This window comes from Quercus lobata, chromosome 8 (assembly GCF_001633185.2).
Source record: "Quercus lobata isolate SW786 chromosome 8, ValleyOak3.0 Primary Assembly, whole genome shotgun sequence".
NCBI lineage: Eukaryota > Viridiplantae > Streptophyta > Magnoliopsida > Fagales > Fagaceae > Quercus > Quercus lobata.
In genome coordinates this window covers 33,026,328-33,098,416 of record NC_044911.1, presented here as the reverse complement: position 1 = coordinate 33,098,416, position 72,089 = coordinate 33,026,328, and the positions used below count along the sequence as shown (strand labels likewise).

The 72,089-nt window shown below is 34.4% G+C and overlaps 5 protein-coding genes and 1 pseudogene across 7 annotated transcripts; 3 read left to right on the top strand and 3 right to left on the bottom strand.

Annotated features, from left to right (window-relative positions):
• The first annotated feature begins 17,043 nt into the window (after positions 1 to 17,043).
• Positions 17,044 to 17,472, top strand: LOC115956756. The gene has a single exon (XM_031075053.1). The coding sequence runs from the start codon at positions 17,044 to 17,046 to the stop codon at positions 17,470 to 17,472; it is 429 nt and encodes a 142-aa protein (XP_030930913.1).
• Positions 17,473 to 31,195: 13,723 nt separating this feature from the next.
• Positions 31,196 to 31,726, bottom strand: LOC115956755. The gene has a single exon (XM_031075052.1). It carries the CDS (start codon positions 31,724 to 31,726, stop codon positions 31,196 to 31,198), a length of 531 nt encoding a protein of 176 aa, XP_030930912.1.
• Positions 31,727 to 39,616: 7,890 nt separating this feature from the next.
• LOC115954622 lies at positions 39,617 to 48,113 on the bottom strand (annotated as a pseudogene).
• A 1,874-nt stretch (positions 48,114 to 49,987) lies between these two features.
• LOC115957338 (NEDD8-activating enzyme E1 regulatory subunit AXR1-like) lies at positions 49,988 to 58,394 on the top strand. Its single transcript, XM_031075560.1, has 15 exons — positions 49,988 to 50,212; positions 51,053 to 51,225; positions 51,736 to 51,899; positions 52,372 to 52,482; positions 52,832 to 52,911; positions 53,078 to 53,228; positions 53,362 to 53,455; positions 54,228 to 54,316; positions 55,728 to 55,801; positions 55,896 to 56,058; positions 56,557 to 56,642; positions 57,325 to 57,408; positions 57,494 to 57,674; positions 57,879 to 57,981; positions 58,070 to 58,394. The coding sequence occupies exons 1-14, from the start codon at positions 50,175 to 50,177 to the stop codon at positions 57,960 to 57,962; spliced, it is 1,572 nt and encodes a 523-aa protein (XP_030931420.1). The 5' UTR covers positions 49,988 to 50,174; the 3' UTR covers positions 57,963 to 57,981; positions 58,070 to 58,394.
• A 415-nt stretch (positions 58,395 to 58,809) lies between these two features.
• Positions 58,810 to 66,368, bottom strand: LOC115957461 (protein RRP6-like 3). 3 transcript variants are annotated; one of them, XM_031075702.1, is made up of 12 exons: positions 66,046 to 66,368; positions 65,294 to 65,535; positions 65,111 to 65,209; positions 64,802 to 64,885; positions 64,546 to 64,632; positions 64,209 to 64,329; positions 63,476 to 63,657; positions 63,329 to 63,373; positions 62,303 to 62,805; positions 61,725 to 62,223; positions 60,238 to 60,911; positions 58,810 to 59,151 (listed from the first exon to the last, which is right to left on the bottom strand). In XM_031075702.1, exons 1-12 carry the CDS (start codon positions 66,290 to 66,292, stop codon positions 59,079 to 59,081), a joined length of 2,856 nt encoding a protein of 951 aa, XP_030931562.1. In that variant the 5' UTR covers positions 66,293 to 66,368; the 3' UTR covers positions 58,810 to 59,078. The 3 variants fall into 3 exon arrangements, with proteins under 3 accessions (XP_030931562.1, XP_030931564.1, XP_030931563.1); XM_031075704.1 differs by having other exon boundaries at positions 58,858 to 59,229; XM_031075703.1 differs by having other exon boundaries at positions 59,088 to 59,180.
• Positions 66,369 to 67,539: 1,171 nt separating this feature from the next.
• Positions 67,540 to 69,224, top strand: LOC115954638 (probable protein S-acyltransferase 6). The gene is made up of 5 exons (XM_031072548.1): positions 67,540 to 67,777; positions 67,886 to 68,053; positions 68,225 to 68,485; positions 68,587 to 68,820; positions 68,984 to 69,224. The coding sequence occupies exons 1-5, from the start codon at positions 67,550 to 67,552 to the stop codon at positions 69,152 to 69,154; spliced, it is 1,062 nt and encodes a 353-aa protein (XP_030928408.1). The 5' UTR covers positions 67,540 to 67,549; the 3' UTR covers positions 69,155 to 69,224.
• The last annotated feature ends 2,865 nt before the right edge of the window (positions 69,225 to 72,089 follow it).

The following is a 72,089-nucleotide window of genomic DNA, read 5'->3' as shown; positions in this document are numbered from 1 at the left end:
AGTATATGTACTTGTAGGGTGTGATGGGTAAGGGCCGGGATTCAAGTTTCAAGCAAGGAGCTTCACACACATATACATTGTGATTAGACTAGAGTAAAATTTCTATCTTGTATCAAAATTTATATCTTGGGATATAAGGTGAAAATTTGAAGTGAGCATTTTTTTATTTAAATATTAACTAAATGGTATTAATTTGTTTTTTATCTATTTTTTACATGCAAAATTATTACAATAAGTTAAAAAACGCTAAAAAATAAAATCAAGACTACTGAGGGTAAGATGTTATTGGTAGATAATATGCGTAGGTTATTATAAAAAAAATGATTAATAAGTAAAAAAAAGAAAAAGTGATATTAATAGTGGATGAAATGTGAACTAATAAAAACTTAGTGTGCGTTTGCCATGGATTATTTTTGCCAACTTATTTTACTATTCAGCTTATTTTTGCTATTATTCATGAGTTTCACTACACTTTTTGATACTATTCATGAGTCTCATTGTACTATTTCAGCTAACTTTTACTTTTATCTATAGTACTTTAACAAAAATTTTCAGTTTTAGCAAAATAAGCGGATCTCAAATGAATACTTATTAAGTATTCGTTTGGATAGCTTATTTTTTGCCAGCTTATTTTACTAGTCAGTTTATTTTCTCTACTATTCATGGGCCCCACTACACTTTTTAGTACTATTCATGAGTCTTACTGTACTATTTCAGCTAACTTTTATTTTTATCTACAGTACTTTTGGCAAAAAGTTTTCAATTTCAACAAAATAAGCGGATCTCAAACAGACCTTAAGTGTACGTTTGACAAAGATTATTTTTGCCAACTTATTTTACTATTCATCTTCTTTTTTCTACTATTTATGGGTCCCACTGCACTTTTTGATACTATTCATGGGTCCTACTATACTATTTCAGCTAACTTTTACCTTTATTTACAATACTTTCAGCAAAAAGTTTTCAATTTCAGTAAAATAAGTGGATCCTAAACAAAATGTGAAAATTATTATTATTATTTTTTATTTTTTGGTTAAAAGGGAAATATTATTAAATAGACTAACTGTTTACAAACACCAAAGATGGGCTTACCAACCTACAAAAGGGCACACTATACATATCCGAATATAGTAAAGGTAGAAATTCAGTAGAAGGGGGGGTGATCAAAAATGACAAAAACAGCTTGCATACAGCAGCCCCTCTTAGCCAAAAAATCTGCACATTTATTAGCCTCCCTAAACACGTGCGTCACTCTGACTTGTTGCAGTTGGCCTAGCAACATCTTGCAATCATGCAAAAGAGGGGAGTAACCTCTATTAGAGATGCTGTTAGACTTCAAGAGCTCCACAATCACCTTGGCGTCCAGCTCAACGTCCAATTACTAACACCCTAATTGAATAGCTAGAGTAAGACCATCCCTTAAAGCCCACCATTTAGGTTTAATACTAGTGGTGTATCCTATTGATCTTGAATACCCTTTAACCCAATGACCATGACTATTCCTAATGATGCTTCCACCCCCTGCCTTGCCAGGATTTCCAAAAGATGCCCCATCTGATTTAAGTTTAAACCACCCATCAGCTAGTTTATTCCATCGAACCTGAATGGCAACTTTCCTAGTTGACTGAATATTTTTGCTCACACAATAATAAAATTCCCTTGCCTGATAAATACAAGCCTTGTGAAGGTTGGGGTTAGGTATAGAATTCTCAAACACAACCCTGTTTTTGTTCTTCCACAAGCACCATATTGAGAAGAGGAATAGTGTGCCCCATTGGACTGAGGTTTTGTGCAGAACTCTGCTTGTGCTATTGACCTTTAACTAGGCCTCAAAATTATCAGAGAAGGTGCTAAGAAGGGTAGGGGGAGGTTCCAGCTTCCTTCAAAAGTCATGGGATAAAATGCAATCACGTAGGAGATGTGGGATAGATTCCTCACTACATTTACACAAAGGGCAGAGCTTATCACAATTTATGCCTCATGAAGCCAATACGCCATGCACAGGAATGCTATCATGGAAGCCTAGCCATAGGAAGTGGATGATCTTAGGTAGAATGTCTAGCTTCCAGATCCAGGAAGCTTGAAAGGAATTCCTAGGAGTTTCCTCTTGCCAAGCCACTTGGTAGGTTGATTTTGCAGAAAATTCCCCATCCTTTGAAAACTTCCACATGATGAAGTCACTTCTCACTTCACAACTCCGGATTGTGATAGCTATAATCTTATCTTTGATAGCTTCAGGAACATAAAAAGAAATAGCTTCCCAATTCCATATTCCCTCATGCCTTCTATCAGCAACAGTAAGATCAAGGTCACCCTAATTAAGGGGTCCCTCAATCAACTCTTTCAACGACTCACCCCTTATCCAGCTATCTAACCAAACTCTAATCCTTGACCCATCTCCTATATCCCAACAAACACCCTTCAGAAACACAGGAAACCGCACCTTAATGGCCCTCCAATTAGGAGATGATGGAAGACTATCCGAATTGCTAGACCTAGCTTGCGGACCAGCACATTATTTCTTAAGCATTATTCTGGCCCAATTTGCATCCTGTTCATGGTACATCCTCCAATTTAATTTTTCAAGCAAAGCAATGTTCTTTGCTCTGGTTGCTTGAATCCCTAACCCTCCTTCTTCTTTAGGTTTAACAATTTTGTTCTAGCCCACCAAGTGCATCATTTTCCTATCACTTGTGGAGCCCCATAAAAAATCTCTATTAATCTTATCCAATTTGTCACAAATATGAACTGGAAGGGTAGCACCTTGCATTATATGGTTAGGTATGGCTGACATGACATACTTGATCAAAACAAACCGACTTGCAAAGGATAAAAATTTCGCTTTCTACCCTGTTAATTTATTCATAACTCTCTCAACAATATCACTGTATTGCCTCCAATTGGCACCTTTATGTAGAATAGGGAAACCAAGATATTTCCCTATATTCTGAGTTTCCTTGATCCCTAGTCTCTCCCATACCTCCACCTTCATATCCTCACTAACATTTGGAGAGTAGTATACATGGGATTTTCCTTGACTAATTTTCTGCCCAGACTCTTCACAAAACTTCTCCAAAAATTTAGCAATTGCATTACATGCCATGGAGTCCACTTTGCTAAATAGGATTATATCATCCGCAAATAATAGATGGGAGACTCTCACATTTCCTCGAGAAGCCTTAAATGGAGTCCAAGAACCAGCTCTACACTTATGCTTAATCAAGTGACTCACATACTCCATACACAATATGAATAAATAGGGAGACAGGGGATCTCCCTGCCTAATACCCCTCAAGGGGTTGAAGGGTTCCAAAGCTCCACCATTTACCAGCATCGAGATGCTTGTAGTAGTCACACATCTCATGATTACTTTGATCAGATTTGGGGGAAAGTGAAAAGCTTGTAAAACCTTGTGGATAAAACTCCACTCAAGTCTGTCGTAAGCCTTCTCCAGGTCTAGCTTGATTGTCATATAACCCACTGCCCCTTTTTTCCTATCCACGGTGTAAACAAGCTCCTGTGCTATGATAACACTATCCAAACCTTTACGTCCAAGCACAAATGCGGTCTAAATAGGAGATATCAGATTGCTCAGGAAGGGTCGAATGCGATTCACAATAATTTTAGAAATAATCTTATAGACCGAATTACATAGGCTGATAAACCTATAGTTACTTAACAATTCTGGATTTTGGCATTTGGGTACAAGAGTAATCAACGTCTCATTAAGATACTTGGGAACTATCCCTGTCTTGAAGGCTCTCTTAACCTCTGAGCAAACAGAGCTACCCACTTCTACCCAGAAATACTGAAAAAAACCCACATGGAGACTATCAGGCCCAGGGGCTTTAAATGGCTTTAAGGTCCATAAGTTAGCCTTGACTTCTTTATCTGTGACCACGCTACCGATGCTAGAGCAAATCTCAGCAGACAGGAAGCAGCACAAAAAGGTAGAGACAAATGAAGACAAGGGAGACATACAAAACTCGATCATGTAAAGCTTTTCAAAATCGCTTTTGATATGTTTCTTAATCTCATTCTCATCAGTGATTCAATTCCCCACAAAATCCTTTATACATCTGATTTTATTCCTATGATGCCTAACCAAAGTGGAGACATGGAAGAAAGGTGTATTGTGGTCTCCAAATGTGGTTGCATTCAACCTAGACTTGAGAGCCCAGTATTCCTCTTCCTGGAGCAAAATTAAGGAGTATTCCTCGATGAGTTGCTTCTCCAGGGTCAACAAAAAATCAGTTGGTCTGTTGGCCAGCACTTTTTGGGCACCATTAATTATGGCCAAAACTCTTTTCTTCCTAGCGAATAAATTCCCAAAGACATTGTAGTTACAATGCTTGGCCTTGCTAACAAACTCCAAAATAGCCCCTCGAAAATCTTTATCCTTAGTCTAAGCCTCCTGGACAATATTTGGGAACCCTGGATAGAGGAGCCATATAGTGTGGAAACGAAAAGGTTTGTTATGAGTAGGGGGTCCGTCCTAAACAATTCAATTAGAACTGGACAATGGTCCGAGAAGGTCCTTGGCAAATGGGTCACTGCTGCTTCAGGAAATAGAACTCTTCAAGAAGGGTTGGCAAAGCACCTATCAATTCTCTCAAGTATGAGGGCAGAGCCTACGGTTAGTCCTTGTATACTTAGGCCCAGTAAACCCGAAGTCCACCATGTTACAATCATCCAAACATTCTTTAAATTGGAGAGCCCTATTTAAGTTCACTCGATTCCCTCCAAATTTATCTTCACCACTCAATACTTCATTGAAGTCTCCAAGCATGAGCCAAGGCAAATTGTGGAGCGGGGTAACAATTTTTAGGTTATCCTAGAGAATTCTTCTCTTAGATAACATAGGTCTAGCATATATAGTAGAAATAAGCCAGATAGGGTTAGAGGTACGCACCTTCACAGTTGCGTGTATCTCCTATTTTGTTGTGGATAGGAGCACCACATCAACATCATCTTTTTTCCACAGAAGCCATAATCCCCCTGTATAGCCAATGGTATCGGTAACTATGCTTCCATTAAAAGGTAAATCTTCTATAATTCTAACAGCCCTATCCCCCCTAACTCTAGTTTCTGTGATCACCATGATTGAGGGGTGGTGGTTAATAGCCATTTCAAAAATTCTTCTCCTAAAGTCTGCATTCAAAGCACCTTTGCAATTCCAAAGTAGGATGTTCATTTTGACAAATTGAGCAAGTGAGACCTCAATCTCCGAAGGGTTAGAGTTCATCATGGCTGTCTCCACCATACTCCATCCTATCCTCCTTTGAAAGCTCGAAAATGTGTTAAAAACACAAGAGCTTTTTAGACCCCCAAATTAAAGTTACAGCTCGATAGATTTTACACTAACTTAATTCTAAGTGCGGAATAGTGTAAATGCGAGCGGATAAACAAACAAGCTACTCTAATCCATAATCAAGTCAACACAGCAGTAAACTGAAATGTAAAAGAGTAAACCAAAATGTGTTATTGAAGAGGAAATCGAAGAACTTGGAAAAAAACCTCTCCGCCGCCCTCCAAGCAATAATCAATCGACTAGACAATCAGTTGGGATACATGGGTTAGCAAGAGACCCTCGAAGCCTAATCTACCCGCTGTACCTAAGCTCTCCAAGCTCTTACTTCAACAAGGCTTCTCGGAACCGTGTCTTGTCTAGCTCTCCGAATCCCGCAACAAGCTCCATGTTGCATCTGCCATCTTTGGCTTCTTCCAATGCTTCCCAGCAGCACCAAATCATCACTTGATACTCTGAAAGGGTGTGGTAAGTATTTGAACTATCAACCTCTCAATGGTATGGAAATTGAGTGGTAGGAGTTGAGGAAATCCATAAGCATATGTGTAGAGATATATGGGTATGATAATCTCTATCTCTCAAGGTTTGAGGCTAGGGTTTTCTCTCAGAAGCACTCATTAACATTTGTGGGCAATGTGAGTATATATAGTGTGGGTACAGAAAGTGTGTATCAGATAGTACAGTCTAGCAAAACAGAATGTCTTGCGGGAAGGCCATTAACCACGATATACTCGCGAGACACAGCTATCTCCATATGTACTGACTCTTCGCATTCCAGTCATGAGCAAGACACATGTATTCCTTCGCGGGATGCTAAGTCGCGAGTTATCTGCAAAAACCTCTTCAGTCTTCAATAGCTTGAGTCTTCACACTCTTTCTTTCTCTATCACACAACCCTTACAATCAAATCCCACAATAAATACAAGGTACAAAAGATTGAATAAAATTACAATTAAATTTGGCACAGAATTAAAGCCAACAAAACACATAGTTGTAAATCACAACTTTACATCCTCAATATGTCCTTGGAAGCCACCCAGTCCGGTTTCCACACCATCATATGCTTCAATATACCCAGAGTGTCCTCTCTATAGCATATGAGCACATCACATCTTTGAACTAGGGCCATTAACTAGATTAACTTCAAGGTGGGATGATTCCCCAAGTGATTCGTGGCCATCCCCCTAAAGTCCACCCGCCTCCTTTCTTGAATAAGCCACCATAACTCATCCCAATGGGGCACGACTGATGGCCTCTGCCTTTTCCCAAGAGATTTCGAGGAGACCCATGAGAAATTTCCACCATTGATTGGGGGTGAGGTTCCACACTAGGTGGTTTAGAGGCAAATCCCCTATTCGTACACTCTCTAGGGTTATTAGGAGCAAATGCTTCCAAGCATGACTCAGCTCTGTTTCGAACCACCCTGGAACTTTCGTTGGAGCTGTCCTTATTTGAGCAATAACCTCGTTGGGGATGATCACAATCCTGTTCCTGTATCGCATGGCTCAGCCTGAACGAGGAATTGGGTAGATCCCGAGCATTATCCCTTCCATGCCTACTATTACCCCACTGTTACCTGGTAGTTCAAGGTGTTGAGAAAAATTTTCAATCTCGTCAGACTCACGGAACGAGTGTTTTTGCAATCTGGTTCCTTTGAGGTTTTTTGCGCTTTTAACCCTCAGCCCCTTAACACCTTTTTGTTTGTTTTTCTGAGAGATTTTGCTTTGAGAACCCTCTAAGGCTTTTCCTACAAGTTTTTCCCCACTGCTTAATGAATCATGGCACACGTCCATCACTTGTGTCATATGGACTTGCTTTTCACGTGCCTCAAATACGCCAGCATCAGCAGATATCTTGGAGAGTGGGATGTCACTACTTGCCCCTTCCCCATGATAGGAATTAGTTTTGGGAATGCTAACCTTGCCCCTAAAAGTGTCATCATGAAAGTCCACAATGCCCTTCGAAGTGGAGCTTGGAGAAGTGTTTACCTTGGTGGGCCCACGCCCTCATTCATTTTTAACTGGACTTCTTTTCCTAGTCACAACCATCCAGGGCCTGTAGTTCATTTTGGACTGAACGTTATCTGAAGAATTGACAGTCTTAGGAGAAGTTGATGCCTCAACCTCTTTGGTCACTGGCCCGATATAGTAATAGCAGTTCTCCTGCTTATGTCCCAGTCTTCCACAGCAAAAGCAAAGAGTGGATATCCCTTCATACAACACTTGCTGCACTAATCTGCCTATTCGGATGGACTTAATGAGAGGCTCATCTTAGTCAACTTGGATGCAAAGCCTCGCATAACTTCCTCTAGACTCAGATGCAGTATAGGAGCCAATAGGTAAGGCCGGCCCAATAGCGCTACCTATTTCTTTAAGGACTGTGGTATCATGAAATTCAATTGGGAGCTCAAGAAACCTCACCCACATTGCCACTGAAGAAAGCCTGGCCTTAGAAGCTTTAAAATAAGGCTCCCAAGGTTTGATTGCAAGGAAGTGCCCTCCTACAAACCAAGGCCCTCCTCGCTACACCTTGTCGTAATCCTCATCATTACTGAATCAGATTAGAAAGTAATCTTTTCCTAGATTTACACAGTCCATCCTGGCCATGGGTTTCCATAAGGCATTGATTTTGAAAGTGAGGTAGTTAAAACCTATAGACTTACCAAATACTTTCACGATCAAAGCCTTTGACCTTGGTGCTCTAATACGCGCCTTAGTTTCCTTTGAGAGTGTGACTTCCGCCATCCCTTCTACCAATGGTTCTAAGTCAAAATTTGATTCATAATCCTCCTCCCAAATCTTGTCTACCTGGAAGGCCTGTTTATAGGCTCCAGGGATGTCACCCACGAGGGCGTCTTTGTAGCTGACAGAGGTCCTTGGCTGAGAGAAGCTTCTTGTTCCATGACTATCCTTGAACTTCTTAACACGCCGACATAACTTATCCTCTTCTTTGCTTGAATGTTGGGTCAGGGTGGTGTACTCAGCTTCCATGGTTGAATAGTTCCTTGAAAGGTTAGAGCATAAATTTCCTACTGTCCACAAGTTCTCAAATGTGAAAATTATTGTGTACATAGCATTGTTCAAATTATTATTCAAGTTTTTGATATGATAACTCATGATAAGACTAAATAAATAATATTGTTTGACTTTTCTACTTCCTAAATAAATAAATAAAAAACTATATAAAAAGTGTCAATAGCCTCAATCTATAGTAATTTTTGGTTTATTCAATTGGGTGAGGCAAAAACTCACCATTTTGCTTGTGCTGGGCATTTTTTGGGTCATAGTATGCCAGTGTTTTAGTTTGTGCCCTTTTTGTTTTTTTCTTTTAAATATTTATATGTGCGGACACAATATTGCTGTACTGATTCAAAATATCTACTAACTATATAAAAAGTGTCAATAGCCTCAATCTATAGTAATTTTTGGTTTATATAATTGGGTGAGGCAAAACTTACCGTTTTGTTTGAGTTGGGCTTTTTTCTTTTTCTTTTTTTGGTCATAGTATGCCAGTGTTTTAGTTTTTGCCCTTTTTGTTTTTTTCTTTTAAATATTTATATGTTCGGACACAATATTGCTATACTGACTCAAAATATTCTTACAATATTTTCACAATTATTGAGGTGTTAATTTCTTATAGCTCAAAATAAAATAATAAAATATGAGACTAGGACCAACTATAACTGAAAATAAATGTATTGTGAAAATATTATAACATCTTGTTGTTGTCACAATATTTTTACAATTGCTGAGATCTCAGTTTCTTATAGATCAAAATAAAATATTACAAAATACTAAGTTCACAACATTTTCACGATAATTTCATCGCAAATTCTAAGTGGCAATGTATTATTAATGAATAAAAAAGTGATATCAATAATGGACTTGGTTTAAAACCAATAACAATTTGTCATCGAAAATTTGTTGTGAAAATGTTGTGGAGGTAACATTTCTTTAAAATAAAATAATAAAATATCAGACTAGGACCAATCATAGTTGAAAATAAAGGTATTGCGAAAATATTATGACATTTTATTGTGTTCCTCGATTTTTTTTTAGTCAATTTGGGTGAGCAAAATTCATTATTCACGCTCAATTTTCTTGTGATGGTTTTTTTTTTTTTTTTTAATACACAATTTAAAGTGGTGGTTTCAGTTTAAAACCAGTAGCAATTTGCCACTTAAAATTTTTTTGTGAAATTATTATGGACGTAAAAAATAAAATATTAGATCGAGACCTACCACTACTGGAAATAAAAGATATTGTGAAAATGTTGTGATATTTTGTTGTGTTCCTAGGCTTTTTTTTGGTTTAATAAAATTTGGTGAGCCAAAATTCACTGTTTTAGACACAATTTTTTTCAATTGGCTTCTTGTTTGATTTTTAAATGCATAGTTTAAAACCACTAACAATTTACCACCTAAGATTTGTTGTGAAAATATTGTAAACATAGCATTACTCTAAAATAAAATATTAGACTAGAACCCACCATAGCTAAAAATAAAAGTATTGTAAAAATATCGTGAATTTTTTTTATGTTCCTAGAATTTTTTTTTTTTTTGAATTAGTCAATTTGTTGAGTCAAAATTCATTGTTTTATGCACAGTTTTCTTGGGCTGACCTTTTTTTTTTAACACATTGTTTAATGTTTAACACACACACACACACACACACACACACAAAAGAGAGGCAAAAAAGCACTTTCACCATTTATATTTGGAGTAGTTTCATTCCTTCCCTAAACTAAAGTTGAAAATTTTCCTCCTTTATATTTTGTAAGCAGCATATACCCCAACTATTACACTCTTAGATAAACCCTAACGAAATCTTATGATTTCTAAAATATTCTATTGTGAAAATGTCTAAAATACATCCCACTGAATTTTAATGTTCCAAAAATTTTCTTTGTGTATTTTAAACTTTATGTGATAGTCATGCTTCGAAAGTGAGAATAGTGATATACGGTGTTCTATTTGTTACCTAGAAAAAACTAATTTATTAAGTTTAAATCTTCTATACTTATAATTTTATCTAATGGAAACTTTGATTTTATATGTTTTTTGTTATCTTTTAAAAAAAAAAATTTATTTTCTTGCTTAAAATGGTTTTTCATATTAAAAATTAAGTAAGTTAAACATCATAGTTGTGCTCAGAAAATAAGAAAATAAAGAGAGAAGTATGCATGAATAACAAAATCTTTATTGTAGATAATTGCAAGTATTTCATTTGATTAAGAGTGTGTAGCATATATTATCATTCATTGCGAAATTTTATATATTATTACAATATCTTATTAAAATTTAGTTGTTTATTGTTGAAAGATAATGACATTTATTATCATTCTTAGTATAATTTTTTAGTGAGTAGATATTACATTTAGTAAATAGGTTCTAAGAAATTGTCATAGTAAACAGATATTTATATGTTAAAAAGGTATTTTAAATTTAAGTACATAACTTTGTACTTCTTCCCAAAAAAATTACATATTAATTTTCTCACGAAAAGGGCGGCACGTGCCTTGCACGCGGGACCAAACTAGTATATGATAAAAGGTAGAAAACCTGTGTAGTATAATAAAGTAAATTAAAAAAAAAAAAAAAAAAAAGAGTACTAATAAACTAAAGGATAAGTATTGACTGTATGAATTTAAACGGTAAAGTATCAATTATTCAAATATTAAACCTAAGACAGTGAGGATCCAGATAAAAAAAAAAAATTTTAAACTCTTTCATTCACACCCAACCAGCAAGAACAATAATATATAAAAGGGTGAAAGCTTTGCAATAGTACAAACAACAAGAAGAACAACAACAAAAAGAAAGAAGAGTAAATAAAAACCAACCTAAAGAGCAATTATCACACCATAAACCAATTGATGAGCAACTACAAACAAGTTATGAAAAAAAAAAAAAAAATCAAGATGCAGAGTAGCAACGTGAGTCGGCTGTGGGGAGGTTTGATTCCTTCAAAAATCAAGATGGAGAGAAAGTATGTGTTTATTTGTTTTTGCCTTTTATTTTTAGATATAGTCATTGTCTCTCTCTTGGAAAAGTTGGGAACAAGTATTGAATTCAAAAACGTTCATGAATTGTTATATGTAAATTGTAATACAAAAATATTACATTATCATTCATAAACATTATGATGCAACAAAAGATTGCATGTGCGAGTCCCAATTACTTTTAGCTCATGTTCTACTGATATGAGCGTTATGTGCAGCATGCTGTATGTGATCAAATTAAATGATACTTATATCCAATTTATAAGGTCATCTATAGACTGGAAGAAAAACAATATTCCATTCTTATACCGAGCTTGTAAGAAAATGGATTAACAGTGTCATCAATTAATTTGTTTATAATAAGATACTAAATTGGTGGGTGATTAACTCATTCTATCATAAGAATAATCAAAATAAAATTTTGAATTATTTTGAATAATGACAAATTGTCACTTGTATTAAATAGTTTATCATGGAATTAAAAAAAATTTAAACATGTTCCGTGCCTAATTAATTTTATTTGCATTTTGTATGAGTTGCTTTTAAACATATTTGGATTCCATGCAATTACCGTATGTATGTGTGAGATCTAAAAATTAGAAAAGTAAAAAAGTGAAAAGTAACAAATTTTCTAATCTAATGAGATTAGAAATGATTTTTTTAACTTTCAATCACACCAATTGATTCACTATTACATAGTGCAATAGTCTTAACTATTTCACCATATCTAAATCCCTTAATTATAAACATATCAAACTTACGTATTTACTTGTGGGGAGAGAAAAATCAACCTCAAACATACATACCAAACAAGCATGCATCAATTAATAGTGATCCAACAACAACCATAAATTAATCATACGCTTTAGAAATTACTAGCCTCATCACATGCGCTTCGCGCGTGCAATGAGACTTTTCTTTTAGCAAAAAAAAACTCTGTGTTTTTATTTTATATATATAATTTTTATTTTGAAAATCTAATTTATAAGTGAATAAAATAATTTGGAAATTAACAGCAGAGCGGTCCTATTTTTTAGGCAATGTTTTAGTGGGAGTTAGAGTTACATTTTTACCGAATTGTCCATTAGTTTTGTCTCTACTTAAACATAGGAGTGTAAGGGTATTTTTGAACTAAAAAAATGAGGAATCTAAACAAGGGAAGTCCCTTAAATAATAATATAGATTAAATCATTTCGTTTGACGGTGCATATAATCTTCTCTAATCAAGGCAATTAATTTATCCTGAGTTTTAGTGTCTATTTACATTTTTTTTAAAGGGTAAAACATAAAAAGCACCCATGAATTGAGGTTTGGGCTTGTATTAGATGCTATAAAGACTTCTAAAAAATATCTAATTTGCTCTCTACGTACAAATGAACATTGTTTGAAAACTTTATGCTCTCTAATAAGTCTTATGACTCCTTCCAATAGCTTATCTTGATTGTATAGGTCTCATAGTGCAGTGGCAACTTTAGGATTTTTTTGTAGTGGGGTCAGCAGTGGTAGAGTTAGGAATTTGTCATGAGGGGCAAGTAAAAAAAAGAAGAAGAAGGAATAATTACAATAAACCCACCTGTGGTATAACCCGTTTTCATTTTGCCTACCTGTGGTTCAATCATTTACATTTTGCCCACTTGAGATTAGTTTCATTAGCCTTCCGTAACCCACCTCTCCGTTTGCCATTAGAAAAACACATTTTTAGGTAAAAACAAATACAACAAGAATAAAAAAGCTAGGGTTTTTCATTGCTCATGAACTTCAATGAGAACAAAGCGAAGGAAAAAACACCAATCAAATGGCTGAATGAAATTATTTTTAATCTATAACAATATCAACAATTTCACAACAACTCAAAATTTTGAACCAAATTTTGCAAGAAGACCAACATCTCAAAACAACTAGCAACGTTATCAACAAAGAGAGAGTGAGATAGAGATAAGCCAACAATTGAAGTGTGAGGTATAGAAAAATCCAGTTGTGGGTTTGGATCATGGTATCTCAGCCATGGGTTTGGTGTTGTGGTGGTTGTTTGGGTGTTGGCTGGGTTTCAGTTCCAGTATTGAAGTTGAATCAGTGACTGGGTTTCAGAGATGGGTTGAATTAGTGTGTGTTGTTGAATCAGCGTCATGGGTTATTGAATCGGTGTGGGTTGTTGAATCGGTGGTGGGTTTTTGAATCGATTTCGGTGGCTAGAGCTTGTTTGAATCAAAGAGAGTGGTGGAGATAGGGAGATTAGATTGGTGGTTGCATTTTGCGTGGGTTTCAGTTGTTGAGTTTTGCATTTTGAATCATTGTGGGTTTTAGTTATTATGGTTTGATTCAATGGCTGGAGCTTGTTTGAATTAATGTGGAGAGTGGTAGAGTCGTGGAGATCAGATTGGTGGTGGGTTTTCTTCCTAGGCTCTCGGATTTCAAACACCCATTTGCCCCATGTTCTCATTCGAACCCCAATTCCAACTTCAAACCCACTTTGTATCCCAGCCACATTGGGGAGAGAAGCCAAGATCAGAGTGGGATTCATGTGCTATTCTTCCACTTTGTTCTTATAGAAGTTCTTAAGCAATGAAAAACCCTAGCTTTTTTATTCTTGTTATATTTGTTTTTGCCTAAAAATGTGTTTTTCTAACGGCAAACGAATAGGTGGGTTACAGAAGGTTAATGGAACTAATCTTAGGTGGGCAAAGTGTAAATGATTGAACCACAGATAGGTAAAGTGAAAACAGGCCATACCACATGTGGGTTTACTATAATTATCCCCAAAAAAAATATATGTACAACTTCCATATTATATAATTATATAATAATCTAAAATAGTATTTTTTTTTGAGAAACCTAAAATAGTATTCTAAATATAATTTAGTATAAATATCGATAAGACAACAACCATTGACTGCATAAAAATAACTAATCATACACGTGACTAGTCTTTTAGAGTTGGACTAACATTAAATGTGAAACTAAGAAAAAAAAAGTAATTGATATAAGTTTTTGCTTTTGAAGTGTACGATTTTTTAACCACACACGTGGTCAGTCTCTTGGAATTGGAGCAAGCACTAAAAGAGTTATTGGATTTGGAAATCTATATAGTATTTATCAAACTACTTTATCAAATAGAGAGAAAAACTAAGAAAACATAAAAGAGAAAACGAAAGATCTCAGAATGATGAAAGAATCACAGATATAGATATAGATCTGTTTGTTGTAACAGTGGTGTACTTTTTTGTTGATGAAGAAGAAAAAAGTAGGGGAAAACAACTTTATTCTGCTGTCAATGGAAAAGTAAGTCAAAGTCCTAGAATTTTTTTTAACAAATGAGCAAAAATTTGAAACATTTTTTTTTCTTTCTTATAAAATAAATATTTTAAGAGTAGTGTTATTGACATAACACTTTCACAACAAAACCTAGGTGGCAAGTTATTAAAGGTAGGAAAAAAGTGATGTTAGTTGTGGGTCCTGATAAAATCCAGTTATAACTTGTTACTTAACCTTTATTGTTAAAATATTATGAAAGTAGCATTAAGATTGTCATATTCAAACTTATATTAGCTGGGTTTAAACAAAGTTTAGGGTCAAGGGTTCAAAATTTTATTTTAAGGGCTCAAAAAAAAAAAAAATCATATATATATATATATATATATATATATATATAAAATGGCTAGGTTAGGGGGTTCATTTCCCTGAGCTTAAAGTAACGCTGCCCTTGTCATAGTGACTATATTATGGCAATTATATGCATGAAGAACTATCTAGATAGTCAATGGTAGATAAATAGCAATTTCAAGATAAAGAAGGAAGTAAGAGGAGCATGAGAATTTTTAAAATAGTATTAAATGATGTCTGTGCTTAAAGAGTAAATTGGATATTTGTGAAAATACTACCTAAGGGTGGCAATTTATGTTAGTTGGTCATGTTTATGTTGTGTCGAGATATGAGTATTCGAATACATGACTTAAACCTAATTTGACTCGTTTAATTATTGTGTTATACCCTTTTAACCCTAACATAACCCATTAATTATGCTGGTTGAGATGGCATGACTCATTCACCCCTTTTAAGTTTTAATATACAACCCAAGAAAAATAAAGTAAAAAAGAGAGTTTTTCTTTTCTTTGTTTTAGATAAAGGGTAAGGGACTTTAGAATTTTGACAATAAATTTAACAATATACTAACCATTAAAATCATTTTAATTACTTAATTATATTTATAATTCAATTTTATTTTAAAGAAAAATGGCACTTATTTATATTAATCAGGTTGATGGCGAGTTAAGCATATTAACACAGAATGACCCTTTTATTAATCATTTTAAAGTGTGTTAGCCCCTTTTTTATACTAACCCAGAAAAATTCGTGTTGTGTTGAATATTACCATATCTAATTACCACTTGACATTAACGAGTCCAAATCTTCTGTCCCAACTTTCCTGTTCCACTCCATATTCCACAAATTAAAGTTTGCCACATGTCTACTTATTTCATTAATGCTAATTTCTTGCCTTTTTCCTATTTTATTTTGCAAAAATAAATTATAAAAACAAAAACGCTACAAATCAGATCTCCACCGGCCACCACCACTAGCCCACTGCGACCACCACCTACGCCGGCGCCGCTACAAAGTGTCAACTGTCATCCTCCATCCTGTCGACACTATGCTAGCGAGTAACCACTGCCTGTCCACACTATGCCAACCAGTAAAAACCCAATAAGTCAGATCTCCACCGGCCATCACCACTAGCCCACCACCACCACCTTTGCTAGCGCCACTACAAAGACCATCCACCACCGCCTGTCACACTACGCTGGCCAGTAACCAAAAATAAATATTTTATTAAAAAAAAAAAAACCATCAATGCTACAATATGATTTCGATTCTTTATTGGGTTGCAAGCGATGCACTTACACGAAATGATAGGGAAAAAATATATCACCTGGTGCCCATTATCTACACGGCAGATTTATGAAAAACAAAAAATAATGGGCACTCTGTTTATTGGCTCATCGTTTAGTCTCTGATGTCTTTAAAATCAAACTTGGAACAATCACAATGAAATTGCAATGTGGTGTTCATGGTGTGCTAGTGGTGATGGCTAGGCGAGATCTGACTGGCGGTGGAGAATGTTCGTTGACACTTTGTAGCGGCATCGGCGTGGGTGGTGGTCGCAGTGGGCTGGTGGTGGCCGGTGGATATCTGATTTGTAGTGTTTTTTGTTTTTATAATTTATTTTTGCAAAATAAAATAGGAAAAAGGCAAGAAATTAGCATTAATGAAATAAGTAGACATGTGGCAAGTTTTAATTTGTGGAGCATGAAGTGGAACAGGAAAGTTGGGACAGAAGATTTGGACTCGACATTAACCCACATAAAATTAAAAATGGGGAAAAAAAATCTCCAATTGGTTTTTTTTTAAGGGGGTCTCCTATTGGCTGGGATACACATAGAAGTCCCCCAAAAAAAACAAGTCTTAAGAAGGACCGCAAAGGGCACGCGTCAGAAAAGTAGTGTATGAGGGGGGGAAAACCCTCATAATTGAGGTTCCTTCCTAATGTATTTCTCCTTCCGCGCCACTCTCACTCCCTTTCAAAACCCCACGTTCCTCTATCCCTCCCTCCATTTCTTTCCCGCCTCTCCCCCTTCTTCACTTTAAAATAAAAACCCCTTCACTACTCCATTTCCTCAATGCCCCACTCTCTCTCTCAAACCCTAATCTCTCTCTCTCTCTCTTCCTCTTCATTCGCCATGAACCGTAGAATCAGAGCATCTACCAAACCCTTCTCCTCTTCCTCACCAACCAGATCCGAGCCTTTCCACAAGTACCTTAAGCCCGGCGCCCTAGCCCAAATCCGTGACTCCCGAATCAGCGCCCACCGGACTCACCGAGTCAACTCGCTTTACCTCCTCTCCTCCTCCTCGATCCCTCTCCACCGCACGACCCCGCCGTCATCTCCGTCGTCCTCCAACGCCGCCGCTCAACAAGCTCCGGTCAACGCATTCACCGACGGTATCCCTTGCTTCTCTGGCAGGATCTACGGCCCGCGCTGCCCCCAGAGGAAGAAGCTCGTGGCGGCCAAGTCTGTGCTTTTCCTCAACCCGCTCCCTAACTCAGTCCAGGACTCGCCCGATTCGGTCATCGATTCGTTCAGTAATGACATTCTCCTCGCTCACTGAAATGGATTACTTCGATTCTTAGTCAAAGATTTTTCATGTTGTAGAGAGCGTTCTATATGTAGTTGTTTGTACTTTGTTCAATTATGTGAAAAAAAAAACAAGAAGAAAAAAATTTTGTTAGATAGAACTGAAATCAATAATAAATTTATCCAAAATTTTCCAATTCTAGATCTATAATCGCAGATCCATTGATTATTTTGAGTTTCTGTGGTTCTTATTGATGCCCTGATTTTACAATTAATTCTCAATTAGAATTTGGGACAACTTGCTTGTGTTTGATAAATGGTCTATTAGTTTGGTAATTTTGATTGAATTTTACTATAATTGCAAGTTGAAAGGTTATGATTGCAAATTGCGTTATTGCGTGTTGATTCTGACTCAATCTGAATGTAATGCTAGAATGGGAAGACTTTGTGTTGACTTGTTTTGAATCATATTGTTACTATATAGTGTATTAGTTTGGTAATATTGTCTTAATTTTACTATAATTGCAAGTATAAAGGTTTTGATTGCGGATTGCATTATTGCATGTTGATACTGACTCATTCCGAATGTAATGCTGGCATGGGAAGACTGTGTTGACTTCTTTTGAATCATATTGCTACTATATAGTGTATTAGTTTGGTAATATTGTCCTACTTTTACTATAATTGCAACTCCAAAAGTTTTGATTGCTGATTGCGTGTTGATACTTACTCAATCTGAATGTAATAATGGCACGGGAATGCTTTGTGTTGACTTGTTTTGAACTGCATTGTTGCTTAATTGTCGAATTAAAAGCATTATCTTGAATGGGGTTATAGTGTTAATTTCTCTTTTCTGTTTCGCTGGTTCCTTTCACCATTTGCATGCATTGTTGGTCTTCATCGTTCTACTTTTATCTTTGACTTTATTTGTGTTTATACCTTTTTAGTGTAGTTGTTTGGGATTTTAGATTCTTGATCTGCTCACTTTGCCAATTTGAGTTATTGAGAAACTGAATTATCGTTTGTGTATGGTAAAAAGAGAGCTAGAGCTTGCTGAAGAAAGGCTCTCATGGTGCCTAGTGTCAATGCCTTCTTCTGATGATTTATGATGTTGGATTTGTGTTTGTGTAGAGACATATATTGTTTTTCAGCTAGGTTAAGCCATTTTGGTGCCCCACCTAGTGTAGTAGCATTTAGTTTTGAGTTGGTGGTGGTTATATTGGAATTGGAAATCACAGGTGAGAGTGTAAGATACCTTTGTGGCCTTGTTAATACTTAATACACATGATGCACATTAGAACACAGAATGTAATTTTGGGTTGGTTTGTATAGTGTAAAATTGTTTATTTGCTTTAACTTGTCAAGCTAATGTGAAGTTGGTGTGTGTGTGTGTGCGTCAACAGTTGACTACTCCATTGTAAGGACGTGGTAGTAAGTTACTAGTGATATAGTTAACTTTTAACTTTGATATAGCTTGATTATGTTGATGGGTGTTGCTTTCACAGATTGCCTTTGGGACTTTGGAGTTCTGTCTCTTAAGGATTGATTTCCTATTGGCAGTGTAACAGAGATGCATTAGCTTTATTCTCAGCGTGCGTTAGAATATCATTTGCATTGAACACTCCATTTGCTGTTTAATGCTCAGCTAGTTTTACTACAAGGGATTATATTCGGTATGGAGGAAATATGAATTAGGTGCACATTACTTTCTGGTTCTGGTTATGTTCTTGAGTAGTTAATGGAGTATAGAAAAGATGTGGATGGTATGGTGGTATCATATGAGCACCTGATTTCTACGTGCTTTTGGAATCATATCACATTCTTTTTGTAAACTTGCTGTGTAGGGTTGTGCTTATGTTTTGTTTCGACTTTTGAGAAACATGCTAAAGAAACTCTTGAGAGGTCTTGAGAGGTAACATAGATATATCGTTATCATATAGTGGTATGGTGAAGAGTAAACTTGGAATGTTGCCCTTTCATAAAAGATTTAGTGGTATGAAGAGTAAACTTGGAAGTTGTAATGTTGCCCTTTCATGAAAGCATGGGTCTTGAATCAATGTCAATGCACAGTAGTTATGAATGAGGTTAATACGGAAACTCAATCTTGCTAAATCCATTAAAAGGATGTCTGAATAGGGTACTCAGAACTTGTTTCAAGCTGAGATTAGTCCTACCTTATTGTTTTAAATAACCTATTAACTAATTTGTTTCAGATTATTTATTTAAGTATATGTGCTTTATTAACATGAATAGCCTAATAATTGATCTGGTTCACCCTAATTTGCTGAAGTATGCTCTACGTTGTATATCTATGCTATGCATATTTATAACTCTTTTTTTAATTGCTTTTGGAATTATTGAAATGAATTATGGTTTTGATGATTGATTATGCTCTGATATTTTGGAAATGTGCATTCTTTTGAAATCTATGAAAAGAAATTTTGAGGGAATAACCTAGTAATTTGACCATATATGTCTGTAGATTCTGTACATGGCTTTACCGATTGTTTGATTATCAATAGCCTAATAGTGGACCAATTATCAACAACCAAGTGCTCTAGGGGCTGTTTGGATTTGCAAGTTTTCATCACCTATCACTTTATTTTCATCACTTATAACTCAAAACTGGTAGGTCCCACGGAAAGAAAGTTTGTTTGGTATTATCAACAGCTTAATAGAATCCAATACATTGCAATTCTACCAGCACCATCTTTTTCTTGTGTTGAATTAATAATGTGAACTTAATGCTTGTGATGATGAATATCTTGAACATTGTACTAGTTATTCAAAATCAAGCACGACTGTTTTTCATAGTTATTCAAAATCTACCAATAGAATGCTATGGATCCTCCTTACATTTCAAATGACATTTGTCATTTTCCAGAAATATCTAATGTCGTCATTGCCAGCTCTTTTTCTTGAGATAATTTTAACCTATGGCATTTGTTTATGATAATAGCTCTTTATCATCAAATCAAGACACTAATCAGTTTTTGGTGTAGGTAAAGATTGAACCCTAGAACCCATTATTGCTAGCTCTTTCATGTAAGCAGTTCAAAACTTTTTGTGACCGAAATTCCCCCCCCCCCCCCAAAATATTGTGTTGGTGTATTTTGATAAAAATATATAATAATTATAATGTTGTTATATAGTATAAACCTTGTCATGAAAATGAAATAGCCCAATTGTAATGTTTTTGTTATTGCCTGATTTATTTTCCATTATTTTGTGATTAAATTTTCTTGTAAGAGCACTAGCATCAAACATTCTTAAAAAGGAAAAAAAGAAAAAAGAAAAAAAAGAAGAAGCTATTTTGACAAATAAAAAAATCACTTTATCTATATAATAATTATAATGTTGTTATAAAGTATAAACCTTGTCATGAAAATGAAATAGCCCAATTGTAATGTTTTTGTTATCGCCTAATTTATTTTCCATTATTTTGTGATTAAATTTTCTTGTAAGAGCACTAGCATCAGTCATTTTAAAAAAAGAAGAAGCTATTTTGACAAATAAAAAACTCACTTGATCTATTTTAACACATTACTTTGCCATACAGTGCTATTGTTATAATTGTACTATAATAAATGCCAAATTTGTTTGGTATTTGACGCATCTCATAAGGTATGGTTTTTAAGTGTTTGGTGTGCCAAATGCTAAAAATTTAGCATTTGAAATACCTAATACTAAATGATAGTTCTATATAGAAAGGCTTTTCCATTCTTGAAAAGATTATATAGAATGTCTCTTTAGATGAACAAAAACGAAAGGGATAGATGAGAAATACCAAGATAGTAAAACACTGAACACACGTATTAAAAATAGAATGGACAATTTGTAATTGTTATTTTGTGAAAGGTGTTTCTTTAGTGGAGCTTTTGCTATATAGAATATAGTGCAGTGCAGATCCATGGAGCTTACGCTAATGTATCTTGGGGGTGGTGCAGGTGGAGGTGCTGCAGTATTGAACATGTTGCGCTACTTGAGATGTGTTTGAATATATTCTGTCTAATCTGAAGTAAAAAAAATCCAGCAGTTATTAATTTCTGATTTGTTTGTCCATGTTGAAGTCATACAAATAATAAAGATTAGTCTTATTCGTTCCTAAAATTATAGTTTGTGTTTTAAGAGTTTGTTTATGAATTGAGATCTCATGCTTTCGTTATGTGATAATGTTTATTGTTACACAGTAATATGTTTTATCTGAACATAAAAGATAATTTCTTATTAATGAGATTCTCAAGATACTTGTCTCAAGTATAATTTCAAAGGCAACTCACAACGATCTTGGTGAGTTAATTAAAATATATGGTTATGCAATTTAGTGAGATATGAGATAGAGAAATGCCTTTTATTATAAAAAAAGAAAAAAGAAATGCTTATATATATATATATATATATATATATTTATGGGTGCCTTTTTGTGCTATTGGGCTAAGGCTTTCTGCAAGGGTAGGGAAGTTGGGTCTGGTTCTCTCTGCAGGATTCCCCTGGAATCAATCTGTGCACAAGACCAAACACTCCAAACAAAGAGAAATATATATACGTATATGTATATAGTAATAGCAGAATAACTGTTAGTCCAAGAATGTTAGCAGTAGAAATAAATAATAATAATAACAGCAAACATAATAACAAACAATAAAAGTATTCTCTGCAGGATAACACTAAAAGAGCCCAAACTCCAACTTACTTAACCTTATTACCTACAAGGCCATAAAGTTATGTAGTTTGGAGAATGGCATAGAATAGCTATCCTTTTGATTGACATGACAGAGAGTATGATTTTGTATGAGAAAGGAAAAAGTTGCCTAGTGATGCATGTTAGGTCTGCCATGTATACTTTATTTTCTCAACTCTCTATTCTCTCTTACTTTCACTTTCTTTCCCTCTTTCTCTCTTTTTTCACTTTCAACTCACTGTTTCTAATTTCCTTGGTTACTAGGCTCTTTCTATTCTTGTTGTCCCTCTTCTCTTGATTGTTGTGTGTTCTTCCCATATTCATGGGCATTGTTCCTTTTATACCCAATATCAATCTTATGTGATTTCCCTTTTTTGCCCTTACTTTCCACCAACCATTTTTGTTTGTTGCAGGCACTCAACACATTCTAGCTATATATAGGTGGGTTCACTCCCACTATCTTCTGGCCGTTGGTAGTGGGTTTAGTCCCACTACTTGCTTAGTGACAAACCTTTTTTCCATTTTTGGGTAAAAGCCAATTCGGCTACAATACCACTATTTCTCTCTTTCTGTTAACGACAAACCCTTATTAATCTCTCTTGTCCTCACTCTCTAACATGAATCAGATGGTTCTCACCAATTTCCTACCCATTTTGGTAAGTATGTTTTCCCAGCAAAGCATTTCCCAAAAGGGGTCTTGGTAGGATACCAAATCTAGGTCTTTTCCCCCCTCCACCAAACTCCAAAACCATACCCTCTATTCCTCTGCAATCGCAGGCCCTGTCTCCCTTGCATTGGCTAAGTTGCAGGTCAACAGGGCTCCAACTACTACACTTCTTGTTATTTGGCTTTCTTCCTCTTCATACGTTTCTACTGCTTTTGATTTTGGCTTGTTTCTCCTTCATGCATTTCTTGCCACTATGGCTTTGTCTTATTTCTTCTTCATGCGTTTCTTGCTGTTGTGACTCTGCACAGTTTCACTTTGCTTTACTTTCGCAGAATTAGAATTCATCCTTATCCCCTTATAGAAGGGCATTATGGGCTTTCTGCCATGTATTGGGTTGGGCTTGTTAATCCATTTTGTTTTCTTTTGTTTTTATTTATTCACTACATTGGGTTGGGCCTGTTGACCCTTTTACTTTCTTTTCTCTTCATTTATTCACTTCATTGGGTTGAGCCTGCTGATCCTTTTACTTTCTTTTCTCTTCATTTATTCACTTCATTGGGTTGGGCTTGTTGACCATTTTTTTTTTCTCCTTTAATTTTGTTGGGCCTCACTTATTGGGCTCCATTTCATTCTTAAAATACTCTTCCTTTTCAGGTCATCACTTGGACCTTATTTATGTATTCTCTTCTCTTTGGGCTTTAGGATACGAACCGATTACTATTTCTTTGCTCATACTTTAACCCATCTCTTAGGGCTTTCTTGGGCTTTTCTCCTCATGGAGTCATGGGCTTCCGGATGCAAATTTGCAAAAATGGGTATTAACAATGTATATTTGAGAAACAAACCCATACACACACACACACACACAAAATTTACTATTTGAAAGATTTGTTGCAATTTTATGAGATCTTGTAGTAAAAAGTTTCTTATAAAAAAGAAAACTTTATATTGCCAGATATAATGGCTATAATGTAATTTCTTTAGTTTTTGATATTTTGAGAATTTTTTAAGTATATGAAAAAAAGAAAATTGAGAATTCATTAGGCACATTTTCTTTTCAAATTTTCTTACTAGTGAGGTATTTTGTAAAAAAGAGAAATATGTGTTGGAAAATTATATTGATTGAGAAATATTTTATGGGACTCACACAATTGAAGTTGGTAAATTTCAATCATGAGAATTCTTTTGAGAATTTAAATGAAAAGGAAAAATATTTTTTTGGGTTCAAATGTGAGAAATATATCTTATAATGGTGAAAAAGACATTTCCTATTTTGCTAAGTAAAAATAATAAAGTCATATCGAATGGGTATTCCTATTATATAGTAAAGATATAATGATACCTTTATTTAAAATAGTTATTATTATCTATGCCAAAATAGTGGGCACCCATAACCTATGCCAAGAAGAGAACAGACAGACATTTCTATCATACAATTACAGTGTAATGGTGTTGAGTTAATGAGAATGAGTATACATTTCTTTTATACAGTTGTGACCTATCAAATTTTTTAAAAAATACAATTGTGATATAATAGTGTTGAGTTTTAAGGATTATTGTCTATTGAGTCCTTTGAATTGTAGTGACATTATAAAATTGTGGAATATGGTAGATAGAGACTATTGGTTACATGTAGATGTTGGTGCATCTACATCTTTTTCCATAAATGAAATGACAGATTGGTTGAACATAACTGAAATTTTGACAAATAGTTATCCACCTAGTATTTGGGCCAATGGATAAGATTTAACGTGAAATCAATTTTCGTTAAATTGATCACTACCCCATTTTGACATCCCAAACTTTTCAAATGGTTTTCATGTGACTTGGGTACTAGACTTCACCAAATTTGTGCTGGAACCACTAAGGTTGAAAGCAAACAAACCAACTCACCTCAATCTGATATAAGAACAGTAAACTCCATTGATTTATTGTTAAACCTAGATTTAGAGAAAATTTGACTAGAATTGATTAGGAGGTGACTAACTTTGCAGAGTTTTATATCGAGGGTTGATCAAGGTCCAAATGCACCCACTTAATATGTGTGCCTATGTGGGACATTTTGGTGCCCTATGGTAATGGAATACTATCGGTGCACGATGTACGCATAAATATGGATCTCTTTTGGATTTCAATTGTGAAAAATAAGGCAAAGCTCAGTTTTATTGTGAAAGTTTTGCATTATTCAATGTTAAACATTGTTTCCATGTGTGACCACACCTTTGTCAATGACAAGATAATTTAAAATGTTTGATTGACAAGTTTTAGATCCTTTGACAAATAACAAAATTAAATGCAAAGTAGCATAAATCACAATTTGTATCAAGGTTTATTCAAGCACCAGCCACCAACCACCAGAACAGACCTTACCACACCTCATTGATAGACAATGACGACTTTTGACAAGTTTGGGTAATGAAATCCTCAATACTAAAAAGATAATGTTTGCTAGAAGGTTTTGAAAAAACCACTTGGAAACCGACTGCTTGAACCCCCATTTTCCCTTCAAATCACCTATCCCCAAACTAGAAAGCAGATTGTCCATTCCTAAAAAAATTAGATCCCTTATTTTAAGAAGCTTAAAGGCCTTTGAATTTTTGCAATTGTCTTCAAATTTGCACAAGATTTTTCTCTTCCATTTGAAGAAGTTCATGAGTTCTAGAAAGCTCATCGAGGCGAATAACTTGGTTCTGTTGAAAAAAACGTGTTTGTATCGCATACAAAACATACGTAGAGAAAAAATTAACGGATCTACTTCATTCACAATTGATAACATGTATTATGTAAATTTCAAAAATTAAGAACAAGAGAGTGTACCTTAGTGTGGTGAATTTCAAAACAAAGATTAGAAGTACTTGGGAACACTTTTAATCTTCACTCCAATTCCACTAATGCCCAAGAAGTATGGTCTCTCAATTAGTTATATGAATTTGTTCAAGGGAGAATTAGAGTGTCCAACATTCACATACAAACCATTTCATGTTTCTTGTTAAAATTTTGTATGTTTCTCTCTTTATAACTGATTATCTAATTGGGTTAGCCTTTTAGGCATTTCTAATTGGATTCTAGTACGTGGCTTGGAGCAAGGAAGTCAATACCATACCGAAGGCTGTACCGGTTTGGCCAACGATACAATATATTTTGGATACCAGTCAATACCAGTGTACCATTTTGGATTTACCGCTATTTTTTACTATTTTATACAATATACAAAGTTATATTTCTAATAACTCAATATATCACATTGGCAACTTTTTATATTTTTTGATGGAGTTATCAACATTTAAATATATAATAATGAGAAGGACACTTACCTCAAATAAAATAAAATATTTAAATCGTCTAATAATTTAAAATTTAAAATAATTATTTAATAATTTATAATTATAAGTATAAGTATATCTATTTCCAAAAAAAAAAAAAAACTTTAAATATTGTAGCAATATTAGTATTATAATACTTCACACAACTTGATATATGATAAGTTGTGAGAGGTGAAAAAAATTGTGAGTGTATGTGGGTTCACATTTTCATCACTTACAACTCCTCACACAACAAATTATGACAAAAATTGTTTAAAATGTTGTAATATTAGCATTGTTCTAAATATAAATTTGTTGCAATACAAAGGCAATCCGGCAATACACGTACATTATGTCACATGACTCACATCACATTGGGCTCAAAGGCCAAAGCTTTTTTTTTTTTTTTGGTTAATACAAAGGCCAAAGCTGAAAAGAAGTAATGGATTCAGCTCATCTTTCATTCAAAAAATAAAAGTTTTCAATATTTCCAATGCTTGTGTTAGTAGTCACATGGAGAGCTTAGGAAACTTCAAAAAGAAATGGAGTACAAAGCAAAGAAAGAGAAAGTGAGAAACCACATACATAATAGTGTTTAGCAAAAAAAAAAAAAAAAAAAAAAAAAAAAAAAGTGTATTAAGTCATTTACAGAGCAGTGGAGACTGGAGATGGACAAAGAAGAAGCTGCTTCGTGGCGCCACTCCTGCTTCGTTGTTGTCTTCTTCCTTTTCTCCTTCTTCTCTGTTTTCTTTCCTTACAAATGAGACTTTTCGTGTTTCGGCTCAGTATCCACTTACTGGCCGAAACAACCGGATTTGGCCGGTACGGTCGGTATTTTTTCCGGTACGAAACAAGGCGGTTATTTGTACCGGTGCACTGGTCGGTACGGTACGGAATTGACTTCCTTGGCTTAGAGTGGGACCAAAAGGGAACAAATAAGACATTAGCTACAATGGGTCTTGGGTTTTTCTGTCAACTCATGACAAGTTCAAAGTTACCACTAATTATATTTAATACTACTATATAAATATAATTGTACTCTAGGCCTTATTAATAAATTATATCCCAAGACTTTACATGCAATCCCCTCATAAAATATTCGTAGTAATACAAAGTCATAAATGTAGACTGCCACTTTGTAGATTACTATGTTTTAATTCTTGAGTACCCGATTTAATCCTTTAAGTTATTCATCATATATTTATGAAATTCAATTTCATAAATATATACTTTAATAACTATTTACTAAAGTAGTTAGGCTTAACATTCTGAATAACAAACCCATTAAACTTATCTCAAGGGAATATTTTGTATCTCTATGGAATATTTTGTATCTCTGTTAAGAGGCTATGAATTCCATCTTGAGAATATATGTTCCATCAACACTAAATGTGGCTGCCCAACATACTAAGATTTTGACCATTACCATAGATTTCACTCTTAATATATTAAAGCAACCTACACTTCATGATCAGATCCATTATTCTCTTAGGATTAAGAGTTCATGTAAAAAAAAGTTGTGCGATTTATTATTCATTTGACACTCGTTAGGAGAATAATAAATCTCATAGCGGTCCAGTTTAATATGTTTTAACTCTTAAAACATATTAACACATCAACTAGAAATCTCCACTTCTATGATCAAGACAAATCATTTTAGTTGATATGGTATAGTCTTTGCAGATGAAATGCCCAATTTCATCATCGACTACGAACTAAAATTTTGAGTTTACAAAGAACTTGTGATTTATATCTTCTGTGACTTTTCACACAAATCACATACTATGCATCTTATGGACTATATGATAATATCCAAATATTCATGTTACCATCATTTTAGATAATAATAAAGCAACTTTATTAATCACAATATCAAGTCATACATAATAACATAGATAACATTATACAATAGGATTTTAGGGAACTAATCCTAACAATCTCTCACTTGCCCTAAAGACTATTGTGCACTAATCTAACTCCCATTCCCTCCAAATGTGACTCGAAAGTCCTTTGAGGCAAGGTTTTGGTAAAGGGATCTGATAGATTATTTGCACTTTCAATCTATGAAACTACTATATCTCCACGAGCAACAATGTCTCGAATGATGTGGTACTTTCTCTTAATGTGCTTTCCTTTCTTATGATTCCTTAGATCTTTGGATTTTGCAACCACTCCACTATTGTCGCAAAACAATGTGATAGGAACTTGCTCCATTCTCACTACATCATGATCAGAAAGAAATTTCTTGAGCCAGACAGCTTCTTTTACCTCTTCACAAGCAGCAACATATTTAGCTTCCATGGTGGAGTCCGCAATACAAGATTACTTAACACTCCTCCAACTTATGGCTCCACCTCCCAAGGTGAACAGACAACCTGAAGTGGACTTTCCGAAATCTAGATATGATTGAAAGTCTAAATTTGTATAGCCAACAGGAATAAAATACTCACACCGGTAAACAAGCATTTAATCTCCGTTCTTCGTAGATACTTGAGAATATGCTTTACAACTTGCCAATGTTTTGGTCCTAGATTTGATTGATATCGACTGACCATGCCAATTGAATAACAAATATCTGGTCTAGTACAAAGCATGGCATACATGAGACTTCCTACTGTAGAAGCATGAGGAACTTGTCTCATCATATTTTCTTCCTCTTGAGTCTTAGGCCTTTGGTCATTAGACAGAGGAACTCCATGTCTAAAAGGAAGTAATCATTTCTTGGAGTTTTGCATGCTAAACCGTTCTAGAACCTTATCTATATATCTAGCTTGTGATAAGCCTAACATCTTATTCTTGCGATCTTGCCAAAGCTTGATCCCTAGAATAAAGTTAGCCTCACTCAAGTCCTTCATATCAAATTGGCTTGACATCCAAATCTTTATCGATGACATCACCCCTACATCATTTCCAATGAGTAGAATATTATCAACTTAAAGTACTAGGAACATTACTACTTCATCAAGATTTTGTTCAAAACCAAATGACTTGATTGCTTGACCAAATTTGATGTTCCATGACCTAGATGCTTACTTAAGTCCATAAATGGATCTTTTCAACTTGCATACCATATGCTCTTGGTTCTTTGTTATGAAACCTTCTGGTTGCATAATATAGATTTCTTCTTCAAGATTGCCATTTAGAAAAGCAGTCTTGACATCCATTTACCAAATCTCATAATCATAAAGAGCAGCAATGAATAAGAGAATTCTGATAGATTTAAGCATTACTACTGGTGAAAAGGTTTCTTCATAATCAATACCTTTTTTTTTGTGTATACCCTTTCGCCACTAGCCTTGCTTTAAAGGTTTCAATCTTTCCATCTATCCCTCTCTTCCTCTTGTCAACCCATTTGCATCTAACAGGTTTAATGCCATTAGGCGCCTTTACAAGATTCCAAACTTGATTGGAATACATTGAATCTAATGCAAATTTCATAGCTTTGACCCAATGATGTGCATCATATCATTCATTACTTCTTCATAAGTGTAAGGATTAGTTTCGGCCTCTTCTGAGATAGCTTCATAAGTTTCTCCCAGACCTATAAATCTTATAGGCGGCCTAACAATCCTCCCACTACGACGAGAGACCTGTGTACTAGACATCTCATCAGTAGTATCTTGTGGTGTATCTAAAACAACCACATCATCCCTAGTTTCATTCATTGGTTGTTTATTTACAGGTTCATTCATTTCAGCCAAAACAACTCTACTTCTAGGAGTATAATCATTTATATAGTCATTTTCAAAGAATTTGGCATTTGTACTAACAAACACTTTATTATCTTTATGACTATAGAATAAACCTCCAATGGTTCCTTTTGGATACCCTTCAAAGAAAACCACTTCTGTTTTAGATTGTAACTTATCAAACTTTCCTTTCAACACATATGCTGGACAACCCCAAATATGGAGATGTATCATACTAGGCTTATGCCCATTCCACATCTCTACAGGTGTTTTAGGAACAGACTTCGAAGGTACTAAATTCAGAAGATACATTGCAGTATTTAAGGCATATCCCCAAAAAGAAATTGGTAGAGTCGAATAACTCAACATGGACCTAACCATATCTAAAAGAATCCTATTCCTTCTTTCTGCTACACCATTTTGTTGGGGAGTTCTAGGCACAATCAATTGGGATACAATCCCATTTTGAGTTAAGTAATCCTTAAAATCCCCATGAAGGTATTCACCACCACGATTAGATCGAATGGCTTTTATGCGTTTACCCAATTGATTCTTAACTTCAGCCCTAAACTCTTTGAACTTTTCAAAGGTTTTGGACTTCCGTTTCATTAGGTACACATAACCAAATTTAGAGTAATCATCAATGAAAGTAATGAAATACTCATAACCACCTCTTGCTTGGATTGACATAGGACCACATACATCTGAATGCACTAGTTCTAGCAACTCTTGGGCTCTTCTACCTTTTGCATTAAAAGGCCGTTTAGTCATTTTGCCTTCCAAACAAGATTCACAAATTGGAAATTTATCAAAGTCCAATGGCTCTAAGAGACCATCTTTGATCAGTCTTTGAATCCTATTTGAATTAATATGACCCAAACATAAATGCCAAAGATATGCATCACTAGTGGAAGGAAACTTTCTCTTTAATGATTTCGCATGAGAGTTACTATTTAATTCAAAATTATATAATTCATGCTTATCGGGAGTTAACATATAAGGATCATCCACAATATTATCAAAACAGATAAACACTTTACCCTTCTTTATTACAACATTGTCTTTAAGGATAACACAATATCCATGTTTACTGAATAAGTTGCAGAAATTAAATTCCTACGAACATTAGGTACATATAGATAGCCTTCCAATATTAAAACCCTAGACTCAAAGCATAAATTAACAACTCTAACAGCTACAATCGGAATCCTGCGCCCATCATCCAAAGTAAGAAACAATTTCCCTTCATTAAACTTTCTGGTCTCCTAGAACCCTTGCAAAGAATTGTAAATATGATTAGTACAATCCGAATCCACACACTAAGAATCTGTGGGATTTTGTACTAAACATATTTCAAGGAGGAATGAACTTTTCATACCCTTATTATTGGCAGCCCTGAATTTTGGAAAATTCCTCTTCTAATGTCCTTTCTCACCAAAATGGAAACACTTTCCTTTGATCTTCTTTCCTTTGTCGACAACCCGTAAGGCAATTTGTTTACCATCTTGCTTGGTGAAGTCCTTTTTCTTCTTCTTCTTCTTCTTACCCTTGCCTTTCGACTTAGGCTGAGAAGTAAAAACTTCGGCCATATTAGCATTAACACTAGATGTACCAAGAATGCCTTCTGCCGCTACCAACTCATTCATTAATTCAGACAATGAATAAATCTTTTTGTTCATATTATAATTGAGTCTGAATTCCTTGAATGATTCCAATAGTGTCTGGAGTATCATATCCACTTGTGATTCTCCATCAATATCGGCACCTAAAACTTCCAATTTATTTAGATTAGAGATCATTGTAAGACAATGCTCCTTCACTGAACTGCCTTCAGCCATTTTGGTATTATAAATTTGCCTCGTAGTTTCTTGCCTTACAGAACGGCCTTGCTTACCAAACATCTCCTTTAGACTTAACATTATGTCCAAAGCTAGTTCTACATCCTGCATTTGATGCTATAGAACATTTGAGGTAGATGCTAGGATATAGCACTTGGCCATCTCATTAGATTTTTGCTAACGATCATATCGCCGTTTTTCCTCAGGAGGAGCATCTAATGAAGGAAAGTTGGGACATGGTTGAGTAAGCACATATTTGTGCTCTTCAGCTGTAAGAACAATGTCCAAATTTCTTTTCCAGTTAACATAGTTGGATCTAGTCAGTTTGTTTTGATTAAGTATAGTAACAAGTGGGCTACATGATGCCATGTTCAAATCTGAAAATAATAAACATGAATATAATAAGTAAATTGGACATTATCAATTTAGCATATAAACATATAGTATGGAACCTTAATAAAACCATAATATAATATATGCAACGACAACCCAATCCCATATTTAATATCCCTCAACATAGAGTGAACATTAAATACTATGATTGATTGAGAACTATTCTCATTATTAGTGCTATCATGACAACTCTTATCAAACACTAATAATATGCCGTTATAAATTTGGCCTTTAAATAATAATAGTAAGAACTCAGCATAGAGGATACTATAATATTTAGTCTAGTATATACCATTGTCTAGAATCATGTGTAGTCACATTTCATCTCCTTAACATGTTTATTTTGTAGTACCATGATACAAAACAGCCTCTGCATGGAATGCAAAGCTTGAAGCTAAGACAAGGTGTTTGATCAACCCACTATAAACCAAGAAATTCAATCTTGTAGGACCATGAAATGAATACTCTCCGCATGGAATGCTAAGCTTGAAGCAAAGACAAAGTATATATTTCACACTACTATGAACCGACAATGGAGACCGTGAGATCCAACCCTCGTATCTCTCTCCCACTAGATGTTTTAAATTAAAGGTTTTTATTTTGTAGACATGTGTAATCTAATCGCAGACAGCCTTGCACTTTATACATTTGAAAAAACTTAAAAAGCATTTTCGCAAGAATCTTGCGACTAAGCTCTTCCTGTGAAAATGGGTTAAGGCAAAATAGTGAAAACACAAAATTCAGACAGAAACTTTCGTGATTATCTTGCGACTGTTTTGCGAGTAAAGCTTACTCGCGAAAAATTTTGTGCTTCAGAGGCATTTTTCGCGAGTAGCTTTGCGAGAAGTTAACCTGTGAAAAACGCGTGTTTTTAGTTTTTAAAAGTGTAGATGTAGACAGTTTTCAACGGTTTTTTATGAATAGACAACCACCATATGAACATAATGGATAGTATTTGATATCAAAACTGAATTTCATTGATGTTATAGCCTTAAAGTTCAATTTAACATACTTAAATTCAAATTTAAACAACATCAAAACATCAATATCAGTTTTCATCAAACCATAGTTTCAATAGCCATGCAGAAAATTAAATATATATAATCTTCTAACATCATGAAACTATTATCTCTAATTCAAAAACTCACAAAACATGTTATACAAATTGGAAATTGAAAACCTGGCTCTGATACCAATTGTTGAAAAAAACGTGTTTGTATCGCATACAATACATACGTAGGGGAAAAATTAATGGATTTACTTCATTCACAATTGATAACATGTATTATGTAAATTTCAGAAATTAAGAACAAGAGAGTGTACCTTGGTGTGGTGAATTTCAAAACAAAGATTAGAAGTACTTGAGAACATTTTTAATCTTCACTTCAATTCCACTAATGCCCAAGAAGTGTGGTCTCTCAATCATTTATATGAATTTGTTCAAGGGAGAATTAGAGAGTGTCCAACACTCATATACAAACCATTTCATGTCTCTTGTTAAAATTCTGTATGTTTCTCTCCTTATAACTGATTATCTAATTGGATTAACCTTTTAGTCTTTTTCAATTGGACTCTAGTATGTGGCTTGGAGTGGGACCAAAAGGGAACAAATAAGACACTAGCTACAATGGGCCTTGGGTTTTTCTGTCAACTCTTGACAAGTCCAAGATTACCATTAATTACATTTAATACCACTACATAAATATAATTGCACTCTAGGCCTTATTAAAAAATTATATCCCAAGACTTTATTGTACATGCAACCCTTTCATAAAATATTCATAGTAATACAAAGTCATAAATGTAGACTGCCACTTTGTAGATTACTACATCTTAATTCTTCAGTTTAATCTTTTAAGCTATTCATCATATATTTATTAAATTCAATTTCATAAATATATACTTTAGTAACTATTTACTAAAGTTGTTGGGCCTAACATTCTGAATAACAAACCTATTAAACTTATCTCATGAGAATGTTTTGTATCTCCGTTAAGAGATTATGAATTTCATTTTGAGAATATATGTTCTATCAGCACTAAATGTGACTGCCCAACATACTAAGGTTTTGACCGTTACTATAGATCTTACTCCTAATATATCAAAGTAACCTACACTTCATGATCATGTCTATTATTCTCTCAGAATTAAGAGTTCATGTAAAAAGAAGTTATAAGATTTATTATTCATTTGACAGTCGTTAGGAGAATAATAAATCTCACAGTAGTCCAGTTCAATATGTTTTAACTCTTAAAACATATTAACACATCAACTAGAAGTCTCCACTTCCATGATCAAGACAAATTATTTTAGTTGATATGTTATAGTTTTCGCAGATGAAATGTCCAATTTTATCACTGACTATGACCTAAAATTTTGAGTTTACAAAGAATTTGTGATTTATATCTTCTGTAACTTTTCACATAAATCACATACTATGCATCTCATGGATCATATGATAATGTCCAAATATTCATGTTATCATCATTTTAGATAATAATAAAGCAAAACTTTATTAATCACAATATTAAGTCATACATAATAACATACATAGCATCATACAATAGGATTTTAGGCCACTAATTTTAACAGGTTCAAGCTATCTTCAACTCACTCAGCTCTAGCTAAGAAGCCAAATTATTGTATTTCAATTCATGTCATGGTTAGTGTTGTAAATGAGTCAAGTTGAGAATAAAAGTTCAAATTGATTCATTTAATTCTATTTTAAACATGAGTAGAGCTTGAGCTCATCGCCAAACTAGACTTTACATTCAAAATTAGTTCATTTTCTTGTCGAACAAGTTTGAGTTTGTTCACGAGTTGCTTGATTTACTTATTTTTCTCCTATATATAGTAAAAACCACAATAATTTTTTTCCACTTCACAAATCTATGCTAATAATAATAAATAGCTAAATTATAATTGCAATTTTATTATTTGAGTTAATTAGTAGAATGATTTTTCATTTATGAAAATGAGATTTCCTACCATCATATCATAAAAAATAATTTACAATTTATAATATGTATTTATATTACCAATAAATTACAAATAATAAATAAAAGTAATATAATAAATAAGTATATAATTTTTTCACTTATACAATCCCGTCTCATTTATGTTTAACTATATTTTTTTACATATCTATTTTTAAATATATAAGATTCTAATATATATATATATATATATATATCTATATATAGACTCAAGTCAACTCTTATACTCATGAACTTGTTCACAAACATATTATTATGTTTGAGTTTGTCTCGTTCACAGTTAAGCATAAACCTAAACTTAAACTTAGCTTGTTTACTAAATAAATGAACATAAATAAGTTTTTTCTTGATCTTAATTTGAGTTGTTTTATGATTCATTTACAAAATTATCCATGATCGAGGTGTTGCAGTGCTAGGCTCTCTCTCTCTCTCTCTCTCTCTCTCTCTCTCTCTCTCTCTCTCTCTCTCTCTCTCTCTCTCTCTCTCTCTCTCTCTCTCTCTCTCTCTTATCAAGAATGAGACATTGGTTGTTTGGTTTTGTATTTATGCTTGATAGTTGAGAAAAAAAAAAAAACTAATGGCTAATCGATGGAAATAGTGGCACGAGTTGACCACGGGCTAAAACAGCCAAGTATCACTGTTGGCCAAAATTTGTAGCGATCTACCACTGTTTTGAAAATATTTGAGAATCTACTATTCTTTTGGAACCCGAGCTCCATAAAAATAACCATCGTGGCACTCGCTGAGGTCGAATTTTTTAATTATAAAAAATCCATAGGGAGCTTGAATTCTTTGTAAACAAAATTTGAGCTCTTCAAGCTCGAGTTCTTAAACAATTTGAACAAAGCTTTAATGTCAACAAAGCCTGGATATCAAGCATAAGGAAAAGTGAGGACCTAGTGCTGTAGGGGAGTGAGTGTAAAAGTCTACCTACTTGTCTCAGTAGTATAAGAGCAGCTAGATTTCCATAAGCAAAGGTGGTGTACCTTTGGTGAATTAATTTTTTGTCAATAAAAGTGTCTTTGTTCGCGTGTTCTAGTCAATAGTTAAAGCATAGTAAGAGACAAAACATATTTATCTGGGAGCATGTTGTATTTTCCTATTAAAACGTTTATGTCAAATTTTGAAGAACTCAAGCTTGAAGAGGAGTTTCATATTACAGGAACCCCCATTTTGGAGTTCTGTGTGACATTTTTTTATTAAAATAATCCATGTTTTTTATCAAATTAAAAAAATGTGATAGATTGTTAAATATTTTTCGAACAGTGGTAAAACACTACATATTTTAGCCAACAGTGGTATTTTGGTCATTTTGGCTGTTGACCACTGTCGGGGGCGAAAAAGTTTCCTTCTCGACAAATAAGATTTATTTTGGGTCGGGGGGTCTAAATCGAAACTTGACGATAGGCTCAATGCACCGCCCAAAAGCTATCGGTGAAGATCCAAGAAGTCTACTATATTTTATGCCTTGGGCTTTGATTGGAACTATCAAGAGTGGCCCATGAACAATCCCTACAGCGAACACGTCAGCACGGTTGAAAAAATACTGTAAAAAATAACCCAGCAGTAAAGTATTTTTGCAGAAAATAGCCCAGCGGTAAAAATGTTTCCGCAGCAAAAAAGGCCCAGCGGTAAGGTATTCTTACAGAAAATAGCCCAGCAGTAAAGTAAAACAACACAAGATAAGTCTCTAGCTGTTAGTTACTTTACAGACTAAGGGAAATATCTATGTTTTTAGACTCATCATTCGTTAATTTTGGGAAGGAGTCTTCTAATACAACAATATGAGAGAAAAACTCTATAGTAACAGTTACATCATAACCATTAATAGTAAATGAATAAGTAAATATCATAAGTTCCATAATAACAAATAGTGGAGAAGACTTAGTGTGAGAGGAAGGGAGAGAGAGAGATCCTAGCTAGTGCAGCAAGATCATTATGGTGCTATGACATGCTCATGAATATAATATATGTAGTGAGTAGAGAGAATCATTTGTGAGAAGTATAAGTAATGAGTGAGAGTGTATAGTAGTACTGCTGGAATGTTCTACTGGGGCAAGTAGGTATTTAAGAGTAGAGCTATGAGAAAGTACTTGTGAGTTAGAAGCTGGGGAACTTAGTTTCTATGCTTGAAACTAAGAACTCAAAAGCTTTTTCAGAGCTTAGAGAAAGTTTAAGCAGAGAGGTTAAGGCAAAAACTTTTCTAATGTAAGTCTTAGTGTGTTGTTGGTTGTTGAAGCATTAATGGAGAGCTCCATTTATATTAGGGTTTTTAGGGGGTGATTAGCAAAGAATCTTTGCTAAATCTTCCTCAATCTCCAGAAAATCCTTGGAGAATCATTCTTAAGATTTTTAGCTAAGAGTAGTAAGCTTCACTTTAGGAGGTTCTTGCTGTTTTGGGTAACAATCAGCTGGGTTTCTGGTTTTAGCATTAAATGCTGATTAGCCTTAGCTGATGGATTAGAGCATGCTTTAGGCTAATGATCTTGGATATGCTACAACTAGAATCAGAGTTCCCTAGGGCAAATTGGACCACCCCAAGCCAGGTGTCAACCTTGGAGTCCTTGTTGAGAACTCTGCTAGGATCCCCTTTAGTGCCCTCCAAACCACATTTTCCTAAATTTCCCCATTTGGGGTTCATGTGCTTGGTTCATGAACTAGAAAATACATATTTTTAGTATGAAAATGAGTTGATTTTGTGTCGTTTCAGGAGCTTCATTGGTCTGGTCATGACAGCTTTGGTTTCTTGATTGAGTGAGTTGAAGGAGAAAGAAGTAACAGCTGGCTGAAGCTTTCTCAGCTTTACCAGTTTTTTGTCACATCACCTTCAGCTTTATGTCACTTGAGAAATGATGGGACTTCAGCTTATGGAGAAAGGATTCATTCCCTAGTGGACACGTGTCTGTTTTCTGATCTGATTAGACATGTTGGGACTTGATGGGAAGGGGCTCCAGCTGTTCATTTATTGCTGAAATTTGGCTGACCAGTTCACGTGTTCTTCAATTGCTGAGATTTGTGTGTGGGCTGTTCTGACCAAGTTGGGCTTTGTTGATAAGCTTGCTTGGGCTTTATTAACCCTACAAGATGAGTAGTTTTGTCATGGGTGATATTCATTGGCTTTATAGTTAGTTGAGTATGGAAATAATAGACATAGTTCTCATAAAAATTTTGTGAAAGAGATATTCTTTTGAGAAATGAGTAATTTATATTCCCATGAATTGGGGATTTAACAAATGTTAAAATAATATTTGAATTTAGTAAATATGTGTCAAATTAGCATTTGCACTTCACAAAATAGTTGCCAAAAGATTATTTGGGCTTTGCAAAAATAAGTGCCAAATTAACATTTGGGCTTTGGGTATAAAGTAATTGTTTTTGCCAAAATGTCATTTTGGGCTTTGTAAGATAATTGCTAGAATGGTTTTAGGCTTTGTAAAATGGATGCCAAATTAGCATTTGGGCTTTTATAAAAATAGTGTAAAGATAATTCCCAAATTAGTATTTGGGCTTTATGAAAGAATTGCCAAAATAATATTTGGGCTTTATAAAATAGTGCCAAATTAGTATTTGGGCTTTGTAAGAATAGTGCCAAATTAGAATTTGGGCTTTGTAAAAATAGATGCCAAATAAGTATTTGGGCTTTGTGAAAAATAGATGCTAAATAAGAATTTGGTCTTTGTAAAAATAGATGCCAAATAAGCATTTGGGCTTTGCGAAAAATGATTTTGAGATTTTGTAAAGTATTGTCGTGTAGTAATGGGCTTTAGGGGTGCCGTGTAACAACGGACTTTGTAAATAGTGCCGCATCGTAGCGAGTTTTGAATTTGCCACATCGTAGTGGGACATTGAATTAGCCACATCGTAGTGGGACTCTGGAATTAGCCACATCGTAGTGGGACTTTTGGAATTTGGGCTTCCTTTGAGTTTTGCCCACAAGCCGAATAATGTTGGGCTTTGTGTGGGGATAGTGCAATTTTGCGGCCCAATTTTGGTAGTGATATGATGAGCATATTTTGTAGAGAATTTAAGTTGGATGATATGTGGGATATAATAGGCAATACTTGTGAGAGGGCCCATGGCAATTTATGGGCTTGGGTATGGAGTATTTGTGAAGACCCAATAATATGGAGAATATTTGGGTAATACATATGGGAAATATTTATGTGGGTTTTAAATAATGTGTGGGCTCATGTAGGTATTTTGTGAGTGCACCAATAAAATCAAGGCCCAAAAATTTGTACCTCAACAACCACTAACAATTGTGATAAGTAGTCGAAAAGCATTCTTCCGAAAAGCAGGGGTCAACGTGGTGTTAGAGATCCACCAACTGATAATCACCCTAATCTATATTCATACCCATCTTATGAGAAATAACATGTTTAACAAGTAAACTAATCTACAAAGGGAAAAAAGGGTCGGCATGGAGAGGGGTTCAACACAATACCCCTAATAAGTCAAGATTACGAAGTTCTGCTGGGTACATTCGGGTGATGGTCTCAATATATTTGAAGGACCTGTAAACTCAGAGTGGTTTAAGTTCCACTCAACACATTATTGGTCCATGGAGTTAGTGTTTCATGGGTATAGAGTGAAATAGTAAAGTTGGGCACCACTTTGTATAAAAAAGAGGGGAAAAAAGTCAATAGAATGATACATATTCCTAAAATTTCTTTTGTTTCCACTGGAATGCAGCCCAACATTACAATGAGGCAAATGAATCTCTATACCAACCTTAACATGCTAACAGAATTCATTTCCATCAATAGAAATGCAACCTAAGATTGAATAATCTCTATCTCCACACCAACTTTTATGATGCTTATTAATAACGGCTGAAAGAACAAGATACAAAGTCCATTTACGATACATAATACATTGCACTTTGTCATAACCGCTTCATAGTGTTCCAATGCGAACTACAAATTACGCTTTTGCAGGCCATGTGGCTTAAGCTGACATGATAATTCCCATAATCACTCCGAACAAACCAAGTGCACTACCAAAGATTTCGATCATAAGAATATTCACAAAAAGAGTGGAGTTTGAGCATTAGATAAAGCACAGCTGCTTCCAATGATTCTAACACACAACCTGTTGTCAAAAGAAGAATCAGAAGGATTGTAAGAGCAAGGAAAGAAAGTAATTCTGAGTTTTGATTAGGAGAATTCCAATGGAGTATGTAAGTGTAAAAGAGAGGAGATTTGAACCTGTAGACAAGGTTTGCAAAGCCCACGATAATCCCAGACGCAAAGATTGCATATCCTGCTCTAAGAGACTCGGGTTCATAAATCTGTGATTGTGGAACACTCTGTAGCTTTGTTTGTAGAATAATTGCCACAATGACACCATAAATAGCAATAGCTTCACAAAAGATAACACTGATGTTAGGACATATGTGATTCAATGTTAGGAACATATGTCAATATTTATATAATTGGCTAGTCTTTTGACAAAATACACTTTATTTGTAATTGGGTAGGTCTAGGATGTATTTAATGCTTCAAGGAATAAGAGTTCAAGTCTAGTATTGAAGCCATGCAAATCTGTCCAAGAAACAAGTGAAAAATTGCTGATTTTTTAAAACTCGATAGCTGCTCGACACCTTTCGACAGCTAGGCTATCTATCGAGCTCTTCAGCTCTTTTATCGCAATCTCGATACCTCTCGATAGCTAGGTCGATCGATCGAGAAACTTTCTGTCCCCTCGATAGCTCCTTAATAGCTCTCGATAGCTCGCAACAAATAGGCTCGATAGCTTCTCGACACCTCTCGATAGCTTGCAACAGGTCTCGACAGATAGCTATCTATTGAGGTATCTATTGAGTTTTACGAAATTCAGATTTTCAGATTTGATTTTCGGCCCATGCTGACATGTATGTGTAGGGTTTTTTTTCTCACAACCCTAAAGACATATAAGGCTTATTTTAAAGACCGTCACATAAGAGAATACAAGGAGAACACATCCAAAAGGTGACCGGTGCCTTATTCTCTCTGAAAGACTACTGCGTCTTTACGCCTTAGGGTTTTGTAACTAAGTGCTTCTTGATCTTCATTATTGATGAAGTGAAGAACTTTGCAGCCAACATTCTTTTTCAAGTTGGTGTGTTAATCATGTACTGGGAGTCGTGCATCATTGGTTAGTCACGTATTGGGATCTGTCCAAAAAGGGTGGCGTTTATATATTGAAGAGGTTAGAAGTTCTGAAATGGTAGAAGGTTTCTATTGTAAGTTCATCTACAGGGATTATAGAGTCTAAGGACAAAGGTTTTGTACTAGATTTGAAACTTCTCTTTACTATAGTGGATTGCTTTTCGGGAAGGTTTCCTCTCAGATTTTTTACTGTGAAACTAGTTTGTTTCATTGGTTTTCCTAAGTCATCATATCTTGTCTTTTTTTTTTTTTACCGCATGATTTTGACATGATATTGATGTTTGTTTGTTTTGACAAGGTTTAAAACTTGTTAATTCTATCAACTGGGGTCTAAATTTCCCAACAACTAAAATAACAAAAGAACCAAAGCCATCATCACATAAAGAGGTATCATAGGTTTATACCACAAAAATAATAATTAGTTGTGCATGAGAAGTTCAACTAGAAGAAGTGCATTGTTGGTCCATTGAATGGGCTAAAAATAGATTCAATTCAAGGTATCATTGAAGGTAAAAAATTGCAATTTCCATATCTAGACATTATATAATTTGCAACCATATGGTATTGTGTGCTTCTAAATCAAATTCTCTAAAGTTTGAACTTGCCTTGAATTTTAACATTGTGGGGATGATTGGAGCATAATATATGATACTTGAAAATAGAAACCCAGTTACCCATTTATAAAATAAAACCACAAACTGGGTTGAGCAACTTCATCCATTAAAAAAGAAATATATATATATATATATATATCTCCAAGCTTGCTTGTACAAAAACATATTTAAGGTGGTCATCAAATCCAACTCATGATGACCTAGAGAAGTCTATATACTATATAGTAGCTTGTAAATTGTATATGCTTGAAGACAATGTAGGTGAGAATTGTTTTCTATCATAGTTTGAAAGAATGCCATATCTTTAAACTAAAGCAAAACGCTAGAAATATTAGTGCTCCAACTACTTTTTCATAATTTCAAGTTTGATGTTGAACCAATGCTATTTCTTCTTTTTTGGGTAATAAATTTTTTTTTGATAAGTAAGAAAAGATTTATTAAAAAAAAACTAATTCATGAGAAAAGATCAGAAGGCAGCCAAGAAGTACAAAGAAGAACAAAACAACTAAAAAAATGTTATCGGAAGGAAGTCACTAAATGTGAGTCCCCAAGCCTGAGACCAATCAAACAAGGAGTCCATAAATGAGGCAAGAAGCTGATTCCCCAAACCCTCCTCATCCTCAAATGTATGATTATAACGCTCTCTTAAAATGCTCCACATCAAACACAATGGTGCCAATTTCCAAATATCAGATGAGTGCTAACCAATTCCTCCATCCAAATAACAGATCTACTACTACAACTAGATGTATAAAGATTATTTTGAAGGATATGAAACAATCTACCTCCTAGGCTTAAAAATCATCACGGCAAGTAAACAACACCCCCCCCCCTCCCCACCTTGTGAGAGACCACAAAACCTGGGTGCTCTCAAAAAAGATATTTGGTACTTTTTAGGGCACCTCTCTTTTTGGGTAAGTGGTGTGAAGTCGTCACCTATTTTTTATACAAAAAGAAAAGAAAAACTAAATACAAAAAATACATGACTGAATTGTACCATTCGCATTGATTGAATAAAAAAAATACATGTTTGAAAAATTGAAAATTACATGGCTTTAAGTCCTGGTTACAAACTACCAAATAATTACATAGCTTTTTGTTCTAGTTACAATCTACCCAAAATAAAACAAAGATAAGGCTAGATCTACCAATCCAAAAGACCTAAATTCGGAGGCTAGGTTATGAAATGGGAAGATGTTAGGCACCCATTCCGCTCAGACAAAGTCTAGTCTTTTAGACTCTTGTGACCAATGTACCAATTTTATGCATGCTATAAATGATATGTTGTACATGTGAATAAAACTAAATCACACAAATTTATTTATGAATGCATTCTCTTCTTTGTTTAAAAAAAAAAAAAATCAAATCTGTTATTGTGAGTAAAAAATTAAATTTTGGTTTATAAAAAAAATCAGATTTGCTTTTGTTGTGTAAGAAAAAAGTGGTTTTTAGGGAGAAAATTTAGATTTGTTTTTAAGAACTTAAAAAAAAAAAAAAAAGATTTTGGTTTACAAAAGATCAGATCTGTTTTTGTATGTTCGAAGAAAATATGAAAAAGATTGCTTGAGAAGAGTATTTCATTCATGGAATAAATTTATGCTACATATATTGAATAAAACAAACACAACAAATACAACCATTCATGATCTTTTTCTTTATTTCAAAATCTGCTATGTTAAAAAAAATCATATTTGTATCTAAGGAAGATACAAATCAGTTTTTGATTTAAGAAAAATTCAAATCTACATCTAATGAAGATGTAGATCTATTTTTATTTTAAGAAAAAAAAATTCAGATTTACGTCTAATGAAGATGTAGATCTGTTTTTATTTAAGAAAAAATTCAGATCTACATCTAATGAAGATGTAGACTCGTTTTTATTTTAAGAAAAATTTAGATCTACATCAAATGAAGATGTAGATCCTTTTTTGATCTTAAGAAAAAAATCAGATCTACATCTAAAGAAGATGTAAATCCGTTTTTATTTTAAGGAAAATTCAGGTCTACCACCAATGAAAATGTAGATCCATTTTTGGGTCAAGAAAAAGAATTTTTTACATACAGATTTTTGAAAATAAGTTACAACAATAATAAAAGAATTAAGAACATGTTTTGACAAATTAAATCAATAATTCATGGTATGAATACTTTAAACAACTAACAAAAAAAAAAAAAAAAAAAAATCCAAACATGCATCATCACTATAAGAGAAGCATAAAGAAAAGAAAACGGTAATCGGGAACAACCTCTTGCACGGAGTACTTCTTCTTCTTGAGAGGATGTTTTAGGATTCAAAGAAATTTATTCAATTATCTTTGAAACCTAAAAGCCCTAGTTTAAGAGAGAATACTAGAGAGGAGGTAAGAAATTTGAGAGTGTGAAAAGGTGTCTCTCCTAGAGCGTAAAACAATCTCCTAAATTTTGGGATCCAGTCCCTATTTATAGAGATTGGAATGCTTAAAAAATAAGCAACCATGGGTAGAATGTGAATCGGGACGTGTCGTTCTGCAAAAAAGTCAAAAAGGGTGTGCCTTATCGACACCCGAAAAGAATTGGGCCTTAGCCCTTAAGGGTGCAATTCGGCACTTTTAAAGTGTCGATCGGCACTCCAAAAGTGCCCTTGGGTGCTGATCACACTTTCATGTTTGGGTGTGTTTTGGATTCCTTTTTTAGGTTTCCTTGAGCCGGTTCTTGCACTTAGACGTGTTTTCAATCCGTATTTTAAGATTTTTATCTATTTTTAGATAATTCAGGCCTTTTTAAGAAAAATTATTTTGTAGATAAATACTCTAAAATAAATCTTGATAAAGTTCAGATTATCCATGATTTTATTGTTATCCAATTATCTTCTTTAATCCTATTCAAGCAATCCTATTTTAGATACTAATTATCAACCAATCACAAAAGTATTTAATTAATTTTAATTGTTTAACCAATCAGAATTAATTTAAATTAATCATGCGTGGTTGACTTTACCTAGACACAATGCATGCTGACTGTACAAACTTGATCATGCGATATCTTTCGATTCGACAGTCCAATTTGGAAACCGAACATATAGTCGCAATCGTTAGAATCTCAAGATCATTTTTATGATATGCAATGAATGAATTAATGAATGTAATGCAATCATGATTTTTGGGGTACATGGATGGTCACTCTAGTCATTCTCCTTGATTAAATCATGGATAAAAAATCGAGTGTCTACGCCCTGCCCCCAAACCCAAAATTATAAGCACATACACCTCAAGCCACCTATGGACAAGAGAGAGATAACATCATTCTCATCATAATATTTACCAAATCATCTTGATTGATCTGCTTAATGCCAAGTTAGAAAAATTTGACCAGATGCTCTAGAATCTAAAGGCTTTCAATTAAGTAGGACTAGAATAGAGTATATGGAGTGTAAATTTAGTAAAAAAAGAAACAAAAATAAGGGGTGGTAAGACTTGATGGTCAAGGGATACTAACGTTACATTTTGGATATCTTAGATCAATAATTCATAAAGATGGAGAGATTGAAGAGGACGTGAATCATAGGATAAGGGCAGGGTGGATGACGTGGAGAAGCGCATCAAGAGTGTTGTGCAATCATAGAATACTAGAATACCTATTAAGTTAGAGGAAAATTTTTATAAGACTACTATATGACTAGCTATGCTCTATGATATCGAATGTTGGGTTTTTAAGAAGTAGCATATTCATAAAATGAGTATGACTGAAATGAGAATGTTAAAATGGATAAGTGGAAATATATAGAAAGATAGGGTTCGAAATGAAGAAATTTGCTTAAAGATAAGAGTAGCCCCTATTGATAAAAAAAAGAGGGAGAGTAGTTTAAGATGGTTTGGTCATATTCAAAGGAGAGTGACTTAGGCACCAGTGAGAAAGAACAGGTTGATCTAAGTTGAAGGAATGAAAACCAAAAATTGCATTAGTAGAAGTAATAAAAAATGATATAACAATTAAGGGAGTAACAGAGAGTATGACTATAGATAGAGTAGAATGGAGGAGACTATCCTATTGAGTATCCATAGCCGACCCCAAAATTTTGGGACTAAGGCTTTGTTTGTTGTTTATAGGCAAAGAGAACTTGATTAAAAGAAAATAGAAAAATTACAAAATGCTCCCATGGGTAGCCAAGCTGTGTATTGAGGGAATACAAAAAACTAAGCAAAAGTACACAAATCTTAAAAATCCAAAAGTGAAGGAATAATCCAATCAAACAAAGAAAGCAAAAAGAACTGTTTCAACTCAAGGATGGTTCTGTTCTCTCCAAACAGTCCACATGAGACACAACAGAATCACCCCCCAAACAACTGCTATTTGACACCAACCAACAGCCCTATTCCAACAAACTGGCAAGTTCACCACTAGCTTAGGCATCACCCATGAAACACCAAACAGGCTAAACACAAATGTCCATAAATTATATGCATAAGAATAGTGCCAGAGCAGGTGATCCACTGACTCCTAACTATTCTTACACATGCTGCATCTGTTAACAACACATATGTTCCTCTTTCTTAATTGATCTTCTATATCATCTTTAACCTTTCCTCCTATTTCCCTTGAAGTTTTGTTGATTTTTAAGTTGATCCTATTAATGAGGATGCTGAATTGGGAAAGTAAATTCACAAAATAAGGAATTTAGTGAAACAAACCCCTATCTCCACAAAATATGATTCCCCTAAATACAACAATGAGATCTAGCTCAAACAGCACCTGACACCATTAATTTCTCTATTTTCTCTCTTCGTTAGAGCTTCCAATCAAGTCCTTTCTCTTACCTATTAGAACTCTAAGACCCCACATACTATTTCTATCAAATAATCATCAAACCAACCTTTGATTCCTAAACAAAACTGTAACCATTATTTTCTGACAACTTGTTTGTTTCCTGAAATAGTATATTGTCCTTTTTTTCCCATCTTATCGCCCTAACCCCTTCTTCTTAAACTCTGAATCCCAAGTCCACAATTTTTCATAACTCTAAACCCACTTTCTCAAAAAAAAAAAAAACTCTAAACCCACCACAAGCACACTAGATAGGTTTCCACAATTTGTCCTACATCACCAAACCACTGAATACTAGGCTAAGGAGTGAGTTCATGTTCTGCATAATACACAAATGCAATGCACATTTACTGACAGATTTCAATTCCATCATTAAAGTCTAGGAAGGAAGCATGTATACTACACAGTAGAAGCCGTATCTGTATCCAATCCAGAAACTCATGGATACAGTGGCATACTTCTTTAATTTTATTTTTCTCTCCCTCTCTCTTAAACAGACACATTTTAGGCTTCCTAACATTTCTTAGTTATCTATTAAAAATAAAATTTACATATTACGCACTTAAAGATATTGATTTATATATGAATTTATTGAAGTATTCATGTCATACTGTATCCTAAACTTTAAAAGACTTGAGGAAAATCATATCATATTTTCTATGCGATAATCACAACTTCTTCAGTGACTGCTGCATAGTTTATCAACTACATAGATATGAACTATACTATTATATACTAAAACCTACCGAGCCAACACCTCTTCTCTATGAATTCATAGGGCTTATTGCATTTCAATTATAGAAAACACCAAGCAAGTGCGAGTTTTGTTATCAAGTTCAATTCAAATTTAACCAAAACTCAAAAGATAAAATTAACATGTAGTAGTAGATAATTAACAATTCCACAACCCCAGAAAACCACTTTGTAAACCAACAAACAGTGAAGTTGAATCGATCAATGGCTAATTAGATTTAAAATTCATATCAACAAATAAGACTAATTTTGTTTAGACTAAAATATGAAGAAATGATAGAATACCTAATGAGATTTTTGGAAGTAATACAGGGAGCTTTGATTGCAATGCCGATCAAACTGCTTCTGGTTGTGTAAATGCCCCTATCAACAACCACATAATTACAACATTAGGATTTTCACAAATTTTAGAGAACGAAATTTTCATAAAAATGAAAGATAATGATAGAAAGATATTAGAGAGTAGAGAATTGAGAGAGACTAGGCGGCATCGAGGGCGGAGACGCTAATGGCAATGGTGGTACCGATGGTAGAAAAGGTGTAAGGGGAGACCTTTACGAGGGCGTGGGCCCATGTGCCCGGATATACTCCTGTGCTTGACATTCCGATCCGATTTGATTGATTTGATTCGAATTGATTTGATCTGCTGCTTTATATTAAAATTCGCAAATGCGATTTGATTTCTGAATCTTTTTGTCTCCGTCTTCTTCCTCCTTCTCGGTTTCCTATCTCCTTCTTGTAGGACGGTGGAGACACTTCTATTGGGCTCAAATGTCTCACGTGCTGCTTATCCTTAACATAACTTCACCCCCATATTTAATTGGGCTTAATGTCTCACATAGCCCACTAAAATTCTCAAGTGCACAGCGCACCCAAAAAAATATTGGTTAATGTACAAGATTTTATATTTACTAAGGGTGTAATTGGTTCGGTTCGGTCGGTTTTTTTTTTTTTTTGGGTGTTTGGCCAACTGAAACCGAAAATTTTGGTTTGTGAAATTCTCAACTGAAACCGACCGAAATAGTTGGGAATTAATTGGTTTCGGTTTTATTGTAGTTTCGGTTGGTTTGAAAAGGAAGCAAGAAAACTTAGAAAAGTGAAGTGTACCCATTTGAGGTATTGGAATATGCAATGTGAAACAAAGAAATTTTAGCAAAATATTGTAGAAGAAAGAAGCCCATGCAAGCTAGATGGTACTCTCATGATATTCAGAGACAGACAAAGAAAAAGAAGGGATAGAAATAAAAGAGAAGAATCATACCATGAGAGACGCAGAGGCCGACGTGAGGAGTAGTCGTGGAGGCCAGGGCAAATGTGGGTTGATGGAGGCCGGTGTGTGTGAGATGGAGTGATGGAGGCTATGTGTGTGAGAGAGAGAAAGTGATGGAGGCGTGATGGTTTGATAAGGTTTTTTTTTTTTGTTTTTTGTTTTTTGATAAGTTATATTAGTTTTTTTATAAGTATTAGTTTAAAAAGATAAAATCATTAAAATGAAAAGCCAAGGCCGGATGGTTTGATGATTCTAATCAGATAAAATGAAAAGCCAAGGCCCAAATGTTTTCATTGTGATCGATGAGGTTAGATCGAAAAATTATTGTATACTCTCGGAGTACCATAAATGCGTACTCCCTCTTCTCACATAAATGGTGGGTTCCACTAATTAAATTCATGGTGGGATCCATCATTTATGTGAGGGGGAGAGTACACATTTATGGTACTCCGGGAGTACCTAATAATTTTCCGGTTAGATCATATCCTCCACGAGTGATAAGGCACTAGTGGGTAGAAAGATGTTATCCCATAGCTCAAGCATGACTTCTTTGAAGATCATCTTCAATATTAATATGGGATGTCAGCTCATGTTTTGAATTAGATAGAGATACATTAGAAGGAGAACCCGACTTAGTCCATCACTTGGCTTAAGAGATTTTACTATATCGAGTGATAATTAATTTAGGTTGGACTGAACGAACCAACTGTTTCCAAGTACGTAAGATTGTGGCTGAATTGGATTAGAAACGTTCATAAGAGTATAATAGGCAGCAATCCACAAGTCGGCTTTGATGTAAAGTAACCAATTAGCCATGGAAGTAGGAGTGCAAGTAGATATTAATATTAGTGTTCACATGCAAATTATTTAGTTTGATTTTTAATTAAAGGCTCGCATGAAAATGTAATTAAAAATCGGAAAATGATTTTTAGTTGAACTTGAAATAGACAACAAATTCTATAAAAAAGAAAAGAAAAGAAATAGACAACAAACATTATAAAAAAACAATTAAAATACGTAATACGTATTTATATTTTTCATAAAAAGTAATACCTATGTATTTCAAATAATTTACAAGTGAAGATATATATATATATATATATATTAATGAGATTAATAATGATCAGATCTTACAAAATTAAAAAGATTAGTAAATATTATAAAAAAATGCTCCTTTAAATGTTGGTTGTAGTAGGGATTCAAATTCCTCAATCCCAATTATCAAAAATTATTTTATTAAAAATATATATCAAATTTGGTGATCAAAGTTTTCATTTAAAAAAGATTTTTCTAAAATATAAGAAAAACATTAGTTGAAATCTTGATTTTGTCTCCTTTGTACACATTTCCATTTCCATTTCATTTCTCTCTCTTTTTAATAAGCTCAACCCCAAAACACAGTGTGGGTCTGTCAGAAGAAAAAAAGCCCAAAGCAAAGGACCAAAGGTCCACCAAATCCAATCACAGTCGCACACACTGCGTAGCGTAACTATCAAGCGAGCCACTGTGAGAGAGAGAGAGAGAGAGAGCGAGCACCGAACGCTTTTCACAGAAAAAAGAAAAGAGGAAATCAGCAGAAGAGCAATGGCTGAACCCAAAACCAAATACGATCGCCAGCTCAGGTACAAATTAAATCACCGTTTTGCCACTCCCAACATTCTACTCTTCTTCCTCCTTTACTTTTGCCCTATTGCTTTATCAACCCTGGACACACTTCTCTCTCTCTCTCTCTCTCTCTCTCTCAGTTCCTTTTCTTTCCACGTAAATTATTTTCCCTGGAAATTTTTTCCTGAGGAAAAGAAAAAAAATTATGTAAAGGTTAAGCAGTGAGATTGAGTGAGGCTCAATAGATTTATAGTTTTTTTAGGGGGGAATTTTGTAAATTTACTGCAACGCTCTGACAATAAAAAGCATATTGATTTATTATAAAGAAGCTACTGATTGTCCCTAATTCTTTTTTGTTGGCATTGTTTGTTTTAAATTTTTTAGAAGTTGTTTAATGTTTTCTTAATACCTTTCTTATGTTAATGAACAAGAATAGCTTGGAAATACATAGACAAAGTTGCATTTCCGTGGAAGATATAGTATTCAAAATGGCGAAATTCTCTTAAAGATATGGGTGATCCTTATTGCTGAAAACTTGAGGCAGAGTCGCTTGAGATGGTTTGGTCATGTGCAGATAAGAGAGATTAACGAAAAAAGAAAAGTAGAGAAAGATTGAAAATAATATTAATGGAAGTAGTCAAATAGGACGTGTCAATTAGGGAAGTAACAGAGTGTATGACTCGAATAGTATAGAATGACGGAAAAAAAAAAAAAAATTTATTTGTAGCCAACCCTAACTAGTCTGTTGAAAATCCATAACCGACATCAAAAATTTCAGGACTAAGGCTTGGTTGTTGTTGTTGCTGTTTTCCTTTGAGAATTCTATTCTGAAACTTGATGTGAAACTGAAATTGCAGGATCTGGGGTGATCAAGGACAAGCAGCTCTTGAGAAAGCTAGTATATGCTTACTCAATTGTGGTCCTACTGGTTCTGAGACATTAAAGAATCTTGTTCTTGGTGGGGTTGGAAGCATAACTGTAATTGATGGTTCCAAGGTTGAACTTGGGGACCTTGGAAATAATTTTATGGGTATGTTAATGTTATGCTTCTTTTGTTATTTGAATTTTACTTACTTTCTCTAACACATTTTAGATGTCTAGGTAAAATATAGCGATGTTTTCAAAATTCCATTTACTTTATGATGACTAATTCTAGGGATACAACATTTTTCTCAACTTTTTCACAACTTTTGATATGGTTTGTTGTGATTGGAACAACATCACTTTCACTTGAGTCCATAGTTGACACGACTTTTATTATATATCAACCACAATAGGTCATGTCAGCAATTGTGAAAAAAGTTCTCTCCCTAGGCTTATGGTCACTGTATGTCAAAGGTATCATGACATTTAATAAGAGTCTTGTTTGTTTTAAAAGGATATGATATGGATATTTGGAGTTGAAAAGTAAAAATTCCAACTTTGGAATGCTGATATGTATTTTGAGGTGACTCAAAATGAAAATTAAGATATATAAAATGGGAGGGAAGGAGTACCTTTTAAATTCTGGGTGCTTATCTTTAGTTTCTGATTTTGATAGTTGATGAATCATGTGTTGGGCAATCTAAGGCGAAGTGTGTATGTGCATTTCTTCAAGAGCTGAATGATGCTGTTAAGGCCAAGTTTATAGAAGAGTATCCGGTGACGTTAATTGAGACAAACCCCTCATTTTTTTCTCAGTTTACCTTGGTAGTTGCCACTCAGGTATGAAGCTAATGTTTACCTTACTTTTTTTTACCATGAAAATAGTTAATTAAAAAAGCATTGTTTTGTGTGCTCTGCAATGTGTGTATTGCCAAACATTTTCTTTGTTATTATCACAAAGATGTAGATAAATTTGAATGTCAAGGTGACTTGTAGCCTGTACTCACAATTTCACTGTGGTTTGATTTTTTTCGTAAGATTTGCATGGTCTGATTACATAAATGAATTCAATGGACTTCTGGATTTGTAACCTACTTTCCTAGATTTTAACAATTTTTTCTGTTTCTTCTTATCAAGTGCAATAAATAAGATATCAATCATTGTAGTTTGAGAGTGTGATTGTTTTTCTTCCTGAGTACACCCCTGGTGTACTTAGTTCTGCTTTTATTAATAAAATCTTTTATTACTTAAAAAGAAAAAAGAAAAAAGAAGTGCAATAAATATGATAGAGTTTTTCTACTTTCACTTTCAGCTGATGGAAGATTCAATGGTAAAGCTTGATAGGATCTGCAGGGAGGCAAATGTAATATTGATCTTTGCTCGCTCCTATGGGCTTACTGGGCTTGTTCGAATCAGTTTAAAGGTAATGTGGTTTTACTTCATTGGGTTCCTCCAAAGGAAAAACTTGGACACTGGAAGGGTGTTCAGTTGTTTTATTATAAAGCTCTGTCCTAGTATAACATCTGTTGGTTTGAATCATCACTAACATTCCTTTTAAAATATTTTTTTTACAAAACGGACAATCTCTTGAACTTTGAACAGAATTTCTGTAAGTTAGCAACTATAATTGTTCTTTACTACTTACTGTTTACTTATCAAAAATAAATAATTGTTCTGTCAAAATCTAGTAAAAAACTTTTATCAAGATCAAATATAGAAAATTTTCTCTATACCAAATCAATTTTATACCCACTTTTTCTTATTTGTTGCAGGAACATACTGTTGTCGAGTCAAAGCCTGATCATTTTCTGGATGACCTCCGGTTAAATAACCCATGGCCCGAGCTTAAGAGGTGCAGATTTTGTTTTTATATTTATTTTCTTTGGTTGATTTTGCAATTGCACATTGTCTAATGTATGTTAGTGTCTGGCACAATTCTCAGCTTATACCTTTGACCCTAAAAACGCACTCCTTATATTCCATATAAATGCTTCTGATTGTCTATTTTCACACAATAGTTTTGCAGAAAGCATTGATATAGATGCGCAAGATCCTGTGGCCCTCAAGCACACACCATATGTAGTTCTTCTTATCAAGACGGCAGAGCAGTGGGTGAAAAGCCATGGTGGTAGTCTTCCATCAACCAGGGAAGAGAAGAAAGAATTCAAGGTTAACTTGTTTGTTTCGTAGCTCTTCTTTTGGCTTCCTTGTCTTATTGATTTTTTTTGAAAATAAAGTAACACAGTTGCTGATAAAAAAAAACTGAAAGTAAAGTGACACAGTTGGGCCTTGAACATTTTAGGACCTTCTTAAAGCCAGGATGGTTGCATTGGATGGAGATAACTACAAAGAAGCTATTGAGGCCTCCTTTAAGGTCTTTGCTCCTCGGGGAATTAGTAAGTAACAAACTATGTAATTTTTTTTTATCGGTAAGTTACACACGCATCTAGTGGGTGTTGATTTCATAAAAAAATCCCCCCCTTGAAATTATGAGGGGAGGAGGTGACCGTTGAGCTAGTTGGCAACAAACTGTATAATTTCTTAAGCATAGATTCAGATTTTTCACGATAAATTGTGATGAACATGTCAAAGTTAAATAAGATGGATTAAATTACTATCATGAATGTTTTGCTCGTTCAGGTGTTTTTATATTGGGTAAATACTTGAGGATTCGTGTTTATATATATATATATATATATATAAAGAAAAAATGCAGAGAGACTAGGTCCAAATGCTTTGGGCTTCCCCCTTCTTTTCCAAATGCATGGTTGGAAGGTGGTCTGGATGCTAGGAATCCGCTATTTCAATTCCAACCATATTGGGATTGAGTTAGCTTTGGCACTTTTACCTGCATTGGATTGTGATGGAAATGGATTTGAGTCACCTTCCTGCAATAGGCCTCATTAAATTAATCCAACAAGAAAGTAAGGTTCTTAAAACATATCTATATTTAAAACAAATCACAACTGGTAAACAATTTGAATGATGGAGACGGCATGCTTATGTGGTTGTAAACTTACTGCAGTTCTAATGAAGTTCTAATGTGGGATTGCAATATGCTTCTGATTTTGTCATCAAGAAATGTGTGATTTCTGCCTGAAAATTAAGAATTCTGTAATTGGTTGCATGTAACTAAGAGCTGAAGTTTTGTTATTTTTTGCATTTCAGGCCCAGATTTGCAACAGATACTTAATGACAGCTGTGCTGAAGTTGGTTCTAATTCATCAGATTTTTGGGTGATGGTGGCTGCTTTGAAGGTAATTCCAAAATGGCATTGGTGACATTTGTTATTCTTTAGTTGAATCTGATACTGACATCCAATTTGCTGAAGTCAAGTGATAATATATACTGATATGTTTCTGCAAAGAGGTACTTTTAGCTTAGATCCTAAGTTGACTGACAAGCTCTTTGTACACCCCGTAGAGTCAAAATTGGGGGTGGAAAATACTGATTTTTAGGGCTGTAAACAAGGAGCTAGGCTGAGTGTTAAAAGTTTAGGTTTACTCATTTATTTTTATTTCGAACATGAGCTGACCTTGAGCTCATCAACAAACTAGACTACATGTTCATGCTTGGTTCAATTTTTTATTGAAACAAGTTTGAGCTTTTTCATAAGCTACTTGATTAACTTAATCTTTTCTCATATATATAGTAAACACATTATATTCAAGCTTATTCACAATTAAAATTTTTTACTCCCATAATCTATGCTAATAATTAATAACTAAATTATATTACTTGAGTTAATTAGATAGAATGATTTTCATTATGAACATGTAAGAATTGGATACCAACCTTGCATTATTGAATAATGTATATAATTTTACTACGAGATGGACTATTTATACTAACAATAAAGTAAAAAAAATAATTTGATATCTATATGAGTGTTTTTATTTTATTTTTATACATATATACATATAAACATATAATATTATATTTACTTAATCGAGCCTTATATTCATGAGCTTGTTTACAAACATATTATTATGTTTGAGCTTGGTTTGTTTAATAAATAAATGAACGTAAACAAGTGTTTTCTTGAGCCAAGCTTAGTTGTTCGTAAACAGGCTAGTTCATTTACCCTACTGATGTTCTAGCAGATTCATCTAACCAATTCTTGTGTTTATATTTCTTAGATAGTCTGCTTCACTGACATTACCAACTCTTGTGCAGCTTTGTTGATCATGTTCTCTTACGGAACAGATTGTGTGGAGGGTCTCTTTTCTCATTTGATATAAAGCTTTGACCCCCTTTCATTTAATTTTTTTCAGTCCCTCCCTCTCTCTATGCTCACACATGCTTCCTTGGCTTATGGTGCCTTTGTACTCCCTTTTTCCTTACAAATGTACTTTGAAATTTTGATTTAAAGTACCTATGCTCATTGGTAATGGACAGAATGCATACTTTTTTTCATGCTTTCCAAAATGGTCCAAAAATACTCTGCATGCTGGTTCAACTGTTTGAAATGCCAGGAAAATGTGGAGATTGTTTTCTTATGCTAAGATCATTCCCGTTGGATGGGCCAGCAAGAAATATCATTAATGTTTATCACAGTCAATCTCTATGTTATTTGGACATCAACTATTCAGAATGTTCTAAATATGGACATGATGATGTGCATTTGTTGAAGTTGTATAATTCTGCACTTCTTTCCTGATTTTGCAGGACTTTATATCAAATGAAGGTGGTGGTGAGGCACCCCTTGAGGGATCAATACCTGATATGACATCTACAACTGAGTTAGTATCTAAGTATCTCATTGTTGGCAGTAAAATTTAGAACTAAAAAAGAAATCAGTTTGTTGAGACAAGAGTTGTATCAATTCTCTTGTAGGCTTTATGTTAATCTGCAGAACATTTACCAAGCAAAGGCTGAGGCCGATTTTCTTGTTATTGAGCAACGAGTGAGGAATATTCTGAAAAAAATTGGTAAAGATCCACTTAGCATCTCGAAGACAACCATAAAAAGCTTCTGTAGAAATGCAAGAAAACTCAAAGTAAGTCTGGAGTTAACTGTCTTTTTTTTTTTTTTTGGGGGGGGGGGGTGGGGGGTGTTCTTTTATTGGTATTCACTCATTGGGATGACAAATTACTTTCAATTATGAATGTGGTAACACTGTAGTAAATCTCATAAGGTCCTAACTTAGTAATATTAGATAGAACCTTGACATACCATGACCTGAAGTTTGTGGTTGATTCTAAACAAGTCCTGTCCAATATGTTGTTGTAATCAGCTTTGATCACATCATTCCTCTATGTTAGTAGTCGTAAATTACAGCTATATGTTCATAATTAATTTTGCTACTGACCTAAGTACATCTTACCTTTTAGTAATGAATACTTATTTCCCAAAAATTGCTCTCAGCGAATCATGCACCTATGGGCTTATAGCTGCTAAGGCCTTGATGTTATATATTTTCTTATAGATCAAGCATGACTCACGTTCGCTATTATTTTTGCCTGGGTACCATAAGGTATTGATTTTTACTTTGTAGGTTTGCAGGTATCGCTCCATTGAGAATGAGATTAATTCTCCGATCTTACCAGAGTTACAGAAGTATCTTACAGATGAAGATTACAGGTTTTGTTGAATTTATTTTTTATGCTTTCAGATAATAATTTAGTGTCCAACTTCTACTTCTCAAAAAATTTAGTGTCCAATTCTTAAAATGTATTTATACTGTACTTTAATCATTTCTGGACCTCATGCATAGTATGAACTTGTTTCTTTGAGAGAATTGAATTTTCTGAATCAAAATCTAAAATTTGTGTCAAGAATGCATGTGGATTAAGAACATTTCATTTGCATTACCAATTGGCCAATGTAGAATTTTTTTTTTTTTATATACTGTTAATAATGTTGAAATTCAAGAAAAGGATGTGCAATCATTAAAAAATTAGGATGGTATACTTTTGCATATGGTATACTGTTAATCCTGCAGACCAAGTGATGCATTCTGTTTATGTAAAACATTTGGTCAGGATTGGATTGCCTACTGTCTAATTTCTGGATCCTACTACCTTTGATTGTGTTTGGTTAACAACTTTAGCTTGTGGAATTCTATATCTTCTGCAAATATTTTTGTTTTTGACCCTCTAAATTAGCTACCATCTTTCCTTTTGGGGAATTATTTTTTGCTAGAGGTAAAACAAAATGAAAATATACATATGCATGAATCACCACTACACCCCAACCAAAAAGAAAAAGTTGCGTACTGAAAGAGATTCTCTTACATGCTACAATTCTCTTATATGTGTAGCAGTACAGCTGTGGGGTTCTATATTTTGCTTCGAGCTGTTGATCGGTTTGCTGCAAATTACAACAGTTTTCCTGGGCAATTTGATGGGTAACACCTGAGATACTGTTAACAATTATCATATCTTTCTAAAAGATCATACTGCACTTTTAACCTCACCTATTGATTCTTATAGTGGGATGGATGAAGACATTTCTCGATTGAAGACTACAGCTGTTGGCCTCCTCAGTGACTTGGGTTGCAATGGCTCAACCTTGACAGAGGACCTTATCAATGAGATCTGCCGATTTGGTGCTTCAGAGCTCCATGCAGTTTCTGCCTTCATTGGAGGAATTGCATCACAAGAAGTGATCAAGGTTCTATCTCTTGGCCTATCTAATTTAGATCTATCTGTTTTATTAAGACCAAAAGGTGATTGAATGATGAGTATTTAACCATGTTTGACGAGCATAATCATCAGAAAGCACAGTTGTTTATATCTTTAAAAAGCTATTAAAAGTTCTTTTCCATTTTATGTGACCCCCAAAACCCCTCATGACAATTGTCACTTTCCACTGCAGCTCATAACAAGGCAATTTGTACCCATGCCTGGGACTTTCATCTTCAATGGCATTGATCACAAGTCACAAATATTGTCACTGTAAATCTGCTTTGAAATGACTGGTATGTTCCCATCTTCTATTGCTGTATATATGTTCTAACCATAATCTCATTTGTAGTTCCTTGACAGCTATGTGATTTTCGTTGGCAGATCCCTCCAGTAGATGGAGCAGCAACTTGTGTGAGGACAGCTCTGCTAAACATGTTATATATGTAGCATTCTCATAGTTTGGTGTAAGTTCCTTGAGAGATAAGTTTTGTAACTTAAATCCACATGCCAGTTGGGGAGAGAGAGAAGGAATATTAGTTTAAAATGAACTTCACCTATTTTGGTCCGTGAAAGTCATTGCCCCTTCAAAAAGAAAAGCTTCGCAAAATGTACCTGTATGCTACTGAATTATAACTGTCCCTTCAGGGATTTTTTTTTTTTAAATTTTTTCGTCAAATGGTAAATGATTCTTGAGCACTTTCTTTTTTATTCTCTCTAGAAAAGTTTAGGATTTCAACCTTCAATTCTATTTCCTAATAGAAGATATTGCCTGAAGAGTAAAGACCGAGGCCCTGTCTACAAAATTTAAGCCCAGGAGATCTTCGGTGCGTTTGACTATTTTCCAATAAAATTTGGTGTGCTGGAATGGATCCATAATCACTAATTTCGACGTAATAGAATATATATATATCATCTCAATTTCTTACATTATAGAGCATGATAAATCTTCTTGTTGGTCTTGGGTGCTCTCAGCTTAATTCTTAAAATAGGGCACAGCTTTTATGCCCATATAAAATGTACCCAACCCAGCAACCTATACATTGTTATCGTGGATGCCTGCTTGAGATTGATTACCTGGTAGATTGCAAATCCGAGGTTTTATAATGTAGATCTTATGACAAGGAAAAGGAGAGATTCATTTCAACAGGTTATGAAAAATAATAATTGAGATTAACAAATTGAAAATGTCAAAAGTTTGAACATGGAAGCTCTAAGATCTTACATAAGAAAAGAACTGGAATAAATAAATAAATAAGGCACAAAACAGAAGTGTATATGCCAACAAGGGGGTTTACGACCAATTGGATCTTGATGTACCATTGCGCCACATTCAACGCCATCCAACCTTATTAAGTCCATGCATGATGTCGCAGCATCCTAGATGTTGGAACTAACTCTGAACAGGAGCAGAAGTTTTCTTGGCAGGATTGTATACACTATATTCACCAAAGTCCCTTCTACCACTGGCAAAAACATTGCCCACAATCAAATCCTTGAGACAAAATGACAAATTCAGTTCCTCAACATAATTTGAAGTCTCTCTTTCACACAATAGGAAAAACAACTCATTAAATTATCCATGTTTTAGTAACCGTGCAGTCACACACCAACTTCTAATGTTATTCACATCAAATTAGTACTCTTAAGCAATATTTAGATCATCACCAACAATTAGAAGCAGGCTAGCAGATCGATACATAACCACTCCCCCCATTACTAGTATATGGACTGCAATTATGCATTAGAATTAAATTCATAGTGCTGTTACTGCATGAGTTTTACATAGATAAAAATTAAATTTATGGGGCTTTTAGTCTTTTTCTGATTAAAACAGTGATAGAATTCTATTGTCCCTTCTCGTCAGTGAATAGATATGGTATTCCAAAACATCTTGCTATCAAGAACTTATTAAATTCTTTTGGAGTATCTGTGTGTGTGCCACTAAGATTGGATGAGATATATACTTGATTGAGAAGTGTTATATCTACAACATTTTTACAACACTTTCACAACCCATTACTGAAATTACTTTTTTGCCTACCGGTAATGGCCAGTAACAACCTACCACTTACGATTTGTTGTGAAAATGTTATGGACATAGCATTTCTCTATTTGATTTAGATGTCATTGCTATAGATTAAACTTTGTCAGAAGCACATGCTTACACTTACACATAGATTTAAATTTTGATTTGCGGGTTATTTGTTCTACATATTAAGAAATTAAAACCACTATCTATTATACTTCTGCATGGAATGACTATCTAGTGTAATGAAAGAGTGGTCTGGTTATGACATTGCATAGGAATAGGTGATGATGACATAATGGTAATGACAGCAGTGATGGTTAGACTGATGTTAATGTGAATTATGGTATTGGAGGCAGAGGTGGTGTTAGTATGTGTGATGGTGAGGCAGCAGGCAGTTACAGCAGCTGTAGTGGTGGTGAATGCAATACATATCATCCATGAGAGGAGTTAAGGGACGGAAGGAAACCATGTGATTATGTGCTACAAGACTGAAAACAAGCATGATTACTTATTAGTGTACCTGTGCATTACATCCCAGCCAGCAGGTAAGAAACGAGGATGAACAGCCTCGACAAATACTTGTCTCCACCTTTGACTGAATTGCCGAATACCATCCTCACCATATTCCTTTAGGAGATGATCTACAACTTGTTTCCCATGTGGACCATGTCCTAATAGTGATAATTTTGGGTGATGCTTAGGTTGGGCAGTTCCATCATATTCTGTATGATATAAGTCAACTATTCTGTTTGATGGACTTCTACTCTCACAATCATCATTAGAATTTATCAAAAGGACACCATTTATATCAGAAACTCCATTTTTATCAGGCTTTACGTTCTCTTTAAAAGTAGAACTGACTTCTTCTTTAATCCCTGAATCAGCACAAACAGAGGAGTCACCTACATCAGCACCTGTTTCTCTATCTTCTTTTCTACTACGTGCTTCTGCTTTAGTGCTTTGAGAATCATCTAGGGTACTAACTTCTGATGTCTCCACAATGCCAGATGTCTCTGCGCTACCATTATTATTCTCTTGCTCCACATTTGGAAGTATGCTCACAGCAGAAGGCTTGAAAGACAATCCTTTCTTCTTCTCAAGTCGTCTTCTCTCATGAGGACTCATGCCAACTAGCAAAGCCTTTTCCAAATCTACCTCAGATATCTCCCTCCCTCCATAATAACTCATGACAATCTGCAAACAGCAGGACAGGAAAGAAGGAAAAAAAACTCCATAATGTTAAAAAAGTTCCCGCTTTTATTCCCCCAGTGAAGCTAATGAGTAACAAGCTGCAATGAAACTGATAAAGAGGACATGTGATTTGTGAAAATGGTCTTATTCAGAAATCATAAATTTTCATCTTGAAACTTTCACAATGAAGCCATTCAAATTCTAATGAGATTTCCAACAAATGCTGTGAGATAATTGGGTTAATAACCACCAATTCCAGCTGTTTAATTCAACTGATTATGTTTAAGCAGATACCGACATCTTGTTCACACCCGAAAATAATTAAATTAATAACCACCAATTCCATCTCTCTGTAATAATGTAATACAACTGATTATGTTTAACCAGTGAGCTATCTTGAACACACCCTAAGATAAATTTATACCACCAATTTCAGCTCTCTACAATTCAAATGATACTGTTGAACTAGAGACCTACATCTTGTACTCCAGGATGGCTATTTGTGCTGATTATTCAACTATAAACAGAAGTTACATTCAATACAAATTCTTATATCAATAAGTCTAGAAACATAACAAATTTCACAACTTTTTCCACAATTGGTGAAGTGGCAGATTATAATTGATGTACAATAAAGGTGATGTTAGAGGTGGCCCCATGTGAAAGAGATGTTGAATTAATCACAATCTGCCACCTCAGCATATTGTGAAAAAATTTCACGAAATTTGTTGTATCTCTAGCATTATTGTTTGTATATGTCTGCTCTGCTTCAGAATAGGGGGAAAAAAAAAACAAAGTAGAGAAAGTTTTCTAAACCTGTGTCAGCTCATCACGGCGCTTGGATGGCATTCTTGGTCCATGGCGCAGAAGTGCCATAGCAGCTGTCCGCAATTGTAAAGGAGATACACCTCCCTCCTCAAGGTTTGTTTCTGACTCAGATGACCCAGACATAACTTGCACTTGTTTTAAATCAACAACTTTACGAACAAAAAGGGGAATTCCAAATTCTGCAGCAATTTGCTTTTTGTACTTCTCAGCAGAAGCATGGGCAACTTCATGACAGTCCACACAAACTAAGACAATATCATGAGAACGGTGGCTTTTCATGTGCTCAGGAAAGTGCATTCTGTAGCATGAGGGAATTATTCGGTAGCGTAAGTAGTGACTTCCTTCACCACAGCCAACACATATATTTTTCTTACTCTGGATATAAAAATCATTGTCTTCATCTTCTGGACGGCCTTTGGGTTCAAAGAGAAGCATAATGGCAGGCGGATTATCATCCACAATTTTTGCCAAATCTCTACGAAGATACCTGTTAGAATATGACATTGATCACATTGAATGCATTTCTTTTTGTGGCACAAATAATGGCAACAGAAAGGCTCACCAACCATTCAAGCTTCCTTTGATCACAGTAACAAAGCAGTCGCCCATCATTTGCATAAATTCTGCAATTATGATAAACTGGAGATTTGCAGGAGAATTTTTGAACAAATAGATCTCGAGAAGCCTTTTTAGCAACTTGCTTTGAACTTTTTACCCCATTTTGTTTGGATACAAATTCCAATTTCAGATTACAGTTAATCAATAAAGCATAATTATAAATAGAAATGGGACAACTCCCACTTGGACCCAGGCACTTTTGGATAATCATTGGGAAAATATCATTAAGGTTGCCTATCTTGTCCTGGAGCAGAGAACAGACATCATCCAAATGACTGCAAACAACAGGGGATGGAGATGGGAGGAAAGAATGGAAACTCAAATCCACATTCAGATCAGCTTGATTTATGGTGTTACATACTTCTGTTGTTGTCATTGGAGCTCTGTCTGCAAGAGCAACAATAGCCTGATCTGATAATACGTATCTTAAGCTCTCATCATGCAAACGAGCCTGAAAGGAGATAAATACAATACAATAAGCTTTAACTAACTTCAAAGTACTTTCCTGTTTTGTTTACAATGACTTAGACAAGATGAGCAGCACTATGGATAAATGAGGAATCTGGAAATTTGGGGATAATAATTCGATGGCCTAGCCAAAATAATCTGCCCATATACACACCTAATGTCATATTGTGGAAAGAAAATATAAAGTGTATATATATTTAAGATGTTAGGCATATCATTGTTCTGATTATGAACATTGTTCTCATTAAGGTCGAACAGATATATATATATATATATATTTGTTGGTGAGCCGTGAGCATAGAAATAAGGTAAACTAATGATGAAGAAGCATGAGGTGGGACATCAAATGAACAGGCACCCTTGGCTGATTGTTTAAATATATTTCACAAATATATTAAACAACTTTCCCCTAAGCAAGTAAACCTGATACTTTTGCTGCATTGCTCTTATAGCAATAAAGCTATTCTCAAGGTGGTAGCTAAATTTTTGGAAAAGTTACTACTAACCATTAAATCTCTCCAAGCACACAATCGCCTCACAAGATCTGGAAACTGCAAAAAATAAAATTTGAAAAAAAATTCAGAATTTTATAAAATGTAGAACTGCAACTTTCTACTGACCTAAAGTGATATTCAAATGAAAATGCAGCAAACCTTGGCTTCAAAATTTGATGAAACACCTCCTTGACCATTCAAATGACGGGAAGATAATGATGATGCAGCAGACTCTCCAGGAAAACCTTCAACGTCTTTTGTGTAGAGTTGCAAACAAGTCATATTGGAACGCCGACTAGCCTCGAGAACAAAATGGAATTTGTCATCGGGACAGGAGATTTCTGAGATATTATTGCTATATTAAAAATTCTGTTGTTATGTGAAGTAGTAAATGTAGGTTTCTAAAGTTACCAGCAGCAAGCCATATGTAAGCATGGAGTAATACCTACGAAAGAGTGGAAGACATACATTCATTTCAAGCTTAACCTATACTACATTTAAGAACAAGTTAGAAACTTTCAATTTTATGTCTCCCAATATCTGGCAATTGTCACATGATAAACCATTCCAATTAATTATCCTCTCAAGGATATGAACTTCCTTGTAGGGATCCCCTCCCCCACCCTTCAATGTAGTCGGGTCCCCAAGTTTTTGGAATGTTCCAAATTCTTCTTCCACACCCCAACACCCCCCCCCCCCCCAAAAAAAAAGAAAAAAAAAAATCACAACTAGCATTTAGTGAATTTGCATTTTAGCAGTCAACCAAATGCCGAATGTACACGATTTTTATTGGATAATATTTTCACCTATTTTTTTTTCCCTCCATTCCAACACAAACAAATTAAATGCCAAATGTTGGATTTGAGACATGAACAGAAGATAGAAGGAATACCATTTTCCTGTTGTTTGAGTTCAGCAATTAAGCAATTCGCAATGTACAATAGATAGTGTGCATCTATTCGAGCATATTGCACCATTTCATTTAATAGGGGTCGTTGTCTCCAGTCTTCACGCTACAATTTAATGTGAAATAAAATCCAATAAGTAGAAAAAATTTTGTTTTCTTAGTAGAAATACAATTGAAACTCTAAAATATGTGGACTTTATTAGTATAGAGTACAATAGATTGGGATGCTATTCTCATAAAAATCTAATTAGTTCTCTTACAAAAATGACCAGTAAATTTTGAAATGAAGCAACATGTATGTCAGTTAGCCTGAAAGCCAAACCTGTAACAATTTGTTTGTCGTCACTCCACAATAAGTTTCAAGTAAGTATGCCAGTGATTTCTGTGGTTTTGACAACAGCTCACATGCCTGCAATGTAGCAACAGGAATACAAAGTGTCAAAAGAATAGTGGGCAGTTAGTTTCTGTATGCATCGTCTTCCTCTCTCTCAGCCCATCATATGTCCAGTAAACGGTCATTCAACCAAAATCAATACATATGGTAAACACATCTAATGAAGGACCTCATAAAAACTAACCTTTGCTGTATCAAATAAATTTACAACGTATATATGGAAGTCTCTTTGTAGCCAGAGAATGTCATTATCAGACCCATGGAACACCTACACAACAAAACTTCCTGATATCAATGGCACTTAATACTGTAATAACAACTATATATATATATGTATGTATGTATGTATGTATACCCTAGAAGTTTTCTCTCCCACACTCATCCTATCTTTTTGAACAGAGTTATTAAAAAGTTGCATTTTCTGTGTGACATTAATCTCATCTACCCAACATAATTGCGTTCAAAATGTAAAACAAATTCACAATATAAACACCTTACAAATACTAGGATCTGCAAAAACTGGGCGAATAATGCTCATTGCATCATGAAGAGCAATTGTGTCCACCAAATAATCTTCCTTCTGAGTAGAAATCTGTTCAAATTACAACGAAAACACATAAATCCATCATATTGCTTTACAAAACCTGCAAATTGCAGTAAAAACTAAACAATGTACCTGTATCAAAGCCGTAAAACCTAGAAAAGATCGTAAACTATGCTGCTCAGTATCCACAGAAAAAACCCTCTCTTTGCTCAGAACATCCACGAGCTCCTTCAACTGCGTCTCAGTCTCAACCCAGGTATACGTCTCACTCATTTTCAAATCGGTATATTCATTTATGAAGCTGAATTCAAGTCCCGGATTGTCCAACAAGGCTGTAACCTCCGCCTCATATGGATGCGAATTCAAATCATTCTCTGTTACCAAAAAAGAGCACCATCCAATTTTAATTACCACCATTATTATACCACCGTAACAAAAATATAAGGAAAATAATCATTTAGATTCTTATGCTTTAAGCTCCGTTTTGATTGATCAGAAAGCAAAAGAAAACTTCAACAACAACAACAAAAAGAAAGAGAAATCCAAGCTTTTCGCTGAGTTGAGCACTAGAGCTGAGATTTTCGCTTCGTTAGTTCCATTTGTTTCAACAGAAAATAACTCCAGCTAAGTTCTCTAGTAACTAAGAAAAATCTTTAATTCGAAGAAAATTAATTTCTATAAAATATTTCACAGTACAAATTGCAGAAATTCAAAAACTTGTCGTTCAATTTTCTCCGCAGCCAAACAGAACTTCACCTCATGTCACCGCATATTTCAGTTTAAGAATATCAGTTACAAAGTTTCCTCCGACTCCGATTAAAATTTTATTTTTCATTTCCTATATTATTTTCTCAGCAACCAAACAGGGTTATAGGAAAATGTACCGTTGGGAGAGTCGTGAAGCTTCTTCAAGTGCTTGAAAGGAGAGTATGAATTATCGGCCAAGACTCGCTTAAATGCGTGCTGTGGCTTCTTCTGGTTCTGGCAGTGGTCTCCTTGTAAATAACACGAATTGGAAGGGCACTTTTGGCTCCGCCTTCGTCTCCGGTACCGTACGGTTATGAAGATCGAGAGTGCCGCCAAGGTACCAATTGTTACAGCCATCACTCTCATCTTGTAACTGTTTTCCATTTTCTATGAATTCAAAAAATAAAAGAAATCTGTTTTTCTTTCTTGTTGTCTGTTTTCACTAAAATGCGTGTGTTCTTTTTTCCTCTGGTTCTTCAAAGCTCAGGGGCAGGGTTTAGGTTTTAAGGCTTCAACATTTACGTGGCAGTCCAGCAGGGAAAAAACATGCCTTTACGTGGCAGAACACCTTAATGGGCTTCTAAACGGGCCGATCGTCTCAAGTTAGAGGCCCAATGAAAGTGTCAAGTTTGAACCTAAGAAGATGTGGGCTTGTAAATAGCACCAATTGTTACCGTTTTTCAGTTTTGCTATTTATGTGTATTGGGTAATGTTTTAGGATTTCAAGAAATGTTAAAAGATTCTTACGTATGGTTACAAATCACACCAAAAAATTAGATATAAGTTATCATTTTTCAGTTTTCAAAAGCTACTTATGTGTACAGGGTAATGTTTTAGGATTTTAAGAAATGTTGAAAGATCCCTACGTTTGGTTTCAAATCACACCAGAAAATCAGATATTAGGATATCTAGATTCTCCTCAACCCTCATTTTGTAAGAATGTAAATTCCATTTAAAACCGATAGGTATTTGGATTTCCAGTTCTTTTACAAAGTCTATTGACCTTGATTACCATCATCAATTTCTTGTATAATTCTTTTCTTAAAACTGTGCTTCACCTTACTTCTTACCATTTTTGCTTTCCTATTTGATGTTTACGTAAACTTTTTTTTTTATATTCTTTTTGTTCATATCAACACCATCAGTTTTGGTGGCTTCTTTATCACGTTAAATTTCTCTTGGTTGTATGTTTTACCGCTAATTATGTTATGCTAATCATATTAATTAAAATAATTTTTACATTACAGATTATTATAAATCCTAAATCTTTGAAGCTCAAGCTATGAAGTAGGGGAGTTCTGTGTGAAATCTAAAATGGGTCATTGCAATTTTCCCCTTGTTCTTCAAGCTTCTCCACTATGTATTGCATTGCATATATAGTGGATTACTGGCTTACGTGGCAACACTAATGTGGGCTTAGAAACGGGTCGAAGGTCTCAATTTAGAGGCCCAACGGTAGTGTTTCATGATTGGGCCTAAGGGGGCTAGGCCTAGGCCTTCAATTTAGCACCAATGATAACCGTTTTTCAATTTTCAAAAGATTAAAACAAAAACAAAATCAGTTTTCAAAAGTTATTTATAATTGTATTGTAGTTCACTGCAGCAAATAAATTCAAATGCTTGAAGTGTCGTCAACCCACAATGGAATTGAAGTTGCCTAATATTTTTCTTTCTGACCCATCAGAAAAAGAAATCGGCAGAGAAAATCCTGAAGTTAGCGAGAAGGGTGGGAATATAATGGTCACTATGTGGGAGAAGTTGTTTACTTTCAAAAGGGTTGTAAAGGATCAATTGGTACAATTGGTCCAATATTTTCGTGGCAGCAATTCGGAAAGAACTAGAGTCTACCAAGTTTGGCCTGGGAAAAATGTCTCTCTTTTTACTATGTGACACTAAAATCTTGTTTTTAAATTAGTTGCACATTTTTTTTTTTCTTGGTTTTGTACTAAAGTTGTTTACTTATTACTTCATTTACAGGTATTTTTCTTCCATGGGAGACTCATTTGTGGTCCAGAGCCAAGAGGGTTGGTTTTGACAACATTTTCTATTATTCTCTCAAGTTGGATCTTTGCCGTGTATGTTGGGGGTGATCTACCAAGTCATTCTAGACTCATAATCGCCATCTCTATGATTTTGACAATAATTGTTAGTTTCTAACTCTATATCAAACTTTCTATTAATTTTTTTTATTTTTATTTTATTTTATATGTAATTGACATAAAAGACTCATGAATAATCTTTTGGAACATACGTAACAAAAATTTGAAATTAATATAGCATGATTACTATATATTTATTGTATTCGACTGCACGTAGGTTCTCGTCAACTTGATTATGCTTACTGTAATTGAACCGGGAATTATTCCGAGAAATGATCAATTATCCATTGAAGATGCTGGTACTAGTGATGGCACAAAGAGTAGGAAGATAATTGTTAATGGGGTGGATTTGAAACTAAAATATTGTCGAGTTTGTAAGATTTATCGGCCACCCAGGAGTTGCCACTGTGCTATATGCGATAATTGTGTTGAGAAATATGATCACCATTGCCCATTGGTTGGTCAATGTATTGCACTGGTAAGGTTACAACCAAAATTGCACATTGGTACATACACCAATTGCTCTGTAATGTTTTATTATGATAGCAGCCAATTTAATTTTGATGTTTTTATGTGTAGAGGAACTATCGCTTTTTCCTAGCATTTGTTGTATCGGCCTTGGTTTTCTTTGTCTACATCTTTGCCTTTTCCTGCTGGAGAATTCACCTAAGAATATTGAGAAATGGAACTGGATTGTTTGGTTTGCTAAAGAACTGTCCTGAAACAGTGGCATTGATATTGTTTGGTGCCATTTCCATCGGATTCCTAGGAGGCCTTGTTCTATTTCATGTGTACCTTACTACTAAAAACCAGGTTCTTTATGTATAACCTAATTTATGGTCAACTTCTTAAGGCATTAGCTTTATGTTTGTACCTAATATTGTTTAGCAATTCAAATTACTGGATTTGCATTACTTGCAAAATTATGCTTTTAATTGATTTTTTCTCTCTCATTTTTTCCCCCTGTTTTTTACAGACAGCTTATGAGAATTTTCGGCAAAGTTATGTGGGTTCTAAAAATCCATTTGATAAAGGAATTCTAAATAATATTAAGGAGTTTTTGTTTGTGCCGCTGCCACCTTCTAGAGTTGATTTTCGTGCTGAAGTTACGCCTAGATGGTCTTCAACAGCTGCAAGCGTTGTCTGAGGTGAGATTTTCATGAAGTGCATGATGATGATAATAATAAAAGCTCAAAGTTCCCAAATGTCTTGGAGTGATTTCATAAATATATTCAACATGTTGAAGTATCTTGTAAATCAAACACGTTTTATGTATATTTCTTTTTCATTCGTTTGTCTTATATAAACTAACATTCATGCATAGGCTAAAGTGGGGAATCCTCGCAAATATTAGTATACTATAGATAATTTATCCTTGAAGTTGCCTTTGTTAGACGATTATTATGACTTGTTTTATAATTTTTTTTCCCTTGTAATATATATGCATGAGAAAGGGATCAGCATTTCTTAGCATTGTGAGATCAGGAATCTTCATATATGCCTTACAAGTTCTTCAGTTAGAACATTATTTAAGTATTGCACAAACATAAATCTGCATACCTTGAGACCGCAGAAAAAAGAAAAAATTTAACAAAATTTTTGATGAATGTGAGCTACTACAGCTACAAGGCTTTTGGTCACAAATGATCTATTTGGATACAACTTATTTTGTTGAAAACTGAAAATATTGTAGTAAAATAATTTTTAAATGTATGAAAAATTACTGTTCACTCTTTTTTTACGGTTCATATGCTTTGGTGCACTGTTCATGTCCCATGAATAGTGCACCAGGCACTGGTCTTTTTTTTTAAAAAAAGAAGAAGCTGAAAACGTGGACGCGCAACGCAGACGCGTAATCCAAACTGCACCAAAATATCCCTAATTTTTTTTTTTTTTGATAAGAAAATAGCACTTTTATTCAATCAAAAGAAACAATGACAGAATCCTGAATGAGGGCTTGTACAATACAAGAAGGAGACTCCCCAATCCATACACAAGAATCATTTATGCTAAGTGCAAATTTTGCTAAAAGATGGGCAGATTTGTTCCCTTGCCTTTGTACATGAGAAACAGTAACTGAATGAAACTCTGAGCTGATTAGTTGCATGTCAAGACACAATGAGTCAACTGATGAGGGGGGATTGGATAGACCACAAAGAGCACGTACAATCACCAACGAATCCCCTTCCAAAACAACATTTTGAAATCCAAGTCCCCTTCCAAAATATCCTTAATTATGTGCTTAACATCTGGATTTGAAATCATTGCTTATATATATGGTATTGGTCATAGTTTACAAAAACATTATGTAGTCATAATAAGAGAAGGAATGGTTAAGAATTTACCTGGTGTGAGGTATCACATTGTTATAATTATAAAAAAGACAAAGTTTGGCTTCAAATCGGTTTGGAACTATCTTTTTCAACTTATTATGTGGTGAATTATAAAATTATCCACGAATATTATTTAAACGAGTTATATAACTTATATAAAAAGTCATGTGACTAAAACTATATATGGGCAATTTAATTGTCATATAATAATAAGTTAAAGCAAGATAGTAGAAAATCAGTTTAGAGGCAAACTTTTTTCTTATAAAATTCTAAAATTCATAACTTAATTTGAGATTAATTTGTAATTTTCTATTTATAATATTAATTGACAAATTAGCTAACATCTATCTATTTTAAATGGTCAAAATATCTTGTTTCTAAACATTTTTAATTTTTTTGTTACTAATATTTAAAGTGATTGATTTTAAAAACGAGCTTATTCGGTCTTTTTGTCATATTCTATTAAATTTCTTATAGTGATGACGAAGAAACAATGAGGCTTGAAATATATTTGAGATGGCGTTAGATTTATTTATTTATTTTTGGTTATATAGGAACATGTCTAGGAAAAGTTGATTGAATAGAAACATAATTAGGATTTAGATATGAAGAAGAATAGAACATGAATTTTAACATGAACATGCATTCTAATTGTCATGGTGTTGAGATAATGTTGTAAGGTAAGTGATAACATGACGACCTACCATGCATGGTGGTGGGGTGTGATCAACATGTGATGTCATAGTGTATGATGAACATGTAACATGTAACATGTGATCGTGTGATGATGATGATGTGATAACATGTAATGAATATATAATAACATGCTATGCTATGATAGGATGGATGTGATGATGAGTATCGTGAGATGTGATGAATGGTAACATGTTAGAATGTGAATGATGTGATGTGATGATATTTGATAATTAATTTAGAATTATATGTTTGTTTTTCTTTTTGGGTCTTATTAAACGTTAACATTTTTTTTTTTTTTCTAATAAGACATTTTTCTTATTATTTTTATTAGGAGAATGAGGCATATTACTAATACTCACAATTGAGTGAAAATACAAAAAAAAAAGGACATTTTTTTGATAAATTTTTTTATGAAAGACTAGACATGTCATCTAGCCAATAAAAAATATCTTCAATCAAAATAATGAATTCCTCACAAGATTTTTATTAAGATTAAGATGAAAATTTTAAACTTTTATCTAATCATGTAATTCCCTTGGAACTAAAAATGTAGGAAAGATGTCGGCCTATTACATTTTTTAGGAGATCCTAGAAGTCTTGCTCTTCAATCCTAGTCCATTTTGATGTGCATCTAGAATAGCCTCAACCGACGAGAAGAATCTTTCTTTTGTCTCCCTTCCTTCGGTTGGTAAGGTAAACTCAATCTCATTCTCTTTATTCATATAAAAAACTTTAAAAAGTAAGCAATTTGATATAAAGTAATGGGCAATCATGCCCTTATCATAAGCCTATTTGCTAAAATATCTTGACCAAGACTTAAAAAGGAGTCATTATAGACTTATAGTGGAAGATTGGTAGCACCAAAGCGGTAAATTGGCCCATTCTTAAAGGTCATTCTTTCGATATTGGATTTAGCTTTTGAACTAGATTGCCTTTTAACTTGTTCAGAAAGACTCTAGAACCCCCAAAGGTGAATGAACCACGTCATTTTTATTGTTTTTTGACAAAGAAACTGCACCAACTAACAGATGGTCTCGTGCAATGGCAGCTTTG

Coding starts and splice junctions, on each gene's coding strand:
- LOC115957338 (XM_031075560.1), top strand. CDS start 50,175: ATGGCTGAACCCAAAACCAAATACGATCGCCAGCTCAG. Junction 54,317..55,727: donor TGATGGTGGCTGCTTTGAAG/GTAATTCCAAAA, acceptor CTGATTTTGCAG/GACTTTATATCAAATGAAGG. Junction 56,643..57,324: donor CTTACAGATGAAGATTACAG/GTTTTGTTGAAT, acceptor TATGTGTAGCAG/TACAGCTGTGGGGTTCTATA.
- LOC115956755 (XM_031075052.1), bottom strand. CDS start 31,726: ATGCAGGATGTAGAACTAGCTTTGGACATAATGTTAAGTCTAAAGGAG.
- LOC115956756 (XM_031075053.1), top strand. CDS start 17,044: ATGAACCGTAGAATCAGAGCATCTACCAAACCCTTCTCCTCTTCCTCA.
- LOC115957461 (XM_031075704.1), bottom strand. CDS start 66,292: ATGGAAAACAGTTACAAGATGAGAGTGATGGCTGTAACAATTGGTACC. Junction 65,536..66,045: donor GCTTCACGACTCTCCCAACG/GTACATTTTCCT, acceptor TTTTGGTAACAG/AGAATGATTTGAATTCGCAT. Junction 64,886..65,110: donor CAGATCCTAGTATTTGTAAG/GTGTTTATATTG, acceptor TTTGTTGTGTAG/GTGTTCCATGGGTCTGATAA.
- LOC115954638 (XM_031072548.1), top strand. CDS start 67,550: ATGGAATTGAAGTTGCCTAATATTTTTCTTTCTGACCCATCAGAAAAA. Junction 67,778..67,885: donor AAGTTTGGCCTGGGAAAAAT/GTCTCTCTTTTT, acceptor CTTCATTTACAG/GTATTTTTCTTCCATGGGAG. Junction 68,486..68,586: donor TTGGTCAATGTATTGCACTG/GTAAGGTTACAA, acceptor TTTTATGTGTAG/AGGAACTATCGCTTTTTCCT.